General features: G+C 43.4%; 1 protein-coding gene across 1 annotated transcript; it reads right to left on the bottom strand.

The window, feature by feature from the left end:
- Positions 1-26,323: 26,323 nt before the first annotated feature.
- On the bottom strand, positions 26,324-58,318 carry Kcnmb2 (potassium calcium-activated channel subfamily M regulatory beta subunit 2). The gene is made up of 4 exons (XM_059264690.1): positions 58,263-58,318; positions 45,519-45,689; positions 42,506-42,701; positions 26,324-26,629 (listed from the first exon to the last, which is right to left on the bottom strand). Exons 1-4 carry the CDS (start codon positions 58,316-58,318, stop codon positions 26,345-26,347), a joined length of 708 nt encoding a protein of 235 aa, XP_059120673.1. The 3' UTR covers positions 26,324-26,344.
- Between the last annotated feature and the right edge of the window lie 13,771 nt (positions 58,319-72,089).

Here is a 72,089-nt window from a genome sequence, read left to right as displayed (position 1 = left end):
TAAGGAGCTGGACTCCAATAGTCTTTGTTAGAAGACAACCCAAGGCACCTCTTGTATTTTAAGCATATGGTTTCTTAGACTTATTGTATAGTGGTAATTTAATTTATTCTCGAAAATGGAGTTCCAATTTGCCAGTCAATAAGATAACTCCCTCTTTGTCCATTGACTGAGTGACTGGGTGGCAGTCATGACTTCCAGGTCAGTAAAGTAACTGCAGCATCTTCTGATGAAATCATCTTCCCACTCGAAACTAATGAGAGGAGGAGAGGCCATGAGCAAGAGAAACAAAAGCTTTGCTGGGAGTGACTCCAGGTGGGATGGAGGTGCTGCTCTCGTTTCCACCACTTCATTCTGGAGCCTGATGATTCCATCAGAGAATCATCACTGCATCCCAGGGAATGGTCCAGCCTCACAAGATGCTTACTGTCACTTAGCTAGTGCAGCCACTGAATTCTGCAGGTGTTTCACTGTTGCATCAAGCCAGACTGTGCAGAACTTGGTTGGAATGGCATCAGCTCATTGCTATTGCCCTGGGTCAGAAGCAATGTGGTATGAAATTTTACCGGGGAAGGCACCGTGTAAGGCCTTGGTGGTTCCAGCAAAAGCACCATATGGACTTGAGCCAAATCCCTATGCCTGATGTGTCTTAAGCTCAGAATGCTACCTGTTTGTGTCAGCAGGGGTTCCGTGTAATGACCTGCCACCAGGCAGTTGGCTGTCAATCCGGGGCCTCACTGTTAATCTCTGTCACTGGGTGGTTGCACCCTCATCTGTGGCTGTGGACAGATCAGTCTCAGGGACTGAGAAAACTATTTTGAGCCCACATGTAGCTACTGTGGACACTTATCCCACAAGCCATTGGTACTAGCAAAGGCTGCTGGAAAAAGAGAGTGGCTGCCTTCTTGCACACATCTTCTGCACTCGCTCCTTCCACTTAGTAGATCCTTGACACACTTTCTCTGTGTCAATGTGACACAGTCTAGAGTCTCCCGAGAAAGGAATCTTAACTGGGGCTTTGCCCAGATCAAATTGTCTTGTGGGGAATGATTTTGATTGTTAATTGATATGAGAAGGCCCAGCCCATTGTGGGTGGTACTATTCCCTAGGCATATACACCTGGGATGTGTAAGAATGCTAGCTAAGCATGAGTCTATGAGCAAGCCAACGTGCAGCATTTGTTTCTACTTCAAGTTTCTACTTGAGTTCTTGCCCTGAATTCTATCTGTAATGGAGTGTGACCTAGAAGCTTAAGCCAAATAAATCTTTTCTTCCTTTAAGTTGTTTTTTCTCAAAGTATTTTTTTTTAAATTCCAGAAACAGAAAGGAAACCAGAACAGCATGATGAGTTTGAAGAACAAGCATTTTTCAGATTTTTTTCTTTTATGTTATCATCACAGGACACACACAGACACATGATTGAGTGGGTGTGAACAAGTAGCTTCTGGAGATTTGCACTGTGTGGTCCTTTCTCCTGAGCTGAGTGACCTCAGAACTACACATACTCTACCTGAGCACAGAGCCTGCGTTGCTGAGGATCAGAGGGGTCAGAGAGCTTCAGAGTCTGGTGTAATTTGGGTCACTACTGTGTAGCACTTGTCTGATGGGTAAACAGCCTGGTACTAATAACTTCTAAACCAGAGACTGTTCTCATTGTTGGCTGCCTGTCCCCTCCCAGTTGATCTTCAGCTCACAGATGTTTATCCCTATCTCCATCTTCGGGGAATGAAACCGTTGACTTAGCTGGGAATGCAACAATGTCTACTACAGTGCCTGACATGGTAGATGGTCACTTAATATTCACTTAACTCAGCAAATATTAACTACATCCCTACTACCACTTCCTATAGACACTCCTCCATCACAGTAATCCTACTACCACCCTCTATAGACACTCCTCCATCACAGTAATTCTACTACCACTTCCTATAGACACTCCTCCATCACAAAAATCTACTACCACTTCCTATAGACACCCCTCCATCACAATAATCCTACTACCACTTCCTATAGACACCCCTCCATCACAGTAATCCTACTACCACTTCCTATAGACACTCTTCCATCACAGTAATCCCACTACCACTTCCTGTAGACACTCCTCCATCACAACAATCCCACTACCACTTCCTATAGACACTCCTCCATCACAACAATCCCACTATCACTTCCTATAGACACTCCTTCATCACAACAATCCTACTACCACTTCCTATAGACATTCCTCCATCACAGTGGAATGAAACCTCCAAAATCATGAGCAAAATAGATCCTGCCTCCCTTAAATTGTTTCTGTCTGGAGCTTGGCCACAGCAGTGAGAAACTAGGGCATAGTTACCTGAGCATGCATGTTTTCGCTGATTTAGAAAGATACCTGGGTTGGCAGAAGATAATCAGTCATAGGTGTTTGAATTCCACCCAGGCTCAGATGCTCAGAGGGAAGGATAGAACTTTAGGAAAGAGGTTGCAACTGAGTCTATACATTTGGCAACATTAATTGATTTATTGCCTCTTAAATCCCTGGACATGGATGGAGAAGTGTATGTGTGTATGAGGGGCACTGTTGATAGAACATAAAACATTTCCACATGTCCTCTCATTTATTTTATTTATAGTCATGTGAGCTATGGAATAAAGGCAATTGTGGCATCAAGGTTTCATAAGGGAGAAAACGATGAACATGGGGGAATACACTTAGCTGGGGAGGGAGTAAGCTGAGGTGTGAGAGTCCCTGTATCTAGTGTTCTTTCTACATTCCACACTGGCCCTCTGTGGCATGCTGGCATGGCTGGAGCTGAGATGCAGTCCTCACTAGGACAAAATTTGGAAGAGAAGATATCATATCTCTCCACATGTTTGTGGGATGCTAAGATGCTCTGTAGGTGAAGATGGCCACCAGCCTGACAATCTGAGTTCAGTCCTGGGGGAAGGAGAGAAGCAAGACCAACAAGTTGTCTTCTGACCTCCACAGATGTGTTGTGGCACATATTCCCCACCCTCACGTGTGTATAGGACATGCACACAGGTACACACATGCAAGCAAACATGCATACACATGCACATGCATGCACTTGCAAATGTTTAAAAAAATAAAAGGAAAATCCAGGGGTAGAGAGATGGCTCAGCCATTAAAAGTGCTTGCTGTTTTCAAGAGGAACCACATTTGTTTCCCGCAAGTTGGGTGACTTACCACTGGCTGTAACTCTAGCTCTGGAGGATTTGACTTATTCTTCAGGCTTTCATGGCCACCTACACACACAGACACTCGCACACACACAAATAAAATAAAATAAATCTTTTTTTAAAAAGAAAAAGGCTTTATATCAAATCATGACACATGCAATTTGTTTCTGCAATTTATGCTTGTCTTATAGCTGGTCATCCAGTAAACACAATGATGGACAGGCATCGATGGCATAAGTCTCTCTCTGCAAGGAGGCCTTGCAGTGCAGGTGAGCTCAGAGGCTTGCTCAGTGCCCAGCTGTTTTTCTACATCTGTCTTTTTGACATCACCTGTCACCAGGGGTCCCTTACCTTTCATTGTTTTTGAAACATCTGACCTAAGTGTGTGGCGTTTCAGTCTCTCATGACTCTCATTTGTTCAATGACATCCAGAGTGTGTGAAGTCAGGCTTCCTGATGCTTTCCTCTTCTACTCTGATGAACTACAGAGAACATTCTCTGGAGAGCACAGAGCATCATGTCTGGAGAGGGCTGATGGCCACCTTGCAATACAGACACAAGTTACAATTTTTTTTTTAGTTAAAATTAAATAAAAACATCCATTTCCTTTTCTCCCTGTTCCCCCAGCCCCCAACATTGAGCTGACAGTGACATTTGGAAAATCCTGCATGAGAGCTTTCACACATGACAAATTGTGACATCTGTATTGTGTGATTTTTGTGGCATGCTTTATTTATTTAGGTGAAAGGCCCTTTGTTATGACATGTGTGTGAGTCAGGTCCTTGTGGAATTCTGAGGGTCACCAAAATCAGAACTGGGCCAGGCAGTCCTCTCTCTTTAAAGCTATTTGCAATTGATACCCCCTGTTAAAGGGAAAATCAGTTTTCTCCATTGGAGCATCACTGGGTACATCAACCACACTCCAGGGCAGGTCACGTGCCCAGGATTAGCTAGCTAACATAAATGAACTCAATGTATTTTTGTGAACTTTTTTGTTTTTTTTTTTGACATTTTTTGTCTTATTGGATTTTGTTGTTGTTTCTTTTTGTTGAGAGAGAGAGAGAGAGAGAGAGAGAGAGAGAGAGAGAGAGAGAGAGAGAGAGAGAGAACATACAGATAGTGGGTATAGTAAGAATCTTGGAGGAATTAGGGGAGAGGAAACATGGTCAAAATAATTGTCTAAAAACATTTTTAATAAAAAAGATTTATTTATTTTATTTTTGTGTATGTGTCTCTGTGTGGACATGTGCATGCAGGTGTCCAAAGCGGCCAGAAGAGGGTACCAGACCTCCTGCAGCTGGAGTTACAGGTTGTTGTAAGCAGCTCAATGTATGGGCTGGGAACTGAACTCTGGTCCTCTTGAACAGCAACAAGCACTCTTAACTACTGAGTCATCTCTCTGGCTCCTTCCCCACCTCTTTAAGCTCATAGCAGATGGTGCTGTAGGAAGAACAGGCTATGGTGCCTGCCCTGTGCTGTGCTTTCCCGATACTCTTGAAACTAGTTTCCCCGTCAGTGATACTGGTGTCTGCGGATCAGTGGTCTGGTTTCAGGAGAAAACATTGACATCTACTTTTTCTTTGATTGTCAGAGTGTGCTTATTCTGTGCTTTGTCATAGAAATCAATGACGACTATTGGATGTGAATGAGTAGTTCCAGAATCTTCTCTCTCCCCGTCCAGTGTCAAGAACAGAGTGACATCAGACAGGAAGCAGGTGCTCCCTGTCAGGCAGAACTCAAATTATCCCACTGTACATGTGTGAGCATGGGTGTGTGCGTGTTCTGAAACATACCATAGCCCCTTCCCCATTACATCAGACTTTTGTGTATTTAAATGTTTTTTTTTTTTTTTTTGTTGTTGTTCTGAGTGTAGGAAGTGTTACATCACAGAGAACATCCTTTTTTTCTGTAACCATCTTTTCTTTCTTGGGAGGAAGAAATGTTTCCAGCGTGGTGACTCTTCCCAGTTGGTTGGGAACAGGACACAGAAAGTGAGGGGTAAGCAGTGTTTCCACTTTCTGAATTGGCAGCTAATGTTTATGTCCACAATATGAAGTTGGTATAACTGCTGTGTGATCCCTGGGTGGAGTATGAGCATACTTAGATAAGGTGCATGGCAATCAGATGCCATTATTTTGGCTCTAGGGGAAAATAGAGGAACTAGGGTTCTTGGACACTCTTGACTGTAGCCTTTGTTCAATGGTTGGTTCAAGTGTGTCCCACACATGCCCTCTGCTCCTCCTCTGCAACATGCTGTACACCAGTTTTTTAAAGATGGTTTTTGGGGGAGCCCTTAAACACAGATGCTCAATTGCTTTGTTGCTTAGACTTTTATTTTAAAGGGGGTTTCTGGGGTTTCACACATTGCAGATGTGCAGATGGGTTCCAGTAGAGGGATGGAATCCTTTCCCACGAGAGGAACTGATAGGGTTGTGATGGCAGTTTGTCTTCACTTTCAGCTTGATGGGATCCAGAATCACCATGGAACATGCTACATGTGAAGGAGTTCCTAGATTGAGGTGGAATGGAGAGACATACCTTGTTCTGGTATCATTGCATGGTTGTAGTTCCTGATTGGGCTAGCACCAGTGACATCCATCCTGACTGGTTAGCACCAGTGACATCCATCCTGACTGGCTAGCACCAGCGACATCCACCCTGACTGGGCTTGTACCACTGACATCCACCCTGACTGGCTTGTACCATTGACATCCATCCTGAATGGCTAGCACCAGTGACATCCACCCTGACTGGCTAGCACCAGTGACATCCGCCCTGCCTGGGCTTGTGCCAGTGCCCATTCTGTCTGCTTCTTGCTGTGGATGCAATGTGGCCAGCTCCCTACAGTCTCGCCTCCATGACTTCCCTGCTGTGGTGAATTGTACCTTCCAACTAGGAGCCCAAATAAGCCCTTCCTTCCTTAAGTTGTTTCCTGTCAAGTATTTGATGACAGTAATGAGAAAAATAATGAACACAGGACTCCTTCTCGGAGGTTTCTTCCCCAAAGAAACTGGGGGTCCAGACAGGCTCCTGACACCCTATTCCCATTCTTCTGTAGACAGCATCCTGAGCTATGCGATATTCTCCTTGGCAGTGCTAAGGCTGCAGCCCATCTGAGGAAATCCCACAGGAGGAATGAAACTTGTCGTTGAACTCTTATTACATAGGCAACACCTTTCTCTCTTTGTCTCTACCTGTCTTTCTTTCTTTTTATTTTTTTAGGCTTCATTGTATTTTAATAATTCAGTTTTCCTTTTTCCATTTTTCCTTTCATTGAAAATAGAGTCTTTTATCATACAAATATACACTAATTATAATTTCCCCTCTCTCTACTCCTCCCAGTTATTCCCTACCTCTCTTCCCCTCTGGATCCACTCCCTTTATGTCTCTCATTAGAAAAGAACAGGCTTCTAAGAGACAACAACCAAAAATGACAAAATAAAATATAGTATGATGAAGCAAAAACCATCACATTGAGGCTAGACAAGGCAACTCAACAGGAGGAAAAGAGCCCCAAGAGCAGGCGCAAGAGTTAGAGATCTACTCATTCTTACAGTCAGGAGTCCCATAAAAGTTCTAACCTAATAGATATAGTATATACACAGAGGAGCTGGTGCAGACCCAGGCAGGCCCAGTGCTTGCTGTTTCAGTCTCTGTGGGCTCATGTATGCCTTACTTTGTTGAATCAGAATACTTTGTTCTCCTGGTGTCCTCCATCCCCTCCGGCTCTTACAATCTTTCTGCCCCCTCTTCCTTGGGAAGGGATTTGATGGAGACATCCCATTTAGACTCTCTCTCTGCATGTCTGGCTGTGTGTCTGCGCATCTGTTCCTATCTGCTTGCAGAGGAAGGTCTCTTTGTTGGTGAGTGGATAAGGCATTGATTCGCGAGGATAGCAGAATATCATTAGGAATTACATGCCTTTTTTTTTTTTTTTTTAAGACCAGTAGTGTTTGGTTTTACCCTAGATTTCTGGGCTATCTTGTCTTTGGTTTTTGGTTACTCAAGCAGTGTCAGGTGTGTGTTCCTCTTCTTGGAGTGGGTCTTAGGTCAAATCAGACATTGGTTGGCTGCTTCCACAGTTCTATGTCAATGTTGCCTTAGCATATTTTGAAGGTGTGACAGATTGTAGGTCAAATGTTTTGTGGCTGCGTTGGTGTCCACATTTATCTTTCATCAGCCTGCACAGTATGTTTCCACACCAAAGAGACTAGAAAGAGACTAAAGCTTCATTTAGTGACCAGCTCAACTTCTCCATGTTCAATGAGTTGTGTGGGTGTTGTTCTTAGAAATGGGGCTCACTGTTGGTTTGTGGAGAGCAACCTTTTGTCTTAGCAACAGCCTGGGTTGTTTGGGAACTTCTATGGGATCCCCTTGGCCAACAACTCAATTGAATGCAACCCAGTCCTGACATTGGAAGCCTTGCCTGGCATAAGAGATGGATAGTTGAGACCTCTTTTCCCTCATTACTAGGAGTTCTGATTAGGATAACCTTCATGAATTCCAGGAAGTTTCCACTGCACTAGGTTTCCACATCACCCCCACGTGTCCCCCAGCTTCATTTGTCTCTCCCTACACTCCCTCCCTCTACTCCATCCCCCTACACACACCTGATCCCTCCCGTTCCTGTCCCCTTCTGCCCTCAGTCTGCCTGTAAAGTCGATTCTAATTCCCCTTCCCAGGAAGAGTCATGCATTCCCACTAGATCCCTCCTCTTTACCTAATCTCTCTGGGTCTATGGATTGTATCTTGGTTATCATTTACTTAACAGCTAATATCCACTTATAAGTGAATACATATTGTATTTGTCTTTCTGGGTCTGGATCACTTTACTCAGGATGATTTTTTTCTAGTTCCATTCATTTGTCTGCAAATTTCACGGTGTCATTTTTTTTTAACAGCTGAGTAGTACTCTATTGTGTAAATGTACCACACTTTATCACTTCTTCTGTTGAGGGGAATCTAGGTTATTTCCATTTTCTAGCTATTATGAATAAAGCTGCAATGAACATGACTGAGCAATGCCTCTGTGGTAGGATAGAGCATCATTTGGGTATATGCTCAGGGGTACTATTTCTGGATCCTGAGGTAGATCGATTCCCAACTTTCTGAGGAACTGTCATATTGGTTTACATAGTGGCTATACAAGTTTGCACTTCCACTAACAGTAGAGGAGTTCCCCCTTGCTCTACATCCTCACAAGCATAAGCTGTTACTTTTGTTTTTGATCTTATCCGTTCTGACAGGTATAACATGGAATATCAAAATAGTTTTGATTTGCATTTTCCTGATAGCTAAGGATGTTAAACATTTGTGTTTCTTAGCCATTTGAGATTCCACTATTGAGAATTCTGTTTAGATCTATACACCATTTTTTAAAGTTGGATTATTTGGGTTTTTTTTTTTGTGATGTCAAGCTTCTTGATATCTTTATGTATTTTGGAAATCAGCCCTCTGTCAGATGTGGGGTTGGTGAAGAACTTTTCCCATTCTGTAGGCTGCTGCTTTGTCCTACTGCTGGTGTCCTTTGCCTTCAGAAGCCTTTCAGTTTCATGGGGTCCCATTTATTAATTAGTAATCTTAGTGCCTGCACTATCAGTGTTCTGTTCAGGAAGTTTCTCCTGTGCCAATGTGTTCAAGGATATTCCCCACTTTCTCTTCTGTTAGGTTTAATGTATCTGGTTTTATGTTGGAGTCTCTGATCCACTTGGACTTGAGTTTTGTGCACGGTGATAGACACAGATCTATTTGCATTCTTCTACATGCAGACATTGAGTTTGACCAGCACCATTTGTTGAAGATTCTTTTTTCCTGTGGGTATTTCTGGCTTCTTCATAAAACATCATGTGTCCATATATGTATGAATTTATGTCTAGGTCTTTGATTCAATTTCATTGATCAGTGCTTCTGCTTTTATGATAGTAACATGTGTTTTTTATTACTATAGCTCTGTAGCACAAGTTGAAATAGGGAATGGTGAGACCCCCAGCAGTTCTTTTATTGTTCAGGATTGTTTTAGCTATCCTGGGTATTTTGTTTTCCCACATGAAGTTGAGAATTATCCTTTGAAGGTCTGTGAAGAACTGTGCTGGAATTTTGATGGGGGTTGCATTAAACACGTAGATTGGTTTTGATAGGATGGGCATTTTTATTGTGTGACCCCACTCTTCCATGAGCATGGGTGAGCTTCCATCTTCTGATATTTTCTCCAATTTCTGTCTTAAAAGACTTGAAGTTTTCATCATATAAGTCTTTCACTTGCTTGGTTAGAGTTACCCAAAGATATTTGATATTATTTGAGGCTATTGTGAAAGGTGTTTCCCTGATTTCTTTCTTAGTCTGTTTCTCATTTGTATATAGGAGTGCTGCTTTTTTTTTTTTTTTTTTAGTTAATCTTGTAGCCAGCTACTTTGTTAAAAGTGTTTATCAGCTGTAGTTCCCTGGTGGAATTTTTAGGGTCACTTACATATATTCTCATATCATCTTCAAAAAACAATACTTTGACTTCTTCCTTTCTAATTTGTATTCCCTTTAACTTTCTCAGTTGTCTTATGGCTCTAGCTAAAACTTCAAGTACTCTATTTAATTGATATGAAGAGAGTCAACCTTATCTTGTTCCTGATTTTAGTGGAATTCTTTGAGTTTCTCTCCATTTAATTTGAGGTTGGCTATAGGCTCACTGGAAATTGCCTTTATTATGTTTAGGTATGTCTCTTGTATCCTTAGTCTCTATAGGACTTTTATCACGAAGGGGTATTGAATTCTGTCAAAGGCCTTACTGCTTCTAATGAGATGATCATGTTATTTTTGTCTTTCAGTTTGTTTATATGGTAGATGACATTTGTGGATTTTTCGTATATTGAACTGTCCTTGCTCTCTGGCATGAATCCTACTTGATCATGGTGGATGATTTTTTTATGTGTTCTTGAATTTGATTTGCAAGTATTTTATTGAGTATTTTTGAATCAATGTTCAAGAGGAAAATTGGTTTGTAATTCTTTTTCTTTGTTGAATCTTTGTGTGGTTTGGATATCAGGGTAACTATGGCCTTATAAAATGAATTGGACAATGTTCTTTCCATTTCTATTTTGTGGGATAATTTGAGAAGTATTGATATTAGCTCTTCTTTGAAGAATTATGTGCTAAAATCATCTGGGCTTTTTCTTTTTCTTTTTCTTTCTTTTTTTTTTTTTTGAGTTGGGAGACCTTTAATGACTACTTTTATTTCTTTAGAGGTTATAGGTCTATTTATTCTGTTTGTCTGATCTTGATTTAATTTTGGTAAGTGGTAACTATTGAGGAAGTTTTCCATTTCTTTTCGATTTTCCAATTTTATGGAGTATTGGTTCTTTGGATTTCCTTGGTGTCTGTTGTTATGTCCCCCTTTTCATTTCTGATTTTGTTAATTTGGATATTCTCTCTCCACCTTTTAGTTAGTTTGTCTTTCTTCTTGATTTTCTCAAAGAACCAACTCTTTGATTCGTTGATTCCTTGTATTGTTCTCTTTGTTTCTATTTTATTGATTTCAGCCCTTAGTTTGATTATTTTCTGCCATCTACTCCTCGTGGGTGCATTTGCTTCTTTTTGTTCTAGAGTTTTCAGGTGTGCTGTTGAGGTGATACTATGAGAGAGCTCCAATTTCTTTATTGAGGCATTCAGTGCTATGAACTTTCTTCTTAGCACTGTTTTCATTGTGTCCCATAAGTTTGGGTATGTTGTACATTCATTTTCATTGAATTCTATAATTTCTTTATAGACTGTTGCTCAATTCCCATGAGACTGTAGGCTTTCTATTGTTGTTTATATCCAACTTTAACCCATGGTGGTCTGATAGGATACAGGAGGTTATTTCAATTTTCTTGTATCTGTTGAGACTTTCTTTGTGTCCAGGTATGTGGTGCACATATGGAGAAGGTTTCATGAGGTGCAGAGAAGAGGTATATTCTTTTGTGTTTGGGTGAAATATCCTGTAAATATTTGTTAGGTCCATTTGATTTATAGGGTCTGTTACCTCCACTATTTCTCTGTTTAGCTTTTTTCTGGATGACATGTCCATTGGTGAGAGTGGGGTATTTAATTCTCCCACTATCAATGTGTGAGGGTCAGTACGTAATTTAAGCTATAGTAGTGTTTCTTTTACAAACTTGGGTGTCCTTGTGTTTGAGTCATAGATGTTAAGAACTGAAATGTCATCTTGGTGATTTTTCCTTTGGTCAGTATGTAATGTCCTTCCCTAACTATTTTGGTTAGTTTTGGTTTGAAGTCTATTTTGTTAAATTATTAAAATGGATACACCAGCTTGCTTCTTGGGTCCATTTGCTTGGAATATCTTTTTCCAACCCTTTACTCTGAGGGTTGGAAATGTCTGTCCTTGATGTTGAGGTGTGTTTTTTGGATATAGCAGAAGGATGAATCCTGTTTTTGCATCCATGCTGTTACTCTGTATCTTTGGGAATTCAGATGATTGAATTGAGAACTATCAATGACCAATGTTTGCTGATTTCTATTACTTTGTTATTGTTGTTGTTGGTGGTGGTGTGTGTGTATGCTTCCTTTCTTTTGGTTCTGCTGCTGTGAGATTATTTATTTCCTCTGTTTTCATGGGTGTAGTTAACCTCCTTGGGTTGGAATTTTTCTTCTATCACCTTCTCTAGGGCTAGATTTGTAGATAGATGTAGTTTCAATTTGATTTTTATCATGGAATATCTTACTTTCCCCATCTATGGTGATTGTTTTGCTGGGTATAGCAGTCTGGGTTGGCATTTGTGGTCTCTTAGAGTTTGTCCAGGCTCTTCTGGCTTTTAGAGTCTCCATTGAGAATTCAGGTGAAATAATTCTAATTGGTCTGTCTTTATATGTTACTTGGCCTTTTCCCCTTGTAGCTTTTAATATTCTTTCTTTGTTCTGTATGTTTAGTGTTTTGATTATTATGTGGCAAGGGGACTTTCTTTTCTGGTCCAATCTATTTGCTTTGTTTTGTAAGCTTCTTATATCTTTATAGTTCTTTAGGTTAGGAACATTTTCTTCTATGATTTTATTGAAAATATTTTCTTGGCCTTTGAGCTGGGATTCTTCTATTCTCTATATTCCTATTATTCTTGGGTTTTGTCTTTTCAAGGTGTCCCAGACCTCCTGGATTATTATTAGTTTTTTGGGTCAGGAATTTTTTAGATTTAACATTTTCTTTAACTGATGTGTCTATTTCTTCTATTGTATGTTTAATGCCCGAGAGTCTGTCTTCCATCTATCTCTTGTATTCTGTTGGTGATACTTGTGTCTGTAGTTCCTGTTCACTTGCCTAGATTTTCCATTTCCAGAATTCCTTCAGTTGTGTTTTCTTTATTGCTTCTATTTCCATTCAGGTCTTGAACAATTTATTCATTTCCTTCAACTTTTTGTGTTTTCCTTTTTTCTTTTTGGCTTTCTTTAAAGGATGTGTTCATTTCCTCTAATTGTTTGTTTGTGTTTTCCTGGCTTTCTTTAAGTGATTCATTCATTTCCTCACACTGTTTGTGTTTTCCTGGGTTTCTTTTTTTAAAAATTTATTTATTTTTATTCATTTTACATAACAACCATAGTTTCTCCTCTTCCCACCTCCCCCATCCACTCCTCAGAACCACCCCCATCTACTCCTCAGAAAGGGTAAGGCCTCCCATGGGGGAGTCAACAATGCCTGGCACATTCAGTTGAGGCAGGACTACCCCCTATTCCCCCTCCCTCCCCCTGCATCAAGGCTGAGCAAATCATTCTGCCATATGGAATGGGCTTCAAAGAGCCAGCTCATGCACCAGGGATAGATCCTGATCCCACTGCCAGGGGTTCCACAAACAGACCAGGCAATAAAACTATTACCCACATGCAGAGGACCTAGTTTGGTCCCCTAGCAGGATCCCCAGCTATCAGTCTAGTGTCCATGTGCTCCCACCAGATCAGGTTATCTGTCTCTGTGGGTTTCTCCGTCATGATCTTGACCCCCCTCCCTGCCCTGCTCAGATAATCCCTCTTTCCTCTCTTTGACTGAACTCCTGTAGCTTGGGCTGGTGCATGGATGTGGGTCTCTGCATCTGCTTCCATCAAGATATCTCTTTCATTGCTCTTCCACTTCATCCCTTCCCCAACTCGACTATCCCATTCCCTCATGTTCTCATCCGCCATACCCTCCCCTTTACTGCCTCCTCCACTCCCTGTTTATCCAATCATACCACAAGGACACTGGCTCAACTATGTTCATAGCAGCATTATTAGTAATAGCCAGAACCTGGAAACAACCTAGATGCCCCTCAATGGAAGAATGGATAAAGAACATGTGGAGTATTACTCAGCTGTAAGAAACAATGATATCATGAAATTTGCAGGCAAATGGATGGAACTAGAAAAAAAAATCATCCTGAATTAGATAACCCAGACCCAGAAAGACAGATACGGTATGTACTCACTCATAAGTGGATACTAGATGTAAAGCAAAGGAGAACCAGACCACCATCCACAGCTTCAGAGAAGCTAGGTAACAAGGAGGACCTTAAGAGGGATGCATGAATTGCCCTGGGAAGGGGAAAGAGATGTGATTTCCTGGATTTCTTCCAGGGATTTATTAATTTCCTCTTTAAGGACCTCTATCATCTTCATACAGTTGGTTTTAAGGTCTTTTTCTTGTGCTTCAGTTACGTTGGAATATTCAGGGCTTGTGTCAGGATAGCTGGGCTCTAGAGGAGACATATTGCCCTGGCTTATTGATTGTGTTTATATGCTAGTGTCTAGGCATCTGGGTTTGGAATGATTACAGGTTTAGGTGCTGATTTCTGAATTTGTCTTCTTTGGATGTTTTGTTTCTTGGTTTCTGTTTCCTCTCTGGGTTTTTTGAGAGCATGATGGCTGTGTGTTGCCTGTGTTCCTGCCAGCTCAGCTGGTGTGTTCACAGGGAATGCCTGCTGGTGTTAGAGGCTGGAACACTGGGAGGAGTTGGGGGAAGGAAGGTTGGGGGAGAAAGTCTTTGTGATCTGTTGGGGATGGGGTCAGAGAAGAAAGGGAGGCCACAGCAGTTTTCCTGCTGCAGAGATGGGGATGAGGCTGAGTGCAGGGTGGGGTGGGGTTGGCTCTCAAGAGCAGTAGAAAACATCTGGGTCTACCTTCAGCCTACTTGTCCTGGGAGGAGCAACCCTTGCCATAGCAGGGGGGACTGATGGAGTTGGGGTCTGGACAAAGCAACAAGTGGAAGGAGGACTGTTAGAAGGGGAAGATCTGTGGGGTCCACAGGAGATGGGGGGTCAGGGAAGGCTGTGGCAGGTGTATTGTTGTAGCACTGGGGATGAGACTGGGGGATTGGATCTGGAAACAGAGCTGCCTCTATTTCTCAATACCTAGTCCTAAAAATAATACTAATTGCCTTGGCCTGTGACCATGAATCATCAGTAAACAGTTGCCATCTTTCTGACTAAACTCTGGTGGTCAATTTTTTTTTTTTTTTTTTTTTTGGTTTTTTGAGACAGGGTTTCTCTGTGTAGTTTTGGTACCTGTCCTGGATCTCGCTCTGTAGCCCAGGCTGGCCTTGAACTCACAGAGATCCACCTGGCTCTGCGTCCCGAGTGCTGGGATTAAAGGCGTGCACCACTGCCACCCAGTGACTTGCTAAGCATTTTAATACGTTATTTCACTTAGGCTTGGGCACAGCTATTACTGTGCTAGTTTAGTAAGTGATGAAGTGGATGAATAAGTTAAAAATATTTCATCCAGTGTCACAACCAGGGTGGTGACAATGAGAAATCCGAACGAGCCCTGAGTGATTCCCGTAGCTGTGCACCTGATCAGTTCCTCAGAGCACCTGTCCTTTCTGAGCTGTTCCTTCCTCTAATCATCGCTTACCCTTCCTGTTCCCGTGCAGTGATGCTCTTGGCTTCCGGGGTGATGGATGAGTCTCAGCACAGTAATGTGCTGAGAAATTATTGTTCAAGACAGACAGCATCCGCCCTGGGCCATCTGCTATTTTCCTGTCGGACTCCAGGAGCCTAGGAGCAATCTGTACCTGTGCACTCAATCTGTACCTGTGCACTCAATCTGTACCTGTGCACTCAATCTGTACCTGTGCACTCAATCTGTACCTGTGCACTTTTCAGGTGTTTTGTCTCATAGGCAGAGCTTCTGGGCACAATGCTCTCTTTCCAATAATCCAGTTGTTCATTTATTCATTTAAGTAGCATTTATTGAGCCCCCTCCTCTGTACCTGTAACTGTGCTGCTTTAGGACATGGAAATATGAAAGCAGAGCAGCATAACTATGATACAACAAGTCCTCTTCAAGGATCCCCAGAGAGATAATGTGTTTGTTAAACATATGTCTTCTTACCTTCTTTGCTTTTTCCTTCTCACCCTTCCCCCTCCCTTTCTTCCCTTCCTTCCTTCCCCTTCTCTCCTTTTCTCTTTCCCTCCCTACTTCCCTTCCCATTTCCCTTTCTTTCCTTTCCTTTCCCCTTCCTTCCTTCCTTCCTTCCTTCCTTCCTTCCTTCCTTCCCTCCCTCCCTCTCCCTCCCTTCCTCCCTCCCCCTCCCTCCCTCCCTCCCTCCTTCCCTTCCTTCCTTCCTTGGGCTTGAACCTAGAGCTTGTGTATGCTTGACCACTACGTTTTATCCCTGGTCCTTTTGTATTTTTCCACTTTGAGAAGGGACCTCAAAGTTGCTCAGGCTGGTCTTGAACCTGCGATCCTGCTGCCTCAGCTTCTTCAGATGCTGGATTTTTTGGGTCTGTGTCACTCAGCCTGGCTTGATAAATATTTCTTTTGGAGGGATGTGATAGGATTATAGACGCATAGAAGATGGGCAGGTAGGTGGGGGCTGGGAGTGTTGGGCATTTCCTCCAGAGCAGATGAGGTTGGGGATGAGATTTGAAGCACAAATGATCCAGGCAGGGTGAATGGAGAGCAGAGAAGAGCGGAGGTGCTGTGGAGAAAGCAGTAATGCAAACATTCAGAGGGTGCAAGAATTTGGAACCCTGAGTATGGTGATATTTTATTTGTACTGAAATGTGATTTTATTTGTATGTTAATAAATAAAGTTGCCTGGGGGTCAGAGCTAATAGCAAGCCATAGCAGAGCTGGGCGTTTGTGGCGCATGCCTTTAATCCCAGCACTTGGTAGGCAGAGCTAGGTAGATCTCTGTGTGGTCAAGGATACAGCCAACAGGCAGTGACGAGGCAGTCATGTGGTTGGTTTTACAACCAATGAGAAGGCAGAACAGAAAGTCTATATAAAGACAAACAGACAGGAAGTAGGTCTCTTTCAGAGAGGTCTCTTGGCTGAAGAGGATAGCTGCAGCAGGCGGGTAAGGCTCTTAGCTCTGATCTCTTGGCTTTCTTTTTTGCATTGGTTCTGTGTTTCTTATTTAATAAGACTGTCGGTTACATCTACACCTGAGAGCAACATTTGCTTGGAATGGCTAGAGGAGAGGTGTGGGATGACTGATGGCATCTGAAGTTCATGCCATTGTCCAAGTCATTTGCAGAAACAAGTATCACTAGCTTTTCTTGATGTGTAAGCCTCCCTTAACTAAGCCTAGGTCCCTTACCAAATGAAATTTGAAGTGTCTTTTGATGCCAGAAAATGGTAGTTTTGGCTTCTTGGTTTCTGCCCACTGGGGTTGTCAAACTGAATGACTCCATGGCTGCTGTGTAGCGATCTTGGCCGACACTGCAGTCAGAGGTGTTGGTTTTCCAAAGAGCTCCTGGGCTTCAATTCTTGATCAAGTTTTTCCAAACTGAGTTTAGTGGCAAATGCTGGCAGTTTCTTGTAGGTCAATTAATCAAGTGCTTCCTTCTTAAAAGAAAAAGTCACTGGTTTTCAGTGGGAGGATTTGGACATGTGGCTTCCTGGTCACACTCAGTAGATCTTCTGAACAGCCTTGAATGCCCATGGGCTAGCCTGACGGTTGTTAGTGCTCAAAAGGTTGTGCAGTCAGCCAGGCAGATTGGCATCTTCAAAGGCAGCAAAGCTGCAAAGGGAAGAGCTCTCTTCCTGCACTGGCCCAAACCCAGACTGCTGCCTGAGGCCTTTCCTGGCAGCTAGGCCTGCTGCCTGGGACTTCTGGCACATCCTGCGCCTGCATTTGAGGCTGAATGTTCTGAGATGGTTATAGCTTCCTAGAGAGGAATCAGAGTACAGCATTGGCAGTGAGTTCTGCACCTGGCTACTGTTGGAAAGGGATGGACAGATTTGCCTACATCTTGAGTCTTGTGTTTGAACTCCCTGACTTCTCAGTACCTCTGGATGTCAGCGGTCACAGCTGGCTATTTTTGGTTAATGACACATGCTGTTAATGACTGCAGGATGAGGCTTATGCTGTGCTCCAGGTTGGGGCAGGGAAGGCCTATTGGGTCATCATGAGGAGCTCATTCTGGCAAAGCAGCTGTCTGGAAGGAACTGCTAAAATTTGAATGACAGGGCTGAGAGATCTGATGACTGACTGGAAGATGCTGAATTAGGACAGGTAAAAACCAAGGGTATCAGGGCCTGGAGAGATGGCTCAGTGGTTAAGAGCACTGACTGCTCTTCCATAGGATCAGGGTTCAATTGCCAGCAGCCACATGGCAGCTCACAACTGTCTGTAACTCCAGTTCCAAGGGACCCAACACCCATGAAAAACACCAACGCACTTAAAAACACAAACAAACAAAAGATTTGTTTAAAACAACAACAACAACAACAACAACAAAACAACAACAACAACAACAAAATGTCCTACTGCAGCTGAGGTCTGTGCTGAAGTCTGAGTCCCATATTGCCACCAAAGGTCACATAGGGTTTGGGCCACAACATGAGGCCTTGGTGGTGTCTGGGGCCATGCTGTCCCCAGAACCATCCCAACCTGAGTGGCTGGTGCTTCCACCCAGAGCCAGAATGTTGTCCATGCCCAAGCTGCTGCTGAGGGCCATGTCTGGGTCCATGGTCCAGCTGCAGCTGGGGTCCATATTGATGTCTGTGGCCCATGTCACTTCAGGGGGCCTTAGGAACCATGAGAGTTGAAATCACAGGACCATGCTGAGCCAGCTCTGCTCTTCACTGGTCCAGGGAAATCTGGCTTTGCCTCTCACAGGATACTGCAGCAAGAGAGCTGGCCCTTGCACTCAGAAGAGATGGTTCCATCCCTCACCTCACCAGGGTGAACTGACCCTGAGGGCATGGGGATAGGGGAGTTGACCCTTGACCAGCTCAGCTACCACCCAGGCCCACAGCAAGGGTTTGGGTTGGCCTACCCTAACATCTACCCCATCTAGGACCTGCTGGAGCTTGTGAAGGGGCTGGATCTGTGGAAGGATACCCTCAGGATCTCCATGACTCGGGGTGGCTGCGGGATATCCCCTAGGAGTCCCAGGGAAGATCTGGTGATGATGTTATACCAGAAACCAGAGGCCTTGAACCAGAGTGATAACTCATTGCAATGAAATTTGCTAGTAAAGGGTACACTATATGACACACTGAGGCTCCCAGTGCTGCAGGATGGACTAAGAGATGGAGAGGCAGGAAACAAGAAGAAGGGATGAGTTCTTTTTTTTGTTGTGTTGTTTTGGGTTTTTTTGTTCTTGTTTTTCTTTGTTTGTTTGCTTTGTTTTGTTTTCTTTTGTAAGGGAGGTGCTGCAGGGGTGAGGGAAGGGTAGGGGGAAGTGGGAGGTGAGCAGAATTAGGGTGCATGACATGTCCCTCCCAAAGAATCAGTAAAGGGTATCATAGAGCAGTTTGGGTGCTCATCTAACCATGGTGCTGTAGATAGGCGGGGCTGCAGAAGGTAAGGCTTCCTCCTGATTTAACTGTGACAATAAGTGTCCAAGGAAAAGGGACTTGTTAAATGTTCTGATGTGTAAAAATCTAAGAGCTGGGAGAAGTCTCCTCCTTCCATAGTTCTTACCTCACCCCTTCACAGGTTCCTTACCCACCTCACCCCTTCACACACCCCTTACCTACCTCACCCCTTCACACACCCCTTACCTGCCTCACCCCTTCACACGCCCCTTATCTACCTCACCCCTTCACACCCCTTACCTACCTCGCCCCTTCACACACCCCTTACCCACCTCACCCCTTCATTCACCCCTTACCTACCTCACCCCTTCACATACCCCTTACCTACCTCACCCCTTCACATACCCCTTACCTACCTCACCCCTTCACAGGTTCCTTACCTGCCTCACCCCTTCACACACCCCTTACCTGCCTCACCCCTTTACACACCCCTTACCTGCCTCACCCCTTCACACACCCCTTACCTACCTCACCCCTTCACAGGTTCCTTACCTACCTCACCCCTTCACACACTCCTTACCCGCCTCACCCCTTCACACACCCCTTACCTGCCTCACCCCTTCACACACCCCTTACCTGCCTCACCCCTTCACACACCCCTTACCTACCTCACCCCTTCATACACCCCTTACCTACCTCACCCCTTCACACATCCCTTACCCACCACACCCCTTATCTACCTCACCCCTTCACACACCCCTTACCTACCTCACCCCTTCACATACCCCTTACCTACCTCACCCCTTTACACATCCTTTACCTGCCTCACCCCTTCACACACCCCTTACCTACCTCACCCCTTCACACATCCCTTACCTGCCTCACCTATTCATGGGATTATCACATTAATTTGCTCCACGGTAAGCATGCAGTGTGAGCCACTGTATCTTTGGCAGGCCAAATAGCCATTTCAGGCCCCCAGAAGGTAAGCCTTCTAGGAGAAGTAAGTCAGGTCCTCAGTGTCTGATGAATGTCAGTATTTGTTGACACAGGATTTGTCAACAGGAGTTCCCAATACTCTTTCCACAGATATTATTGGTCTTCTTTTAACCTTGTTTCTGTTTCCCATCAGCTCTTATTGTGCTAACAGCAGACCATCTACTTTTCTCTAAGTGAGCATCTTGTCTTCAGCAAAACCCAATACCTCTGCATTTAGTGAAAACCAGAAGCAATTCTTCCCTTTTGGAATTGCATGAGAAAATTGAGGAAGTGCTATGCATGTTGCAGAGAGCATTTTGAGCACCTGCTCCTCCCCCCTTTCTTTCTCAGCAACACTTGTTCTTGTCTTCAGTTTGGAAACTCTTTCTTCAGTGGGAATGCTGGAAGAAGCATTTGGTTCTGTTTATTCCACCTGCCTGCAGTAGACATCTACTGATCTCACTTGCCCGGCAACCTTTCTTCCCTTTTCTGTTCTTTACCACAGAGCAGGTATTTACCACACACTAGGTTTTCTTTTTAAAGTTTGAGACATAGTTTCATGTGTCCCAGGCTGACCTCAAACTTGCTGTATGGCTGCGAATGGCCTGAACTGGATTCCCCTGCCTTCATCTTCTGAGTGCTAGGATTGCAGATGTACAGAACCACACCCAATATATGGAACCCAAGTCTTTGTGCATGCTAGGAAAGTACTCTGTCAATTGACCCACACGCCCAACCACTACATACCGACTTTTCTTTAGAGAATGAGTTAACTCTCATCTAGCGCAACTTCAACCACATGTCTTGCCCCTGTGATTACAGAGTGGCCATGCTGGGCTCTGCAGTCTGGACAGTAAATGTTGACCACCCTATATTGGCTATCCTAGTAGTGGACACGTGTTCAAAAGATGACATGCTTTTTTTTTTTTGAGGTCTGATATTAGTGCTGAGTTTTACTTCTGTGATTAAAAACATACAGATTATATGAACATGAACCACAAATCATCTTTGCTGATATCCATGGAGAATAAGGATGCAACCCAGAGAAGAACGTAACCATGAGAAGAATAGTGGAGGGGCACAGAGAGATGAGAGGAGAGGGAGGGGAAGGAGAAAGGAAGGGGAAGGGAAGGGGTAGAGGGAGAGAGAGAGGGAGAGGGAGAGAGGGAGAGGGAGAAGGAGGACTACTTGAAGAAATTTCAGATATTGCTAACAGTTGATGGGCTTGTGTAAGGGCCATTGAAGGCTTCTTCATGGTCCTTTTGTAGCTATATTGACAAGTCATAATGTAGTTTTTAAGAGCTTAGGGGAATCACATTAGATTAAATTAAAGAATAGTTTTCAAAGCTCAACTAATAAGTTATATTATTTGAGAGAAAAATTCCTCTTTCTATGTGCATGGAATGTCTAGCCATACCTGGAATCTGCAGCTTGACAGTTTCTTGACAGTTTCCTCAGAGACTGATGCCTTAGCCAAGACAAGCGCAAGGCAGCTGTAGGAAAGTTTTGCTAGGAGCTGTTCTGTGCCCTTCAGTGATTTCCCTCTGGCTGTCAGAGGGCCGAATAAGAACACTGTAGATTTTCAGAAGGTATTACCTTCTAGAAGATCAAATCTACTTGACAGGTGGTTCGGGACTAGAATTCACAAGACATCTTACTTAGCTGCCTCACCCATGATTTCACCCATGAACATTAGGTTATTATGGATCTACCTCCGACCATTTGAAACCTATATTGTTCATGCTTCCTGCACAAGTTTCCACTTATGCCAATAATTCTGGCTGGATAGATATATTTCTGTTGACTTTCATTCCAAAATGATAGAAATTGTGCATTCACAATCCTTTCATCATTTTTCAATAAAACCACACTAGTAAGTAAGTCAATAGTGGGAGGACTGGTTTTATTTTGTAGTTTTAGTATATGTTCCCAGGAGGCAAATTTCTAGCATTAACTGATGACCTTTCTTACAAGCAGCTGTATCTCAGGTGGTAACTGTCATGGTTCGGATCCATCCAGAGGAGAAGCACTGGGAAGTGCTATGGATTCTAATGGAGAGCCCTTAGGTCATCAAGGGTATGCCTTCAAAGGGACTGTGAGACCAAGTCTTAGTCTTTTTCTCTGATTCCTGCCTCATAGGTGGCCACACACATGTTATCCTGACACTGTCATCTAGGGTTCTCACCAATGGCCCAAAGCAAAAAGTCCTCTAATCTGGAGCATCCAAAACTATGCACTCAGTAAACCTTTTTGCACAAGTACCCCATCTCGAAGTATTTCACTGTGGTAGCCAATACAGTGGCTATCCTTGTCACTGGACGGCCCTCATCAAGGATGCTAGGAAGGGAGTCATGCGTTAGCATGAGTTCTGATAAAATTGAATTTGCTTTTAAAGATCTATTTATTTTTATTTTTATGTATATAGTTGTTTAGCTTTGCATATATGTGCACCATGTGGTGCCTGGTACTCTCCTGCCACACTGACACTTTTTTCAGAGGAATCCTGAAGCAAGGCCATTCAAGCCAAAGTTCCATGTGGTGTACATGTTGGAAGGGTTATGGCAGAACTGTGAGACTGTTCTGGCCAACTTCCTACACAAGAGGAAATGGGAAATGAGTTGAGAAAGAAAGCGGGTCTCAGAGAAGGCTCAGCAGTTAACAGCACTGGCTGCTCTTCCAGAGAACCCAGGTTCAATTCCCAGCACCCACAGAACAGCTCATAACCATCTGTAATCCAGTGTCAGGGGATCTGACTCCTTCCTCTTACCTCCGAGGGTAGCAGGTATACATAAGGTGCACAGATACACATGCAGGATAAACATCCATATGTATAAAATATAAATAAATAAATCTAAAACAAAACCCCAAGAGTTTAAGAAAAGGAATGACATTCGACTTTTAATCATGCCTTCTTTCTTAGGAGGACAGTGAGAGTTACCCGACCTCCTTGAACATTGTTTAGTTCAGTGTTTGTGTCGGGGATGGAGAATTGTAACTATACTTGGAGTTAAAGTTATTGTCTAAACTCACTTCAGTCAATTGCTCATCTCACTTTTCTCTCTGTTAACGTCAACATAACAATTACACTCAACATGTTTTACCCCCAGGAATGCAGTGAGCTGTTTATAGCACAACATTGTGGAAACAACGTTTGTTTTATAAATGTCATGTGTAAGTATTCTTTGGCCATTTGCAGCAACGGGAAGGACAGTGTGCTGAAACTCTGGCTGTCACCCAGCCTGCATAGAGGTGTTTACGATGCCCACACATTAGCATCAGCGGGTACTTTGCTGGTAGCTTTCCATGGAACCATATCTTTTTATTATAGCTATTTGCAAGCAGTCATTGATACATTTATCATTCCTGGGTTTTAACACAATTGCAACTCAGGCAATCTGAAATCAATAAAGTTTTAGATGGGATGTGCCAATTGGATAATGAAAGTGATTTGGACACATAGACATTTGTAGCATTTGGGGAAATCATTCTCTTTAAGTAATGTGGAGACCGTGGTCTGCTGTTGCCATTATGAATAAGGCTCTAGGTCCTAAAGAGACAAGCGGCTTACTGGGAGTGTCAGAGGGAGGCTGTTCTTCTCTTAAACCATAGATTAATATGCATAGATTCTATTTGAGCATCAGAATGTCCCCTGAAGGTCAGTGTTGGTCTTCTTCACACACACATAGCATGAAATTCTAGTCTTACTATGTTTTTATTTATTTTGTGTGTGCACAAATGTGTGTGTTATAATGTTCATGTGTATAGGTCAGAGAACAACTTGTGAAGTAGATTTCTTTCCTTCCAGCATGTGGGTCTCAGGTATTGAACCCAGGTCTTCAGGCTGGCTGGCAAGTGGTTTTCCCTGCTGAGCCAACTCACTGGCCCTTAGAATGCTAGTGTTACAAAGGACTCCTAGATTTATCTGATGGTCTGACATCTACATACAGCCAAGAAGATAACTGACTTTCTTAGTAGCCCCCTCCTCACCATCTCTTGATCAAAGTCTTCCCATTCAGTTCTTTTTTTTTGTCATTCCTGTGATCCCTTCTAGACCTCAGAATTCCTCGGGGTCAATTGAAAAGATGTCAAAGCCACAGTAGTGACTTCCATAACTGGAAAACTACCAGGTGGGCCTTTTCTTTGCTTTCCACGATGACAATAATTTTGAGGGAGGTGATTTAACATCTGTAGGCTGAGGTAATTAATGACGGTCCTCAATAGAGATGTTGTGAAGAGCAAATTAGTTAACACATGCAAGGCATCTAACATACTTTTAGTGCTGGGTCTTCCTCTTTGATAGCAAACATCCAGTTGTGTTCTCATCTAAGGTAGTTTAAAGGTGGTGTTGCTAGATTGATATCCAAGAAGGTCCTAGTTAACATCTTTTGATGGCCCCCCTCTTCTTTTTTAAAGTTTTCTACATTCTTAACTAACCAACAGTTGGGAGGTTTTCCTCTTTTCTTCAGTATTGGGGATTGACCCTAGAGTATCACGCATGTGATGTAAACACTTTACTTTTTTTTTTTTTTGGTTTTTCGAGACAGGGTTTCTCTGTGTAGCTTTGCGCCTTTCCTGGAGCTCACTTGGTAGCCCAGGCTGGCCTCGAACTCACAGAGATCCGCCTGGCTCTGCCTCCCGAGTGCTGGGATTAAAGGCGTGCGCCACCACCACCCGGCTAACACTTTACTTTTGAAATACAGCCCCAGGCCTCGGTTGGGAACTTTTAGTGAAAACAATCTAAAGAAGATAAAAATAATACTTGTCATAATGTTATCATATCTGTTTCACCCTTGGATCACTTGAAGGGAAGCCTAGGGAACATTTAAGATTGCAAACTTCAGCCCCATAGTCCCTAAGATTCCTCTCCCATCTTGACAAATACATTTTAAAGAAAGAATAGAAATAAGTAATTTTCTGTGGGTGTTTTCCAAATGTTTACAACATTACATGTATTGTTTAAGTGTTAGAAAAAGGAATTTTCTTTACAGTGTCTTAAAATGTCTTCAAGTATAGTAGATCAGAATTGTTTGGACTGCCACAGGTATGTGTGTGCTGAATGTAAAAAGTCTTGTGATCGAGTGGGTCTTAAAACATTTTCCTTACACATTTGAAGTCCTGATTATACCCTAGGCATTTATTTGCTTATGAAAAGTCAGACTACGAATCACAACATTCTGCTTCCTCATTGGTTTCACCATTCATTCCACAAATGATTTGTAAAATTTTGCAATTACCTAAAAAACATCAATACTATGTTACAAAAGGGTACTTAAATATAGATGAGAAAGAGAGATGTTTGTCTTCTCCTTTAGATATTGATATTAAATAAAAGATGGAATGTCTTTATTTAAAACCAACCCCTCATCCCCCCGGCAAATAGAATGAGTAAACATCAATGTGAAGAAAGGCTTCCTTTAAACCTGTTATTCGATTCAAACGTGTGTTAGGAAAAAGGTCTATTCTGCATATAAAATATAACAACCAAAAGGGAATCGTGAATAGAAAAATAAAATATGTAGAGGAGACAAAGATTCTGCATACATAGCTTTTAAACTCCAACAGGCAACATTTTTTTCAGGAGAGACTACACATTCATTCACTGAAACATAAATTCCCACAGAGTCCAACATGACAATTTGCTGTAACAGACTCACCCATTGCAAGGAATCCACGATTCTTTAGCATATTAATGTTTGCCTCTAACCGTCCAGTGGAAATGGAGTTAGGATGTCACATAAATGTCCTTGCAGCATAGACTGTCCCACATTGCAACGGAATACCTACCAACACCCAGTCAGTTCACTGGGAATGAACTTCGTCTCCCGCACAGTAGCAGGGTCATAGATGGAGAGGGACTCTGTTTGGAAGACATTATAGACCTGGAGATCATTTTAAAAATCCGAAGTTGTGAATAAAAAGGAATGAAAGAAAAGTAGCTGGCCTCCTCTCTTCATTACAGTAATATGTAAAAATAGAAAACAGACAAATGAAAAGCTTAACACCCTTTAGTCAGGAAACCACCCTGTCACTTGCTACAGGGCTCAATGCAGAATAAGAAAAGAAAAGCATGTTTTTGGCTGTAGCATTAGTAAACAACAAATGAAGAAAAACCTGGTCTTCAAGAGGTCTGGAAACTCAGCGTGCAGACCTTGTTGTGTGGACAGTGCCTCCATTTCCCCACAAGACTTAGCAACGAGCAGCTGAGCCCTGTCCTGGTGGAAAGAGGACTGGACTAGTTCCAGCATCAAAACAAGATAATGAAACAACCAACTGACAAAGAACAGTTAGTTCTCCTGAATAATAAGGACATCATGTTTGCATTTGTATTATTGCTCTACTTAGAATAATACGGTAAGGAACCCATAACAGACTGCACATTGAAAACTTAAGGTTCTTTGGTGAAGAATGAAAGAAAACAGTATTTGAGCTTTAAAGAAAAATATCTTATCCATGATTTTTTTTTTCTTTTATCTATTGATCCGTTGGATCCTCTCACAGAGTAGGGAGAGGTACTGAGTGAGTTTCACCATGGCAACAATCGCCACGCCCCCAGCCATCATACAAGTCGGCCAGAAGAGAGAATGGAACAGCACATTGGAGCTGTAGAGTTTGGTCAGGATGACACTCTTCTGGTTTCCTTCCGGGTCAGAATAGCAGGGGAAGTGTTGGTGTCTCCTGAAGTTTTCCATGACGACATTCACCAGGGACATGGACTCTTCAAAGTTGTTTCCACACTTAGGAATATAGGAGCACTGTGAAGAGCAAGATGGACTGTCACCAAGGGGAGCACTAACATGACAGCAGCCAACCTAACTTTATCTGTGAGGCAAACATGGCGGTTCATGTTGATATAATCAAACTAATGCCTCCCAAGATCAGAGAGGTCGCACACTGATTAAAGCACTGTTGGGGCTTCCTAGACAAAGTTTTCCTAAGTAACCCACCTATAAATTACTTAGCCGTTGATCAATATCTAATTATGAATGTGTTGGTTTGTTGTAACAATCTCGTCACGTATGTAGAAAAAGTAAGTAGTACTTTTTGCTGAAGCTAAAAGTGGTGGGTCTTAATTATCTCCTTTCAAACATACTTGTCCAGGGGCTCAGAGTGCAAACCTTCCTGAGTTCTGTCTGCCCACATAATATAAGATATTACTATAACATATTGTGATGGTTAATCTTGTTGATTTGATTGGACTTAAAATCACCATGGAAACACACCCGTGGGTGGGTCTATGATAGTGTTTCCAGAAAGGTCTAACTCAGGAGGTAGTAACCACATGGAATGTAGGTGGCACCTGACCCTTGGCTGGGGTGCCAGACTGAATTAAAAAAAAAAAAAGAATTTAAGCTGAATACAACTATCCAACTCTTTGTGCTTCCTGACTGTGGATACAATGTGACAAGCCCCTTCTTCCCTCTGTCCTCCAGGGAAGGTGTCTGTCTCCTCAAACTGCGATCCAAACAACGCAGGCTGTAAACTCGCCCTCCTTAAGTGGCTTCTGTAGGGCATTTTGTCACAACAAAGGGAAAATAATTAACACACATGTCAGTAGAAAAGAGTAATTTATGAATACAGATTTAACTGCATGTTATTCAACCAAACTACCTTAGGCATCTTGTTACTGTTATCAAACAAAACAAAACAAAACAAATCAAAACAAAGCAAACAAACAAAAGCCAGCTACACCTTTGGTGGATCTTGGAAAATTCAGAGAGGCTGAACAGACGTCTGTGAGGAAAGGGAGAGTCTCAGCATGCCGAGGCGCCCTTTCCTGTCAGCCACAGGAGCAGAGAGCAGGACGGCAGCAGAGTGCACTCTTTGACCTGAGGACCTGAGCCTGGATTTGATCGGCTCATCTCACCTAGATCTCTTGTTTTCTGTCTCTCCTACGTCTCTCCCTCTTTTTCTCTTTCCACACATTCATAAGAGGCTTGTGGGTATTACGTGTGCAATGATATGAGATTTGGAGCAGCATCCTGGAATCTTGGAGAGATTTACATCTGTAAACCTCACAGGGAGAAAATATAAAAGAAATGAATTAAGTTTCAACTAGTGGAGCTTCCTGGAATAATTTCCCTCTGACTTATCGGCAGCACCAGAAACTTGTGTAGCTGTAACCACAGGGTTATTTGACTCCAAAGAGCAAAAGTTTCTCTGATTAGTTAAGAATAGAAGATGAGCATGTGTTTGACATGGGGCCATGGAGAGCTATGAATGCAGCCCAACACATTATAAACTGACTCAAAACACTGAGTGTGTGCACGTACGTGCAAGTACACATGATTTTTTTTTTTAGCTTGATTGCCTGTGTATCATGCATGAACTTTATAGATGCCAACCCCATGTCACAGTGTTAAAAGGTTGGGCACACCTCTCATCATACTTAACATGATGCTCTTTAGCAGAGACTGTGTCGATACACTTTAAAATGTGACCAGCTATGAGTCAATGCCCATCCACTCACATGTGTGAACCCAGCAGAGTGCTGGACTCAGCCTGGGCTGGGGTGGGGAAGAAGGCTGAAAGCATCTTCAGAGAAAGTTATAATTCAGTGTGACAATGGGTCTGGGCTTCGTGTGCTAAATTTTTGGCCAGCTGGATGACAACTTTCAGGCTCTCATGTGACTCTTTTGTCCATGTTAAAGCTGTACATGCGGATCATGTCTTTAATATTTTTAGAAATGTTTCTTGAAGCAAATAATTTTAACAACAACAAAGCAAAGCAAACACAGATAAGCCATCTGTAGACGAATTCAGGTAGAGCCAATCTGGGTTATAAAGGCGTTGGGTCTTGGTATGTTTTTGTGCTCACTTTACGGAAGCCCTTTCGGTTGCTAACAGAACTAAGTTACTAAAATGATCTCAATAAAAATAGCATTCTATTAAAAATGGAGTTTTTCTCTATTTTCTTCTGCTATGGTGAATCAATTCAATTTACTTTTTTTTTTTTTTAAAGAAACATCTGTCAGGCAAATGGTAATAATTCTGTCACTAGGTAAGATTCTTCCAAACAAAACAAGATATAAAGCACCTCTGAGGCCGTCTGGCAAGGTTGTAATACAGGAGCTCCTTATTAAAGTTTAAAGCAGACAGGGCCTGAGAGGTGTGCAGTAGTCTGGCTACACTCCATACACGCTCACACTCAGGCACTCTGTGCCAGGGGCACACATCAGGGCAACACGCAAATGCTAGTGGTGAGAGTCTGGGGTGCTCTGAGCCCCAAGACCTGGTTATCTGCCACTTTCTGTTTCTGTCCACGAAAACTACCATATGTCAGTTGTTCATTTCTTTTTATTATTGACAGATCCCTTGTGATAATGAATGAATGAGGTCGTATAATAAGTTCCTGACTTGAGTTCATGGGATCCGGTTACTAGAAGCACGTGGCCCTCAGAACCAATTTCATCTCTGTAATGAGGTTAATCGAGACTTCCCAGCAGCTATCTTTCAGAATTAGATGATGAATATGCATAAGGCCCCCATAAATTTTTATTAGCACATATTCCTACTAGAATATCACATTTTCCCACACACTCTTCTAAAGTCTTTAATCAAGTGCCACATAGTAAGTTACAAAAGCTCTGAAGAGGGCTGGATAACCAGCCATGGGGTTCTTCCAGGGTCAGCTTGTCTTATTGCCTTCGAAGATTTGCACTGAGCCAAATTCTACCTTAGGATGTAGGTGTTTGCTCCAGTTTTAGTCATGTGAATTGAGTATGTATTCAAAACAAAGATTTAGTGACTGCACTGTAACCAGGTGTATGTTACAGAGTGGGTATAACATGGAGCGATGATTTAATGATCACATGCCTTCATCATGTATTTGTGGGGTGATTTTATGTCAGTGGTCTACAATACACAGAACGCAGTTCAGTAAATAATATTTGACTATCATATAATGTACACTTAATTTGGAAATTATAACATGATCAAAAAGATAAAGATACCGTCATTTTTAGGTAATTCTTTTATTTAGTGGGTATGGGACTTGGAAGATTTAACTTTTAAACTATGAATGATATATAACAGAAAGAAATTAGTTATTTTATAAACAATATATTTAGGTAGTGATCAAAGTATGTAAATACTGTTACCACAAGGATGTATGAAATTTCGAGATTGCAAATCAGCAGAGAACTGAGAAGTCTCCGTGTGTGTGTGTGTGTGTGTGTGTGTGTGTGTGTGTGTGTGTATGAGCATGTATTTGTGTATGTGTTGGTTCGTGCCTACATATGTGTATCCTTGTATCTGGAGGACAAAAGTCGATGTTGTACATCTTTCGGAATCGTTTTCCACATTGTTTTGATACAGGATCTCTCACTGAATCTGGAACTCACAGAGATTCTCCTGTCTCCACTTCCCCAGCACTGGTAATACAGATGTATCCCTTCTATGTATCCTGGGGAATCTGAATTCAAGTCCTCATGCCTTGATGGCAAGTGCTTTCCTGACTGAGCTGTCTCTCCACCCTTGACAGTGCCTCATTTTTTTTCATTTCATTTCAATTTTATATTTTGAGATTTTTATGCATTGCATTTTTATCATATTTGCTCCCATCCTCCAGCTCCTCTCAGATCCATTCCCCATACAATACCCATCTAACTTCGAGTCCTCATCTTTTTAATTACTTTTTTACTTTTTTTACTTTTTGAGATTATAATATAATTACAGCATTTCCCACCAAGCCCTCCCATATACGCCTCCCTGCTCTCCTGCAAATTTATGCTCTTTTTTCATTAATTATTGCTTCATGCATATATGTGTATGTACATACATATGTATTCCTAAGTAAACCTGCTCAATCTGTGTAATGTCACTTGTATGTATGTTTTCAGAGCTGATTACTTGGCATTGGATAACCAATTGGTGTACTCTTAACCTGGGGAAGAATATTTCTTTCACTCTCAGCGTTCCTCAATTGCCTGTAGTTCTTTGTTTAAGGCTGAGGCCTTAAACATGGCCTTTCGCCATCCATGCTAGCATGTATCTTGGTGTCCTCGGTTAGCTCATCTTTGGACAGTTGTGTTGGTGAGACTTATGGCTGTAGATTTTGAGATTCCTAGGAGACACAATCTCAAAGCAGACTCCCTGATCTGCTGACTCTTACAATCTTCCTGCCCCCTCTTCTGAGCCTTAGATGCAGGAATTGTTTTATAGATGTCTCCATTGGGACTGGGATCCACAACTCTGCATTTTGATTGATTATGGCTTTTCTGTAATGGTCACCACCTGTTGCAAAGGGAAGTTTCCATGATGAGGGGTGAGGAGTACACTTATCTGTGGGTTCAAGGACAAATATTTAGAATGTAGTTATGGATTGTGCTCCATGACGTCACTAGCCCTGGGTAGTTGGCTAAGTTTCCAGTACCAGGAATGGTTTCGTTCTTGTTGTATGGATCTTAAGTTCATTTAGGGAACTTTTGGTTATCACCAAGGCTGTGGGCCGCTACTGCACTCTTAGGGTTATCATGCCATGCTGGTCGTTGTTGTGGTTCAAAGTTGGGTTGGACTGTTGATTGCTTTTCTCCTTTGGAAGCTTGTGCAGTGCTTTCTGGTACCAGGGAAGTTAATCCCCAGGGAGGAAGCTTTCAGGCGAGTTCTGGCTCAGATGCATGGAGTTTTCAACAATGCCCTCATTTAACAAAAATTAAGTCCAGTTAGTGCTGGGGATATACTCTTGGATGGTCAGCCTGCTAGAGCCGCACCCTTAAAGAAAGCTACCTCTCCCTGTCTTGGCCGCTATCAATCAGCAGCAGCTCTCCAGCTGGGGATGGGACTTTGTGACCTACCGCCTGACTCTATGCTGGGATCTTCCCGGTTGGAGCTTGGCCAGGTCTTATGCGTGTTGTCACAACTGCTGGAAATCCCTATGTGCAACTGTCTTGTTGTATCCAGGAGAGAGTTTCCTTGGAGTCATCCACCACCTCTGGCTCTTACAATCATTCCACTTTCTCTTCCACAGAGATCCCTGAGCCTTGGGAGGATGGGCTGTGATAAAGATGTCCCATTTAGGGCTGAACACTGATGAGGTATGAGAGATGTACTGATCTATGGGTAAATCATTAAGAGTTGGTTTACCAGTAGCTTCTCCTCCACCTCTTTTTTCTTAAGATTCATTTATTTATGTGTGTGGGTGCTCTGTCTGTATGTACATCTACACACCAGAAGGGGGCATTGGAATTCAAACGGCTATATGGCACTGAGAATTGAACTCAGGACCTCTGGAGGAGCAGTGAGTGTTTTTAACCACTAAGCCATCTCACCAACCTTTAATAGTCTCTTCCTAACCCAGAGTTTTGCCAATAAAACTGGCTTCTTTCCCTAGCCCCTTTGATTCCTGAAGGGCAGAAACTTCCCATTACTAAAGAAAATCACAGAGATCATCCACGGCATGACCCTTCCTCTCCTCGTTGTGGAAACTTGGTCTTCAGCATCTTCAGGATGCTTCTTCCTTTATGTGGCCAATGAAGGCACAGCAGTCACATCTTCTCTTCAACTCTTGGGGACACAACTGAATTCACCTTCCCTTCGCATCACTGCCAGGACCTTCTATGTCAACAGAGTTATTTTTATTCTCATGATAGACAGGAAATTAAAAAAAAAAACTACCTGTTGCGTTTCTAGACATGCTTCACTAGGCACATGTGAAGCAGAGTGACAGGCAGTCATCCTAGAGATGGAAGATGGGGCCAGCAGCAGAAGCAGGATGTGGCTGAATACCTCACCATCAGCCTCTGCTTTCTTGCATTGATTAGGGAGGCACCATTAGTTCCTTGGGACTTCAAGGAAGTCTCGGGTTTTATTTGCTCTTTTATACGAAAGGAGCTATCATATTTCAAGAAGAAGTTAGATGTTTAATGAAATCTAAATACTCACTGAGGAGCCAGGAATATGGATAGAGAGAGGCACAGGAAGGAGTAGGAAAGGACTTGGAGTTTCACAGCCTTTTTGTTTTGGGATGGCTGGAGAGATGTTCTCTTTTGGTCTCCGGCCAACAAGGAAGGTCAGCTGCTAGCTTCTTCACCTCTTTGATATAGCAGGTTTTCACCCCAACATCTGACTCTTGAGTCTTTATTGGTAAATAGAACATAGAGACTTAGTTAAAAAACTGTGGTAGCCATGGCGAAGCTGGTGTGGGCAGAACAGGAAGAATGGCCGATAGCTAGGCAGGAGAGGGTAGGCAGGACTTCCGGGGAGAGAGAGGAGCATGGGGGAAGAATCAAAGAGGTGGAGATTCACTAGCAAGATGTGGAATAAGTCCAATGTATAGTACAAAGAGAGGTAACCAGTCACATGGCAGAATGTAGATTAATATAAATGGGTTAATTTAAGTTTTAAGAGCTAGTTGGGAACAAGGCTAAGCTAAGGCCAAGTTTTCATAATCAATAAAAGTCTCCTTGTCATTATGTGGGAGTTGGCAGTCCAAAGAAAGTCTGACTACACAAATGTGTGTGTGTGGAGACAAGATGTCCCCAGATGTCTTTCCTTGGGAGCCATCTACTTTATTTCTGAAATACAGTCTCTCACTGGCCTAGAACTTAAAAAGTAGGCTGGCTGGCCAATGAACTCCACCTTTTTCTCCCAGTGCTGGGATTGCAGATGCATGACACTGTGTCCTGCTTCTTAGCCGGGTTCTGGGGATCCAAGCCAGGTCCCCATGCCTGTGCAGTGAGCACTTGACTGAGCCACAAGTCATCCGTGCTTTCTCAAGAGCACATGTTGAAGGGTTTCTCTTCAGGACACAGCAAGATAAAGTAAAGCGTCTTAGATTTTAATTCATACCTAGCCACTTGGTGAGTGCATGGCTTTGGGGAAATTCACTTTCTGAACTCAGCTTCAGTATTATGAAGTGAGAATGAGGATGGCGTGGTGCACAGGGGATTGTTGCTGCAGCTAAAGGACCTAGTTTATGTAAAGTACCAGCACTCTGCAGTGCCCAGCACATGGTGAGTTCTTGATAAAATTGGGCTATGATTATTTTAGGAGCAGGAGTAAGCAAGATAATTTTTATACATGTTAGTATAGTAGTGGGCGTGCTCTACAGGGTGAGAACTTAGTTAACACTGGTTTCCATTTAGTGCTTCAGCTTTTTCTTCTGTCTTCTGTGCCTGCCAGTGCTGTGCTGAAGATACCACAAGGATCTTACAGCACGCCAATGTGAAGCTAAACAAAATGTAAGCAGCCACCTGCGCCTGCCGCTATCTGGAAACACGTCTAGTTGTCACAATTTGATTGGATGAGGATGCTAGTCACACGGTAGAAAGAGGCTGGGAACACCACCAAGCATCTGGCAGTAGAGGGCAGGTCTCTGGGTCATGACCACAATGCCAAGAGCACCCAAGTTGAGGAGCTCTGGTCTAGACATGTTAGTCTCTGAAATAGGAGACCCATAATGCTTTGGAATGGGCAACAGAATGCGAAGCAATGCTGAATCTGGAGTTGTGAATTATGGCTAATTAATGGAGTGCCGCATTGGAAGCAATCATCTTCCTCACAATGGCTACATATAAATATAATTCATATTTGTATTTATCATACCTATTACATATATATTTATCAGCATTCATCAAAATGGAAACAGTCTTTTATTTCACTACAAATTTCATTTTAAATTCACCTTTAAATGAGTATGTGTTGAGAGTCACTGGTGTTTAGCAAGAAGTTTAATTCCCAGAGGAGACCAGAACTGCTGGAAAGCCACAGCCATGGTGAATTAATATTCAGCAGTTGTTTATGGCTCCAGTGACAGTCTGGCGGCCCAGGGAAGCAAAGGCCCCAAACCATGCTGAATTAATACTCAACCACTGTTTGTCATTCTAGTGACAGCCTAGTGGCCAGTGGCTGAGGGAGGCCGAGTCCCCTAAGTCGCTCCCAGCTCCCAGAGGCCATCAGTCAACTAAGAGCTCCATGAGAATGTGCCAACTTCTCCAGTTCAGCAGCTTGAGCTTGCCTACTGTCAAGAGGCTGTGAACTGGGTTTAAAGACTAAAAAAAAGGGAGAAGCTGAAAATGTAAAATCAAATCTTTTGAATGTTTTCCCACAAAGATGCAGACAGCTCAGTTGATCCCTCTTGCCTCCTGTTGTCCAAGTTCCAACACCCTCAGTAGTAGCTAGAGCCTCAAGAGAAACATGACCATTTCTTAGAGCCTGGGGATGCCTATTGCTCTTGTGAGGTTGGGGGAAGTAACAGGAACATGATGTTGACCCTGAGGGTATTATTATTATTATTATTATTAATTTTTTCATCTATTTTACATCCAAATCCCCTCCCTCCTCTCTTCCCATTCCCTCCCCTCTACCTTTTCTCTACTCCCTCCCCCACCATCCACTCTTCCTCTTCAGTCTTCTTTCAGAAAGGGGCAGGCCTCCCATGGGCGTCAACAAAGCATGGCACATCAAGAGTTGAGGCAGGACCAAGCTCCTCCCCCTGCATCAAGGCTGGATGAGGCAACCCAGCATGGGATATAGGTTTCCAAAAGCCAGTTCAAGTGCCAGGGATGGGTCCTGATCCCATTGCTAGGAGCCCCCAAAACAGACCAAGCTACACAACTGTTACACACACAGAGGGCCTAGGTCAGTCCCATGTAGGCTCCCTAGCTGTTGATGCAGAATCCGTGAGCTCCCATGAGCTCAGGTCAGCTGTCTCTATGGGTTCCCCTGTCATGACCTTGACACTCCCCTTTCTCCCCCCCATACAATCCCACCTCCTTCTCTGACCCTGAGGGTATTTTTATTTTCTCCTTTACCAGGGGTATCTGGAATACTCCTCACCTTGAACAGCAATGGTCAGGTAGTATTCCAACCTGGAGATGACTATTTTCTCAGAACTGTATTGCTGACTAAAAACAGAGGCTGCCCATGCGAATGATAAAGAGCTGGGTCAGGGAAGTCTATCCATAGTGTTCAGTGCCTCATGCAGTGAATGGCTAACTGTGGCTGGGGCCTGAAAGCCTCAGTGCTTGTGTGGTATTTTTGAGAGCCCAGAAGTGCTGTGGCCAAAAACTATCATTAAAACCCTCTCTTCTCTGTGAGCGAGGGCTCTGAATGGATGCTTCTGGGAGCAATGCTCTGACAGCAGTTCAAGCTTTGACTGCTTCAGTTTAAGCAGTTACAAGGTCGTGATGTTGAGGACTGGTATCTACAAACACCTGGCAAAAGCAAATGGAAACACTAGAAAAAATGACATCAACCCAGGCTGAAAGAGATTTTATAAAGAACCTTGAAGAAGTTGGGGAGATGGCTCAGTCATTTAGTGATCTACTGCCTTTGCAAAAACCTGAGTTTGGTTCCCGGGACTTGAGTAGGATGGCTCACATAACTCAAGCTTCAAGGGATCCAATACCCTTTTCTGGCTTCTGTCCATACTACATACCTGTGCACACACCCCACTGTCCCCATATATATATGAATAACTTTGAAAGTATGTTTTCTGAAAAGTAATAAACTGCTCAGATAAGGTAAGACAACATAAATACCAGAAGTAGAACATGACCCTGGGGCTGCAGCTGTTAATGTGATCAAAACAGGCTTTCAAACAACCACAAGCATTCCAAGGAAAGAATTAGAATATTGTAAGAAGCTAGAAATGATCAAAGAAGACCCAAACGAGAATTCTAGAATTGAAAATACAGTAAGAGGACCGTGAAGGTATGTTTGCCTGTCTGTGGTGTGTGTGCTCACTTGCATCCCTTGACGCTAGGGGATATATAGAAGCTGTGGCTCAGAGAGCTCCGGCTTCTGATGAGCTCTCTGGTTTGAATGCTGGCAAAGAGAAGTAGACTTTATCGGTGAACTTGGGATGTAGCTGTATCATAACTGCTAGAGCATGAGGAGAAATGTGTGTATCGGCGTAACACTCATTTAGATAAAGTACATGCATCCCATCCTTCATTTAACGGTATTGGTGAAAATATGTGGGTTGCTCCTGAAAATGAATTTACCGCAAGTATAACTATTGGAAGTTGGTGCCAAGAAGGAAAAACTATGATTTTCAAATTGACACTTGCATCAGTGACGGTTCTCATCATATTCAACTTGTTTGGAACAATTCCTACAAAGCTGCTTGTGCTGTTACTCCACGCTCAAGAACTGTAAATATTAGACACGCAGCACTTTTCCTGTGCATTTTCACCAGGGCAAAGCAGCAAGCAACTGGATACGCTGAAGAAGACAGCAAAGCAGTTTGGCCTAAGCCCTTGAAGCCACGGTAACAGCACAAGGTTCCTCAGTTTTGGTGTGGGGTTCTTCTCGCTTGCCATTCCCATTGACTCACGGCTGCTACCAGACTGGGAGCTGGGTGTGATGCAGATCAGTGACCAAGCCACAGTTTAGCAACTTTGGGATCCATCTTGGGAGGTGCCCTGCCCACTTGTGTGTGATTCACTGCGCTTATTTCTCCATTTTTACTGAGAATGGCATGTTTTGTGCTATGTGTTGTAATCATTTTGATAGCAAACTCAATTTCCAAATGCCTTATTGGGAAAACAGATGCTATTTGGCAGTAAAAGATTTTTAACAGAGGAGGAAATGAAAACTGAGGATGAAACATGGAGATGAAAAGAAAAATCAAGAAGAGAAAGAAGAGGTACATTAATGGGAGGAAGAAAACCAAGGCTAGGGAGAAGATAACCCAATATAAGCCAAAAGCCCAAAACAGAGAAACAACAAAACAAAACATTGAAAAATAGTATGCTAAACTTCAAGAAGAAAATATACAAATCTCAACTGTAATATTTTTTCATTTCTTTTCTATAGTTACTTATCAAATTTAATTGGAAGACAAAAAACAGTATGAATATAGAACTTGCAGTTGACAGAAAATAGTTGAGCTCTGAGTGATGCAGAGCAGAGAGCAAATAATAGGAGCAGGAACAACCACAAAAAGTTGTCTTAAGGTTTTATTATGGTGTCTGATAAAAGAAGGAATGTTTATGTTTTTATCTCTTTGTGTAGACATTTCATATGCATTAATACGTATTGGAAGTATTAAGTTAAATGAATTGTCCATGTATGGTGCTTAGTACCACTCCAAGTTTAGAATTGCCACTTGATATATTTTAACTTGTTTTAATTATTACTATTATAGTTATTGGTAATGGTTGCATTTCCCATGTGATATCAAAACATCGAATGTTGTTTATGTTTTATGTATTATTTGTGGAAGAATTTACTTGATACTTGTCCCTCCTGTTAGAAGATGAGCATATACTTTTTACTTCATGGTCTGCAATTCATCAAAGACTTTCTGCAATTTTTTGTCATGTATGTCCAATAAATGCAAAAATAATTCACTGCAAGTGAGCAATATAGCTGCTTCTAAATTTATATGATAAAATACATTTCAAGTTATTACTTATAGTTATTCAGCATATTTTGTAGAAGTTCACACATTTATGGGACAAATAAATTTACATTAGAATGGCCATATTAATAAATTAATTGAATAAAATTCTTAGCATAGGAAAAAATGAAAATACAGTAAGAAAAGCTCAGAATTTAGTGGATGAGATTGACAGTTTAACTTTTTAGAATTGAGAAAAGAATTGCTAAAGGGTATAAATCCAGAATGAAGTGATGCGAGGGGAAATGAGAGAACAGAGAAAGGGAGAAAGAGACCAGACATGGTGAGGAAGCCAGCATCTAGCCAACTGGAGTCCCAGAAGGGAGGAGGGTCAGAGGGAGAGAGGACACAGTGTTGAATGAGAGAGCCTGGGAACTTTCTGCAACAGAAAGTACAACAGGAAGGGGAAGAACTCTCTGAATGCTTAGAAGTCTGAATAAGGCTAACTTCACACTTGGGTGTGTGATAAACTGTAGAAAACCACAGGAAATGATCTTTAAACAGGCGAGATTGTCTCCCAGATGCAGCAGTGAAACGGGGCTGAGTGATGAACAGCATCACTTGCTGCTCATCAAGAGACAATGGAACAGAAGAAAGGCCGACGTAGAGCCCTGTGCTCAATGAATGCATCTTTCAGGAAGCAAAGCTAGACAGAAAGGCTTCAGGAAAACACAAACTGAGGAAATTCTCTGAACCAGACGCTACTCTCGCATCCTCTCTAATGAGAGGTTGTTTTTCAGGCTGTGGGGAACGGCTGCAGATGGAAGAGCAGAATGAAAGACTGGACACAAAGGAAATGCAGAGTTGTGGGCTCATGGACGTTCAAATTCACTGCACACAACTTCCACACTCTGTGCCGAAGTCTAGGTAAACACAGAATGGTAATAATAACACACAAATGGGCTCAGAACTGCCCCAGCAGTCTCTGGGCTAAACATGGACATTGTAGGAGCAGATTAGTTTCCAGGAAGAGGAAGTGGGTCCTGCGAGTGATCCCCGTGAAGAAGGGCGGTCCTTCACAAAATAGACTGAGTCAGTTGCTGTTCTTACACAAACACCTAAAAACAAAAAACAAAAATAAAGAGACCCACGAACTTGACCCCAACATAAAGATCAATTTCAGGAAGACTGTGCATGGGGGAGAAAAAACAGTAATGCTTGGTTAAGAGAAAGGACTAGGTTAAACAAGAACTTAATAAACAGAACAACAGAAGTTGGAAAGGCCTTTACTGTGACACGGCATAGTCACAGTAAAACTGGAAATGTCTTCCATACGAAGATGGTGCAAAGAGGGAGGGAAGAGGCAGACACATAACTCCTGTCATTTGAGTCAGGTTCTTACTGTATGGCCCAGGCTGGTCTTGAACTCCTGGGTTCAAAAGATCCTCTCACCTCAGTCTTTGGAGTAGCCAGAACTATTGGCACATGCCACCTTGTCTATGTCTTTAATCAACTCCTACAAGGAATACAAAAAGTGAACAACCCAGGGGACTGAAGAAAAGAGGATATTCAAATGACAGACACTTGAAAAGCCATCCAAACTAGAAGGAGACCTCACCGCATCAGCTGTGAAGTCACAATGAGCATTTGAAATGCTATGAATCTTCCCAATCAGGGCTGTGGGGAGCTTTGGTGATACAGGCACATTGGGAAACCCCTGTCCTTATTTACTAAGATCTAAGATATACATACGTCAGGTTATGACCCAGGTAGTTCTCCTTCAGATTTATGCGTGACAGAGTGTGTGAGCTTGTGGCTTGGGCATGGAGAGTTATATACAAAAGCGTCTATGGCAGAGCTATTTACGATAGCCCTGAGCTGTAGAAAACTCAATGTTTATCAACTGTAGAGTGAAAAACTAAGCTGACATTCCAAGCGAAATGGAAATGAATGAATCTCACCCCAGTGGAATGATGCCAGTCACTGTGCTCTGTGAAGGAAGCCAGACAGATAGAAACATTCTGTGTGATTCTGAATATACACAGGTGTAACTTTAAGGAAAGTAAGACAATGTTTACGTATGTGCTTAGGTGATAAAAACCACAAAGAAAAACACAGAGGCAGATGCCATAATAGCTCTGGTGGTGGTTATCCAGGAGGGAGCAGAGCCTGTGGTTACTGGGAGGGGCAGGAAGGGTATTTTTGGGGAAAAGGAAAGAGTCATTTTGTTTCCTTTATGGTGGTTAATGGGGAGCTCTTGATAATAAATACTTGGGTTATACCTTCTACATTGTACACATGTTTCTGTATGGGGTCATGACTCATACTTAAAAACAAGATAATAGGTCAAAGAAACCAAATGGGGCCCGTGACCATACAGAGCTGACAAGATCCTGATCCTAAACATGTACCTGGGATTGATAATGGGAACCTCAGTCCCTGTTTGTCACCTAAATAGTGCAGCCAGAGCCAAAGTGATGACATATCCAGACGAGGAAGTGGAAAGAGCCCCTACTGTCTGGTTCTTCTTCAGTTTTTGAGGCTTCTCAGTTCCTTGGCGACCAGAGAGTTTTATAGGCACCCGCCAGTACAAGCCAGCTTTGATTACGAATCTGACGTATGGGGAGAAAACAGACAGCTGGGAAGGGCTCAGCTTTATAGATTTGTGGAGGCTTGTCAGGACTGCTATTGTTGCTGCCTACTACAAATGAAAGAACATCAGAAGCAACATTTTCAATAACATTCTCTGAGCTATTCATTAAGGAGAGCCCTCAGGGATATTTGCAGGAATTCTTTCAAGTTGTTGTAACCAAAATGCAAGGTGGGTTTTATTCCTTTGCAGCAACACCGTTTGCTGCCCATTTGCTAGTGCGGAACCTCTAAGCTACTGAAACCCTTGTAAGCTATCACTGAAGGGATGGTCACTGCAATGAAAACTTTTACAAGAACGATTAGCATTCACGAGGCTTGCTTCCTGGAAATAAGCACCAATGGTGCTATTGGAGGCCGAAATCAGACTGTCTTGGCCTATTCAAGAATATTCTGCACATCTAAGCAGCTAATATAAAACTCAAAACTAATATACATATAACTTGAAATCGATGATGGCAGCAGATTGGTTCAACTAAAACACACACTGGTCATCACAGTCCTTCCCAGACCTTATAAATGTAAATATTTTTGGACAGGATCCTGCTATGTGGTTTTGGCTTGCCTGGTACTTGCTTAGTAGCCTAGGTAGGCTTCAGACTTGTGGCAATCCTCCTGCTTTAACTTCTTAAGTGTGGGGATTATAGGCTTGAAATCATGATGGCCCACATCAAAGTAAATTTTATGCATAGCTTTGATATAATGCACATTTACTAAGCACCTGCCCATGTGGACTTTAATAGACTAGTGTGGTGTTTTGAGTGAGAAACATGCTCCCTAGGCTCAGTTATTTGAGTACTTGGTCCCTAGCTGATGGCGTTGTTTGGGAAGGTTATGAGGAGGTGGAGCCTAGCTGAAGGAACTGCGCTGCAGTTGTTGGAGCTTATAGCCTCATCTCGTTTCCCATTTGCTTTCTTGTGTAGGTTGTGGTTGAGCATGTGACCTCTCAACTCCTGCTGCCATGCCTCCCTGCCGTGATGGAACCATAAAGCACAATAAACCCTGTCTTCCTTAAGTTGCCCTTGGCCATGGTATTTTGTCATCACATCAGAAAAGTGACTGATACAAATAGTACCATAAATTAGGCCTCTATGAACATCATATATAAAGAAAGAACATACATGTGTGAATTTACGAATACACACACACACACACACACACACACACACACACACACACTGTTGACCACATGTTCAATTTCTTAGTACGACATAGTCTACTCTCTAATCCTTAATTATGATAATGACTTTGTAAGTGGCTATTACTTTCCTTTTGAAAAAGCAGGCTTTTTCCCAGTATCAGGGAAGTTAAGTTACATGCCCAAAGTCACAGAACTGAATGCGGAAAAGTAAAGTCCAGTTTTACCCCATGTCTCCCAAGTCATGATAGGTATTTGGGCACGCACACACATCTCTTATTAAATTCTGTACTTGCTTTGAAAGACTTAGGCTCTTTATGGAAATATCCTCTCAAACAGAAAACACAGCTAAATCTGCTCTACCATGAAATGAAGGAATAGCTTGTCCGTGGCTTGTACAGAAAACAAGCATTTCCCCGGACAGATCCAGAGAGTGAGTTCTGTGAATGGAGCAAGCAGGGCCTCCTATCTGGTGTGTTTCCTTTGAGATACTCACAAAGGGAAAGTGGAGAGAGGGGAGGCAGGTAGTCTGTGGGCGCCTGGGCACAGGGAGCCTACCTTCTGATTGATTTTCATGGTCTCTTCCGTGTGGTAGAGGAGGAGCTTCTCCCCGGAAGAAGTCAGGTTGACGTAGACCTGCAGGCAAGGGTACTGAGAGAGCTTCCAGCAGTCGGGCCCACAGCTGAAGGAACAGTTAAATGTTTCTGTGATCGACACGTTCAGCAGGGTGCACTGAGCCTCCTCTGTCCACACACTGCGGAGAAGGAGCGAGAGTGAGCACAGAGCAGGGAGGGCGCGGCAGCAGACGACTGTCCCTTGGCTACTGAACTGCATGGGCCTCCCCCAAATCTATGATCCGTATGTCTGTGTAAAGTTTACAGTTTTGAACAGACCAGCTTCCGGCATGCCGTGACACAGCACAAACTTTGGTGCCTGAGAACTTTCCTGGTGATATCCGCTGCATAGAATTTTTACTAATATTTTAAGTGATTATTTTCTCCTTATTGAATTCACTGGTAAGCATAATGCACGCTTTATTTTTAGTTTTTATTTCTTGAGACAAGGTCTCACCACATAGGCAAGAATGGCCTCAGATGTGCTCTGTAGCCTGGGTAACATCAAACTGTAATTCTGCTGTCTAAGGCTCCCGAGGGGAGGGATTACAGGAGGCATCATGTGCCCAGCAGAACCTTCCCTCTCCCGGTGTTTCTGCATCGTACAGCTGCTTGCTCAGGCCTTTTCATTGCAAACTCCACCTCAGCCTGCTTCGTAGGTGGAAAAGCCTTTACTAAGGGAGGGGCTGGGGGAAAGGTGGCACAAAGGTGGAGTGGCTCAGGATTGGACTTGACAGCTAGAGGAGAGCAACACCATGCAATAAACTCATTCTAACACGGAAAATAAGGTAACAACGGCCTTTTGAAGATGTCAAGAGCAATGGCTACTTAGTGCCTTTCTCCCTAACTGGCAATTGACACAAATGATTTCCTTTTGTTCTCTCAACAACCCTATGCATTGGTTATTAATCCTTTTGAAAGGTGAGTGAATCGGGGGCCACAGAAATCAGGCGGCACAGTCAAGAACGCACAGTTGGAAAGTGACGGAAACTGTGGCTTTACCCTTCTCTGAGGCTATGTTTCGTTCTGTCATGGTGTGCCTTCCCAGGAAATCAACAGAAGATAAACCCTTCAGTGCAGATAAAGGGCTCAGGCAGGTTGCTCTGGGCCATGGCAGCCAGAGGTTCCAGCTAACCATTGGCTGAATTTCGTTTTACAGTAGCTTTCATTTTGCGATCAAGTCGAGCATTTGCAATTAGGAAGTAACACAGTGGCAATCGATGGTTTGCCTCTGGATGTAAGCTCAATTGCAGGGAGCAGAAAACACATGTTCACAAGGAGTAACAACCCTGCCCTTTGCTGGACACACGTGGGTAGCTCCTTACTTTTGCATGTGCCGGATGACTAGACTCAGTCTCCTCTGGTGTAGCAAATTGAATTTTCTGGAACATGAGTGGTCAGAATCTGCTTTTACAACTGGGGGGGGCAGGGAGGGGTACACATCCTAGATAGTTCTTTGCAGGTGTGAGAATCGGAAAGAGGCTTTGGATCCGGTAAACACTGGGGCCCCAGGCACCAGCACTTTCACTGGAAGAGAGGACAGCTGAAGCCCTCAGAGAAAGAACAGGCCAACCAGAACGTGAAAGAGGAGCAAATTGCTACATTTCAGCTCCGCTTGCCTTCTGAAATGAAAGCATTAATTTAGCTAGAGAAACAAGTGGCACAAAATGGTTTGATTTTCTCTTGGGTTGAAACTTCCACTTTCATGTGAAAGGGTCTCATTTCCTCAAGCCTAACCATTGGCAGACGTACCGAGTCTCGGGGCTCAGGGTCTGGATGGCAGTGAGGGAGGGGCACGTGGGGATGTATCAGCTGGCTTGTTCAGGAAGACACGCCTTAGTATCATCGCCTAGTGACTTCTCCTTACTCAGTAAACCCAAGGTAAACATTGAAACGAAAAGGCTTCAGAAGCTTTTACTTTAAGAGACTACTGTCAGTCTCCCAGCTTCACAGCACATCAGAATCACCGGAGTTCCAGAATACCGAGCACTGGTCTGTCTTCAGACAATTAATTCTCACCTTCTTTGTCTTGGACATACAAAAGTTCCCAAGGAAGCTGGTGATGGAGAAGTAGGGTGGGTTAGAAAAGCAGGCAGACTTAGAGAATAGCAGGAATCAGGACTCTTGAATTTGTGGGATGTGGCTTTGAAATCTTAACTTTGTGCTGTGTTGCACTGAATTGTGTGACATTGTGTGCGTATGTGTATGTGTGTGTGTGTGTGTGTGTGCGTGCATGTGTACTTGTGTGTGGGTGAATTTGCACGCATGTGTGCATGTTCATGTTTGTATATAAGTGTGTGTATGTGTATGCAGATACACTTGCATGTGTACATATGCATGTTTGTGTGTGTGCAGGCGCATGTGTATAAGTATGTGTACATGTTCATGTGAGTATATTTTTGTGTGTGTTTGTTGAGGCCAGAGGATGATCTCAGATGTCAATTCTCAGATATCGTCCACATTGCTTTTTTTGATACAGGGTCTCTCAGTGGCCTGGGGTTTAGCAATTAGACTAGCCTCCTGGTCAGTGAGCTTCAGAGATTGCTTGTCTCTGCCTCTCTAGTGCTGGCATTACAAGTGCATGCCACCATACCTGGGCTTCTTATGTGGGTTCTAGGTTTGCGTCTAGGGTTCTCATGACTGTGCAGCAAGCTTGCTGTGGAAAGCCATCTCCTAAGTCCCCCGTGTCACATCATCTCCTGTGTCACAAGTCCCCAGTGTCTCTGCACCAATGGGTACATTGATGGGTAGTTGTGAGAAAGCAGTATATGAAAAGTGGCCAGCTCACAGCAGACAGTGCACACATTCATTGTTACTATCAGATAACATTAGAAATCTCTGCACCAGGTGCCTCTGAAAGTTTTGAGGAAGGGTGAGAAAAATGACATCAGGGTTGAATGAGCAATGGCAGAGCAGAGAAGGAGAAGGCAGTGGATTTCTTGGTCCCATGGCATTACCTCTGCATGTAGGAGCGCAGCAGCGTGATTCCCAGCAGGAAGTACATCATGATGGAGCACACCATCATGGCCAGTCCCAGAAGGATAGCCCGGTCCTCCCCAGCCTTCAGTGCTGTCACAGTTTTCCTCTTGTCAAGGAGGTCATGGTCCCTGATTTTCTGGTAGATATTTCTGAAGTTGAAAATAATACAGTCTTACATGAGACTCACAGTTATACTGCATGTCCCTTGAGGGAGGCTGTGTTCCCGCCCCTGTCTTCCTAAGGGGGAAGACCTATAGGAGTGCTCCAAACACACCTTAGTGAAGTTGAATCTCAGTGCAACCCCTGGCTCCCAACACATCACACACACACTCACATGCACACACACAGACATACACAGACTCAGACACACACACACACACACACACACACACACACATACACTACATGCACAGAAAGAGGAGAGCACAGACATACACACATGTACCATCTCTGCTCAGAAATGATCCCTAATTCTGTATTTTGGAGATTCATGTCTAACTGTAAAGCAATTTTTCTCTGTTCAATTCTAAGAAAGACAGCAATTCCCTCAACTCTCAAAAAATGCTTTGGGTTTGTTGACTTCATATTAATGAAGTTGATCATTGTTGGTATATAATTGCTGAATCTACTTATGTCTGTGCTTATGTGTGTGTAGATATCACTTTATTCTGTTTATTCTTACCATCAGAGAGGCCTGGAATGACACTTTCTCATGATTTCCCAGCTCAAGCCTGGGGCCTTTAGACTACCTGGCCACCCCACAAAAGCCTTCCACAGACCGGCAATCACCTGCCCCCTCGGTTTTGTGATTCATTTTTGAGATTTCTTTGAAAAGTGTAGCATTTACATCAAAGCTCTTTAAACTTGACCCTGTGTGAACTTGAAGACCAAACTGGTGCCCATTAGCTGTGAAAGGCAGGGGCGGGCAGACATCTGAGGCAGGGAAGACAGGCTGAGGCTGAGTGCCTTCAAAAACCCACAGGAAAATAATAAGCTGTTGTTACTTGGCTAATATCATTTATCAACATGTATTTAACTCTGACGGCTGCCGTTGAGATCTGCGTTCTGCAGATGGAAGCCAGCGAGGATGGTCTGTGCTGTTCTAGACTATTAGGCTGCCACACAGCATCGAACATGCCAGTCTGCCATAAAATAGGATGGGTGTTATCAGTTGCCGCCGGAACAAGAAGCACATAAAATGATCCAACTGAGTCATTTCAAAACATATTTGGAAAATAAATGTTCTTTGTGAGCTCTAGAATGGGTAAGTAAAAGGCAAAATGGTAGTTTCCCCACAGCTCGTAGGTGTGTAGGAAATGGGAATATTACACAGCAAAATGAAAGTCTTGAGTGGGTGGGATACAGTTATGAAATCCACCAATGAATGGCTATTGAATTAATGGATAAATGAAGGAGTGTTACTATGACAGAAGAATGAGATCCCATTAGGAGGTTAGGTCCACACACGTATTGTGAGTGCTGTAACCTCTTGTGTTGGGGACATGGTACCTGTTAAATAAGAGGAAAGATGTGAAAATTAGTGTCAACTGAGGGTGGGAGTTCCCTGGTGGATCAACTCAGTGTCTTGGCAATTTCCCCAGCATGAGGGATCAGGACAGGAAGTCAGTGCAAGTCAGAAAAGGCTTCCTGGAAGAGCAATGTCTTGAATGGAACCTTCAAGGTTGATTGCAGTTAAGCAAATGGGACATAGAACCGGTGATACTGGATGGAGGGATCACAGAAGCAAAGGTGCAGGGCTTGGAGTTGCACAGCATGTACCAGGCAGGATTGTGCTGATGGTCCTAGGAGGTCCACACCACAGAAACAGGGCAGGCGGGTGAGACACGTGGTGTCATGGAGGCTTTGAAAGTCATTCTAGACAGTAGCCTTCCTTCTGTAATTAAAGAGATGCTGTCACTGGTGATGTGACCAGTTTCCGAGTGATTGCTGTGCCTGCAGTGTGGAGATTAGAAACAGGAAAAGTCTTAAATCAGAGCGGGAGGAGGAGCGAGAACTGGAAATCAGAGCGGGAGGAGGAGCGAGAACTGGGAGATGGTCCAGTAGTGTTGGCAGAGGATGAAGATCCAGGCTAAAGATAGGACAAAGAGAGGAGGCAACATGTGGAGAAACGTCCAGAAGATGAACCCTCAGGATGCAGTGACTGATCAAATGAGGGGATGATGAGGCAGTAACGAGGCAGCTGAGCTGTGTGCTGCTGTTTTGCTGTGTATGGTGGGGAAGTGTGAAGAGTGGAAAGGCCCACCTCTTTTCTATTCAGATCTTTTGGAGAATGGAAGTTATTGTTGAATCTACAGGACAACAGAAGTCTTTGGAGGGGGCTGGTGAGATGGCTCAGAGCTGAGATTGCTTTCACCTAAGCCCAATAATCTGAGGTTTTTCCCTAGGTCCTACATGGTAGGAGAGGAGTGACTCCATCAAGCGATCTTCTGACCTCCACATGAAGACATGTGTGCAATAAACAAACATACATAAACTTAAAAAGTCTTTGGGCTGGAGAGATAGCTCAGTGGCTAAGAACAATGGCTGCTCTTACAAAGGATCTTGGTTCAGTTCCCAGCTCCCACATGAAAGCTCATAACCATCTGTAACTCCAGTTCCAGAGAATCTGATGCCCTCTTCTGGCCTCTGCAGACACTGGGCATGCACATGATGCACAGATATACATGCAGGCAAAATACTCATACATATAAAGTAAAAATAAGTAAATCTAAAAATAAGGCTTTGTAAACAGATTTTCAGTTTTTCAGTAAAGTTTTGTTTTGCCCTAAGTAATAGTCGGTACATTAAAAAAAATTCAACCTCAATGTCTACATAATTTTTTGGAAATTTCATGTCAAGACTCAGCTTATAATTCTGGAGATGCATAGTGTAGATGACACGGTCTACCTGGACAGCAGCGAGACATCACTACACGCCTGGTGATGGTGTTGACTGGATGGGCCAGAAGGGAAGCAAGCCAGTCCCTGAGGGCCAGCTTCCCCAAGGATCAGTTACTGGAGGCAGAGGCACCAAAAAGCAGTTGACTGAAGGTTCAGTTCACACTGCGAGCAGAACCTACCTACTTTACCAACTTACAGATTTCACAAAGACTTGTTTTAAGTAGTTATTTTAATATAGTAAGTGGATATGGTTATATTTTTCTCCCTTATATGTTAATGGCACATTTTAACATGTTTCATCAAGAAGAATGTTGTCACGAAGATGTTCTTCTCAGCAGTATTTTAAGATTGTTTGATTTAAAAAAAAAAGACTGGGCTTCTGAATCCCTTTATAAATATATTCTAATAAACATATTCATTTGTATGTGCATAAATATGTATTATTCTTAGAGATGTAAAAACAATTTCACATTTCCTGTGGTGCTTGTTTATTTTATACTGATTTATTTTCAAATCCTTTTTGGGGATTTAGTTAGTCTTAGTTAGAGTTACTATTGCTGTGATAAAACACCATGAGCAAAAGCAACTTGGGGAGGAAAGGGTTGATTTGGCTAACACTTCCACATTGTAGTCCATCACTGAAGGACGTCAGGACAGGAACTCAAACAGGGCAGGAACCTGGAGGCAGGAGCTGATGCAGAGGCCATGGAGGGATGCTGCTTACTGGCTTTTCCTCATGGCTTGCTGAGTCTGCTTTCTTATAAAACCCAGGATGGCACCACCCGCCATGGGCTGGGTCCTCCCTCATCAATCACTAATAAAAAAAAATGCCTTACAGCTGGATCTTATGGAGGCATTTGCTCAATTAAGGTTCCCTCCTTTCAGATAACTCCAGCCTATGTCAAGTTGCCATAAAAGTAGCCAGCATAGGAATGCTGTTCTCCTGATATTTTGGTTTTACTAGAATTTTCATCCCATTTCACATCACAACTGTTATCACCACCACAGATTTGTCAGCCTTCTCTCTCAGCTAACCAAAGTTTGCTTCTCTTCTGCATTCAAAAAGCCTAGAGTATCTTCAAAGATTTTTTTATTTTAAATAAAGTGTATACTGTGTGTGTGTGTGTGTGTGTGTGTGTGTGTGTGTGTGTGTGTAGGTGCTAGAGGAGGCCAGAGATACAAAATCCCTGGGAACTTGAATTATATGCAGTTGTGAGCGACCTGACAGACATGCTGGGAATTGAACTTGGGTCCTCTGCAAGAGCAGCAAGTGCTCTCACTGAGCAATCTCTACAGTCCTGGAGGAGAGCTTTCAATAGCTCTTTGTAGATTCAGTGATTTATTTAGATGGCTCTTATTTTGTCCTCATGGAACTGTTAAATAAATCTTTGCTAACTTATCTTCGTTCTGTTCCCGTTTCCACAGCAGGAAGGCCCTGGGTGAGAACAGCAGGAGCCTCTGCAGGGGAGCCTTTTGTTGAAGAGGAGAAACTGACAAGTGTGCAGCCAAGCCTGCTGATCTAGAAAGCGGGACCCAGGGAGCAGAGCAGGGGACAGAAAGAGCAAGGGACAGAGAGAAGAGGAGACCTCCGATAGTGTCTGGATACAGCCAGAGAAAGACAGCAGAAATGAAGAGGTGACTACAGATTCTGAGATACAGGAGACAAGAGTGCAGTCCCTAATTAAGGGTGACTGTGACCATATTGATCCCTGCTAGTTAGTGTGGACTGTGACCGAACACTATAGGGTTACAATAACTGTGTTACAGTTTTGATACACAGTGTGATTTAATAAATTCACCAAAATGGTTGATCAGCAAATAGATTCTTTGTCAAATTGGCTTCTGGCGAATTGGTCATTGGCGTACTGGATCCCCAGACATAAACACTCAGAGGACCAGTGGCAGATAGACAGTCTAGGGCTGTGGCTTAGAATGTGAAGGTGGTTTGGAAGTCTGCCACTGATGCACATGGGAAGGATATAGGCGTCTGTGACAGACCGAACCAAGCCTTGGAGGGGCAGATGACTGAGAAGTGGAGGAGTCTCTGGGAGACGGGATAGAGGGCTGAGGGCAGCTGGATCCAGGATGGGAAATCTCTTGGTTGGTGAGCTATGCACAGGCCAGAAGAAAAAGATCAGTTTGTGAAGCTCGAGAGGACATTAAAGGAAATGAAACAAGTGTGACAATTAGATTTGCACTTTAGAAATATCATGAATGTTCATGAGGCTGGTTGTAAATAGCATTTCACAAGCACTACTATTATGTTGACTGTGGTATTCTCCTTTAGAACAATAATGAAAGAAATATAACAAAAAATAACTAAAGGAATATGTGTGTGTGTATGTGTGTGTGTGTGTGTGTGTGTGTGTGTGTGTGTGTACAAAGAATTCATGGCCACAGAATGAAATCAGACTGCGGTGATATTGTGTTCCCCAAAATATTGTGCACCCTAATAAACTTATCTGGGGTCAGAGAACAGAACAGCCACTAGATATAGAGGCCAGAAAATGGTGGCACACACGCCTTTAATCCTATCACTTGGAAGGCAGAGATCCACCTGGATCTCTGTGAGTTCAAGGCCACACTGGAAACAGCCAGGCGTGGTAACAAGAGCCTTTAATCCCAGGAAGTAATGACAGGAAGCAGAAAGGTATATAAGGCATGAAAACCAGGAACCAGGCAGGTTAAGCTTTTAGGCTTTTAGCAGCAGTTCAGCTGAGATCCATTTGGATGCGGACACAGAGGTTTCCATTCTGAGGAAACAGGATCAGCTGAGGAATTGGCAAGGTGAGGTGGCTGTGGCTTGTTCTGCTTCTCTGATCTTCCAGCATTCACCCCAATACCCAGCTCCAGGTTTTTTTTTTTTTATTATTAATAAGACTCTTTAAGATCCCTGCTACATCAGACAAATGAAAAAAAGCATTGAAATGAATGATATGGAAAACATGGAGTATCCGGTGGGTGTGGCTAAACAACAGGTAAGAATATACATTTCCCAATGCTTGTATTAGAGAGTAAGAAAGCCCTGAAGGCAGGGCACTCAACATCTAAGGAAATTATGAGCTAAGTGGAACACTCAAAAAGGAGGAATAAGGAAGGAAATGACCATAAGCTAATACATGAAATAATAAATGAAGTAGAAGGTAACTGTTAGAGGAGCAATGAATTCAAAGGTTAATGTGTTTTGAAAGACTAAAGAAACGAATACATCTTGACAAGACTGATAAAGAAAACGTATAAATTCCAAGTAAATATGAGGAATTAAAAGCCATAATTGTGGGTACAGCATCCTTTAGAAAGGGGACATTTAATACAACTTTGCAGTGAGACATTTGGAAATTCTGAGGTACTAAACTTATTGAGATATACATAAGGATTTGCAAATATGTAACTCATTGAACCCAACTCATAAATAGCCAGAAGACTTAAATAATTCTAAATTATTAAAATTTGAAATAGCTAAAAGTTTTAAATAATTAAAAGTATTTTGGTTATGGAAATACAAAGCTCTAACAACTTACAGCTGAGCTCAAGCTATATTGTACAGATAATTCCAGAGTACAGAAAAAAAGAATGCCAGCCAGCCTGGTTATGAGGTTGGCAAGTTCTGAGACCAAAACTAGTCAGAGCCATTTGTGATGGAAAAATACAGGCCAACCTCATTCATAGCCACAAATATAAAGTCTAAAAGAACTTACTTCACCAGATCTAACCATACTAAAAAATGAAGTCTACCATGATAAAGCTACTACTGTTGTATCTTAGAAATATAACATTGGTCATCATTAGATTTTTATTAATATGTGAAAAGGATTATTAACTGATAATGTGGTAATGTAATCTAGAAATGGATTAACATCCTTTCATGGTAAAAGGTATTATCAAATTAAAACTGGAATCATCTTCAGTGTAATAAAAGGGAGAAGAAAACTACCTGTACTGTAGATGATACAATTATCTAATGGTGAGATGTCAAAAAAGCTCACTAATAAGTTAGAGTGAAAATGTCCATCATCATCAGTTTTATTTTAATTTACTAAAAACACAAGCTAATATAATTGGGCAGGAGCAACAAAGGAACGTTATAGTTACAAATATAGAAGAAACAAAAGCTTATTATTTACCACTGATACAGTGATGAAGAAAATTAAGAATAGTCAGATAAATCACTGTTAAAATTTGGCAGGGGGCTGGTGAGAGGACCACCAACCCTGACCCTGCCGACCTGAGCTCAGGCTCAAAACGCATGGTGGAAGGAGAGCACCCCCCTTCTGCTGTCCTCTGACTTCCACAGACGCCTCATGGCACACACACATCCACACACATCCACATCACACACATCACACACACACCACACACACACATCTACACACATCAACATCACACACAACACGCACACACAACACACATCCACATCACACACACCACACACACACACACCTATACATATCCACATCACACCACACACACACACACACACACACACACACATCTACACATCACACACACCACACACAAATCCACATCACACACATCACACACCACACATCTACACACATCAACATCACACACAACACGCACACACAACACACACATCCACATCACACAAATACACACACACCACAACATCCACATCACACAAACACACACATCCAAATCACACATATCACACACACACCACACACACACCACACACACACATTCACATTACACACATCAACATCACACACATCCACACACGTGCATATCATACAAACACACACACCACACACACACCCACACACATCCACATTACACACACACTACACACACACCACACACACACACACACACACACACACACACACACACACGCGCGCGCGCGCGCGCAGGGAGAGAGAGAGAGAGAGAGAGAGAGAGAGAGAGAGAGAGAGAGACTGCAGAGATATTAAACCAAATTTGATAACACACAGCGGTCTTTCCATCTATCAGCAATAATGTAAAGTGCATTTGAATGTTAAAGCAGTGCAGTGGACTTCCTGAAGGGACAGTGAGCAGTTCTCCTTGGACAGGGAGGTTGTAGGGAAAGAAACAGAGCTATTCCTCCTTGTTGAGCCAAAGACAATCTAAGTGCAGGGGCCGAGCTGCCCTGTGTGTTTACCTAAAATCTAGGAAAGCCTTACTGAAGCAAGGGGTAGTCCTGCTTTTGTCTCCCTCCCACCAGCTTCCTCCACAGTGGGCGGGGAAGGAGGATGCTCGTCAGTGACCGACCAGCCAGGTGGGTTCTCCAGCAGTTTCCTACCCTCTTCTCAGTCCTGCTGCTTCTACCAAATCTTTGCTACTGGTTGAAACAAGTCGGCTTGCTAGCCTCTGTCTTGTTGCGTAGCCTCTGCCTTGTGACGTGAGCACCATTTCTTTAAGGAACTTGCTTGTTTGTCTCTTGTTAATCGTCTTGTTAGTGTAGACCTTGTCTACATTGTGATTGTTTTTAAAGTCTGCTTTCTCTCCTTCCTCAGAGGCCAATGCAGGGGATCCTGTTCAACCAGAAAGAGGCTTGGCGACATAGAGACTTCATCGCCTCCCCTTTAAGCTGAATAGTTTTTAACAGTCTTCACTGTCACATTTGAAAAATTCCTGTGTTATTTTTAAAAAACATCTTTTAAATGTAATTTTCTCATTTCCTCGCTTTTGCTTGTTGGTCGTTTTATGTGATTATTGGGCGTTCACCCCAAACCGGTCCAGGTCTGACAAACTGACAGTTGTTGAGAATTAAAGGAACATATTACTAGGTTGATTTTCTGCATCAATAGGATTTTCTGACACTTAAATTATAGCTTTAATTTCTGTTTTCAAGGATGACTTTAGTAATTATGGGATTTAAAGTAATAAACGCATTTGTGGAACAGGGTGTCGATGTGCATGCCCTTGGCCTACACAGCTAACAGACGAAAGCAGAAATAGCCTAAGGACACAGTTCCAGTCCCTTCTCCAGGCTGACATTCCCAGCTGAATGTGTTTAGTTTGTCCATGCCTTTCCTTGACCACATCTGCATCTTTACTTCCTGGCTGAGCAAGAGCACAGGAAGCCCAGGCTGAATCAAAGAAAGGAGGATTTCAGTTCATCTGTGAGATGGCTAATCTGGATTATCAATTTGGTGGTATTGAGAATTATTGTGGAAACACGTGTCTGGAAGCGTTTAGCTGGGGAAAGGAGTCTCTGGCTGAGCGTGGGTAGCACTTATCCTGTGGGTTGGGGTCCCAGGCTGAATAACAAGGAGAAAGCAAGCTGAACAGCAGCATTCATCTCTCCTTGCTTCCTGACTGCAGACTCAATGTGACCAGCTGCCTCAAGCTCCTGTCTCTATGACTACACCTGCCTTGAATGGATGGTCGCCTCAAACTGTAAACCAAAATAAATCATTCCTTTCTTCCTTGAGTTTCCTTTGTCAGTTATGTTGTCATAGCAACAGAAAAGTAACGAATACAATGTGTCTGGAGCACTGAGTCTTTGTTCAAATGCTAGTTACCTTCTGGGCTACAGTTTCCTACTTAAACACCATGGAATTATTTTTCCCATAGCTAAAGTAACATAAGATGTACTAAGCATTGGAAATAGAGACCTGTGTGTGTGTGTGTGTGTGTGTGTGTGTGTGTGTGTCTGCAATAATCACTTGCATGCAACTTTTTTACTTGTTTTTTTCCCCAGCAATGGTATGTCAAAATATTTCAAAGTACTAACTGATGCAATATATTTTGTTATTTAACAACAGATTTTCTATTGTGAATATTGAAATGACCCCCAAACTTTTCCTGTAAATAGCAACTTATTATGACAAATAATTTTGCTTCTGGGTTTTTTCAAAGGAATTTTATCTGTAGGGCAATTCAGGTTTTAAGAAGAAAAACAGACTCCCCAAACCTTATTTAATAAACCTCCCTTGGGTCTTATGATTGCTCAATAAATATCATTCTCAATTCTGATTTCTATCATATTCTTCCTGATGTGTCACTCACGCTGCAGAATGCTGGTAAAGTAGGTGTGTTTAAAACTGAGTTTCACTTAAATAATAGGACAATATCAGTGAGAAAGAAAGAGATGTGGAGGAAGAAAGCAAACAAGAGGCAGGCAGGCATAGGGAATAGCATAGCAACCTGGGACTCCACCTGGCTTGGGCTGTGCATATCCCTCTTCTAACAAGGCATTTGGGAACCTAAGACCCTCACTAGCATGTGCTATGTGCACATAGCAATCTCTGAACAACGCAACTAGCAACCTGGTGGCAGCCCTTGGCTCCCCCCAGGTGCATCAGGCTGCATGTATTTGTTTTAAATAATGGTTTAAGTTTCTTCTTTTGACAACCACCTCATAGACAGTTTCTAGTCAACGCATTCCCAATACATTCATGTATCAGGGTAGGAGGGCTGATCAGACCTGAACTGGTTTGTGGTGTATGGTAATAAGGCAAAACTGTTTCTCAAGTGAATTTTTAAGGAGACTCCCCTACTTAGCATCATATGCTTATGTACATGAGTGTGCATATGATTAAAATCAGATGCATTATGGGAAGGACATATATGGCAGAAAATGATTTTATGATCTAATCTATCAATCAAAAGAGAGAACCACTTTCACTGCACTTCTTAGTAACAGGCTTCTCCTCCTCTTCGACTCCATGAAAGGAGGCCCCAGACAGGAGTCAGGGCCTTTGAGCACTTTTAGTCGCTCGTGTGGTCTCCTGCTTACCCAGAATGCACTAATTTCTGATCTGTGCTATTGCTTTGCTGTTGAATAAAGCTTCTTTGCTACTTTGCAATCTGTGTGAGTTTTTATTTCAATTCTTTGGATAAAAAGCAAGAACCTGGAAATACTGGGCTCGGACCCCTCCCCCCCACCGGTAACAAGTATAGGGAATAAATACTTAAAAACAGTTGTAGAGAGCCAGGGGAGACAGTTCAAAGGGTAACGTGTCTTCCATGCAAGCATCAGGACTTGAGTTCTATCCCCAACATGCACATAAAAGTAGCAGGGCACAGTGGTTCACACCTGTAAACCCAGCACTGGGTATGGAGTGGAGACAGGCAGACGATCGGCTACCAGTCTGGCCGTTAGTTGATCTCTAGGTCTAGTGAGAGACCATTTCTCAAAAACTAAGGTGGAGAAAGGTTGAAGAAGACACCCACTATCAACCACTGGCCTCCACACTTGCCTGAGCATGTGGGCATGTACAACAGAGAGAGAGACAGAGAGAGAGAGAGACAGAGAGAGAGAGAGAGAGAGAGAGAGAGAGAGAGAGAGAGAGAGAGAGAAAAGAAGAAGAAGAAGAAGAAGAAGAAGAAGAAGAAGAAGAAGAGAGAAGAGACAGAGAGAGACAGACAGAGAGACAGAGAGAGAGAGAGACAGAGAGAGAGAGAGACAGAGAGAGACAGACAGAGAGACAGAGAGAGACAGAGAGACAGACAGAGAGAGAGAGAGAGAGAGAGAGAGAGAGAGGTGTTATATAATTTTACGAACGTATTTACTCACTAAACCCAAAGAAGAAAGGAGGAGGCTGGGTGGAGCTGCACAACCATTTGGTTTTTGTGGACCTCGCCCTTCTGCCTTATTTCTCACCCCTTTGTTCCCTCCTGTCAGCGGTTCTTGCTAGCACTCCCAAGGCTCTATGAAGCTGACAGCCCTCTCTGAGCCTTGGTGGCGCTCATTTCCGCTTTCCTCCTGCCCTGTGCTTGGTGCCTTGAGTCCATTTACTCAGTATCTACTGTGTCTTGGACACAGTGCAAGGCTTGCAAATCCACAGACAGCCAAGTCTGACTGGGTAGAGAGCACGAGGAGACTGGGAGTGGGTTCGAGTCTTGACCGGGTATCTTTAGGCAGAACTGAAGGAAAGGGTGGGTGGGTATACGAGTGTAGGAGAGCATTTCTGATGGGGAACAGTCTTGCAAAGTCACTGGGTGTGAAGGAGCATGTAAGAGAAATGGAGACCGAAGGCCAGAGTGTCTGGAGCCCCAGCCCTGTGGTGTAGAGTCCCTCCCTCGTTTTAAAACATGAGATTCGGTTTCCATGATGGTTAATCTCCACAGGATTTAAAACAATCATTCGAACATACCTCTGGCATGTGGTGAAGCATTTTCAGAGTTTAGCTGAGGAGTAGCTTGGGGAGGAAAGTGTTTATTTCAGCTTACAGTTCTCAGATCACACTCGGTCACTGAGGGAAGTCAGGGCAGGAACCCCAGGCAGGAACCTGGAGACAGGAGCTGATGCAAGGCCTCCGAGGGTGCTGCTTATTGCCTTGCTCTTCATGGCTTGCTCGGTCTGCTTTCTCATAGCACCCAGGACTACCAGCCTGGGGGTGGCCCTACCCACAGTGTGCTGGGTCCTCTCACATTAGTCAGTAATCAAGAAAATGACCCACAGGCTTGCCTATAGACCAATATGGTGGGGATGTTTTCTCAGTTGTGGTTCCCTGTTCCCAAATGACTTGAGCTTGTGTCGGGATGACATTAAACTGGTGCTCACGGGAGGAAGACTCACTGTCAATGTGGCAGCACCATCCCAGAGGCTGGGCTCCTGGCCTGAATAAGGAGACAGCGAGCTGAGCAGGAGCATTGTCTCTGCTTGCTGATGTCAGGGGCATGTGACAAGCTGCCTCATATCCCCACTACCATGTCTCCCCCACCGTGATGGGGCGTATTCTCCCACTGTGCACCAAAATAAGCCCTTGCTTACGTTGTTCTCAGATATCTCCAGTCACAGCGACAGAGAATAGCCGGCACAGTCCTCACTGTCCTCTGTGACCATCTAGTCTGTAAAGTCTGCCCAAGAGCACCCAGAGCCAAGCGTTTTACCTTTTCTCATCATGTCTGTAAGATGAAGAGGTCCGGCCACTGGTCCATATAAACATCTTAGAGGATGTTGGTCCTGTAGCTCCTTTCCTCACGGTGGAAGTCCTGGGGGAGTGGCAGAAAGACCTGCAGAGGACACACTGGGATTAAAACTCTGTCCCTGGGGTTTCTGGAACTCTGTGTCAACAGCAACAGCTCAGAGGATCAGCTCTCTTAAACAATCCAGGGCTTTTACACTGTGGGGGTGCTGGGTCTGTCCCCAGGCAGAAATCCCACTGAAGCCTGGCCCCTCCCTCAGAACTTGGCATCCCATTTTTATAAGGGTCGGTCCTTTACAGTCTGCACTGACAGGCAGGGGAGCCTCTGCCTTACGGAATCCTGGTTTTCTCACTGGTGTCAAAAACACAGAATCAGTTTGGATTCCATCTCAAGTATGATATACTTTAACAAATTTATTTGAGGTTTGGATACTAAAATTCTACTTCTTTCTCTTCAAAATTGCTTTACTGTTCACAGAAGTGACCTGTTGGAGTGAAATACCTTTTTTTTTCTCTTAGTTTTTGAGACAGTCTCAGTTTGCAGCCCAGCCTAGCTTCAAATTCATAAATCTCCTGCCTCAGCTTCCCAAATGCTGGGATTGCAGGGAAGGGTTGTCCCTAAAGTGTACTGTTGCCCGTGTGGGCTCAGCTCACAGCAGCAGAGCTCGCCAGGGATACTGCTAGAGATATGATCAGCAGCATGTGCCTAGGAACTCTTAGCAGCCTGGCTTCTGGGATCTGGAAGAAGGAGATGGCAGGCATGCAGTGTTCTTTGGTTTGGGTTTTGGGAAGGGTTCCCTTGTCTCTAAACAGCACCCAAACAAGCTATTATTGAATATTTTCTACCTTCATTTTCTTTAAGAAAAAATATTACTTCTTCTAGTTTTTCTTTTACTTTTATTTATATGTATGCATCTATGTAGGGGCTTGTGCCCTTGGGTGAAGGTGTCCAGAGAACAGAGAAGGCATCAGATCTCCTGGAGCTGGAGTTACAGGCAGTTATGAGCTGCAGGATGTGGGTGCTGGGAACCAAACTTAGGTCCTTTCTGTGACATCTCTCTAGCCCTCTACTTAATAATTTTCTAGAGAGATAGAAACACAAAATATCATAAGGATAACAATCCAACGTGAAAGCTAAATGACACTTAATGCATTAAAACCAAGGAAGGCTGAAGAGTGACTCCTTCAGTGTGCATGGTTAGTAGGACTGTTATCAACGATGAATATGAGTCTAGAAACAGTATTAGTTAACGATACTGTATTCCCTGTCACATGCTTGGTGCTCCACACATACACTACCTATCCACAAAGCACGAAACCACAGTCATGTAACTATGGTAGGACTATGCCATGAAAACCAGGAGAGCAGGTAGTGATGTAATTTCAAGATAACCAATGATACTTTCTGCTTATATCCAGAGCAGTGCTCTACCCTTGAGCTGTGTCCCCAGCCCCTGGTTACTGTTCGACTCCCCTCCCCTATCTCTTTCCCTAAACCCGCCCCTTCAAAGCCCACCAAACACAGCTCATTCTGGTGGAAGATCCACCTCAACTCCCCTCCCCCATCTCTTTCCCCAAACCTGCCCCTTCAAAGCCCGCCAAATACAGCTCCTCCCCCAGAGAGGCTCAAAACCACTCCCACAGGGTATATAAGCTGCAGCCCAGAAAATAGACACGTGGTTCTTCCAGTCTCTCCTCCCCATCTCCTCTCTGAGGAGCTGGGGAATCACCTGGGAACACTTTACCCATTAAACCTGGGCTTTTCCAATTCAGTCTGATTCGGTTTAATTTGGAGTGCTGTGTTGGTGGAGAGGCCTTCAGGGTGCAAAGACTTACTGGCTACTTTTAGGAAAGGTGAGCCATGCTTCAAGTTCCTGTTTGTCTTGAGCTCTCATTATCTCTGCAGTGACCCATGATGAGCTCTCAAAGCTGAGTCAACATATCTCAGAGGGGACCAGAACTCTGAATCTCTATGGCGCTCCAGGGTGAGATCAATACTGAAGATGACATTGAGCAGCAGGAGCTCAGAAGAAGGGGTTGGCTTTTTGTCTCTACCACCTTGATAAAGTCACTTAACCTTTCTGGAGCTGAGTGCTATCATAAAATCTGTTTCCAAATTTCCCTGGTTTCGGACAAATTACTTGATCTTTCTCAGTTCTATTATCTTGGCATTCAGCACATTGAAGAATGAATCTAAGAATATGGTTGGGCATTACAGGCTGGGTTTATAGGAAAGGGCCTGGGAATTGGTCTCTTCTGAAATCCCTGGGTGGGCACCAGAGAGAGAAGCCACAGTGGCTAGTGACCAGTGCGGATGCAGAGGTCTCCCTTGGTCTCCCAGGATAATGGAGGGATGTTATGACCCACCTGTGTAGATTCCCTCCATAGCTGTAGGAAGAGAGGAAACTGAATCTAGGCTGGGTGTGGCACACCTGAAACCCCAGTACTCAGGCAGCGGAGGCAGGAGGATCAGGAGCATAAAGCTATTCCACTGGAAGGTATGACCTAGAACAGGGCCTAAACCCATTCTTTATCTAGGTGGCCTCCAGGAGATCAGGGTGATTTGGTGTGAGTTGAGTGTGTTACATCATAGAATAGAATTGGCTTGAACTTCGTGGAGTTATTTCAAAGTAGACTTGTAGACTCCTCTGGCTCCTCTGATTAGCCCCGAGAGGGTTGGGGGTGTAGGAGAGACAAAAAGAAGCTGTCCAGTTGAGGGCGGGTGGAGTGGTAAGTTAGACAGAGCTGCCGTGCTATCGGCTATTGGCCAGACTTAACAGACACAAAGTAGAAATCCCAAATCCTCTGAAATAATTCCAAATGAAGGGGCTGCAGTGATCCGATGTCCTCAGGGCGCTTTTCTGACTGGGGGTCATTAGAAGGCACCTTGACTCTGTTGTTTTAAGTTGTTGCAGAAAGAGGAAATGAAAGACATGTTTATTCTAATTAACTGTCTGAAGCCGGTTGGAAAGGGCTTACTTGCTGCTGAGGTTATTCCAATGAGCAGATTTGGAGTTTTCTACCCCAGTTTTCTTTCATGAAGACAAATCGTTATTCAAAACCTGCTAAGTTCACTGTTAATTAAAATGAACAGAGTTGGCGCTTTTTAAAGGCCACAGTGTACAGATCCTATTTTCAGGTTTCGAAAGAAACGTCTGGAATTCAGACTGCGTCAGCAGAAGTTGGCTGAAGGTTGCCTCCCAACCTGAAACAGCCCTTTCACCTTTTAGTAAAGGGACTCAACTCTCCCCACCGAGGCAGGGAGGGTTCTTTTGAGTTGTCATCAGTGAAGTGACGGAGGAGCAGGAGAAATCTTTGTAAACTTTGAAGTTTTGAATCCCATGTGGAGGGGCTGTGCTAGACTGTTGGCCGGGGAGAAGACTGGTCTACTGCGCTGTCGAGTGTCCTGCAATGGGGGACCTCCGCAGAGCACTGATTCATGGCCGCAGGCGAGTGTGGACTGAAACCGACAGACCTCGGAGACCTGCTTCTGGACAGGGAGGTGATGGCTCAGTCAGCAGTGCTTGCCCCTGACCTGAACGTGATCCCTGGTGTCCAAATCAAATCCAGGCATGGTGGTGTGGGCTTGTAATCCCGGCCCTGGGGAGGGGAGGCGGGCTGATCCCTGGGACCTGCTGGCCTGCTTGGCAAGTTCCAGGCCAACAAGAGGCCCTGTCTTAAAAAACAAGGTGGATGGCTCCCGAGGGCGACACCTGCAGCTGACCTGTGGCCGTACATGCAAGCACACACCTACACATGCATCTACGCACAAAGACATAGTTCTCGGCTTTCAAAGAACTCAGGCGTCAGCAAGAGGGGGGCACTTTCCTTGTCTCAGGAATTGGTTGAAGCCCTTTCCGTGTCCAAGCCCACCTCACTGTTTCTGTTGCTTCAGCTGCTGAGAGCCCCTCTGCCTCGCTTCCCTACTGGGAAAATGTCCCTTTCTATGGAGCTTTTTCTGATGGCCCTGAGGGGCGCCACTCCTCTGAATAAGCAAGGCAGGATGACCCTATCTGTACACGCCCCCTCTTCCCTGCTAGGTGAGGTGTCAGCCCGACATGCCAAGTGCACAGTTGGCAGGAAACAGCTCTCCTTGACAGCACAGGAGATCATCAGAAAGTGTGATGGTTGCCTTGGCTTTGGCCACACGTTTTGACAACGACAACTGGCACGTCCTCAGTCCTTCCCTTAGCTTAGGGTGTTCTGCATCTTCTGAGTTTATATTTGTTTGTTTGAGACAAACACTAGTCTTGGACGAGCTGTGTACCAGAAGATGACCTTGAACTTCTGATCCTCTCACCTCTGCCTCCTGAGTGCTGGAATGGCAGGTGTATGCCACCACAGTTGGCTTTTGGGTCCTGGGGACTAACTCGGGGTCTTAGAAGAGCTCTGCAAGTTCTCTGTCAGTAGAGTGACAGCCCAGCCCTGCGGATCGTCTATGCTTCTCTTCCCGTCTAACTGCCCTGTTTCCTCTCTCCTCTCATTAACTTAGAAAGTTTAGATTGCTGACTGAATTATCTTTCAATATGGATCTTTTAGAAAGGGCAGCACGGCCCAAGAAGAAAATGAGCACGAACAGCAGATGGTCCAGCTGTTTGTGTGCCTCTTGGCATCACCATCTACCAACTGTGTGACTTTGTACAAGCCAATTAACAGCTCTGAGTTTCTGTGTAAATATGGAAGGAATAATCCCTGCCCCCTGGTGGCTGGGAATATAAAGCAAGCAATATGTGCAAGGGGACCTCAAGTGTGTTTGCATGTGATAGGTATATACTACACATTACTTTCCTTCATTTCCCTCCCCACTACAAACTTAAAAACAAATGGAGGGAAGAAGATCCAATTAAGTTGCTTTGTACCTGAACACGGAGCAAATCAATTCTTTCCTGTCCTATGGGGCCGGTGGCAGTCAGAACTATTGAGATGGCAAAATCAAAATACATCTTCATTAGCACTAAGTTGTGACACTTGTCCTGAGCAAGAGGACCAGGAAGGCAGTGCCACTGAGTGTGATCATGTGCTGGAGACACCTAGGGGAATTACTGAAAAATTCTGGGGCTGCAGGCTGGAGAGATATCTTGACACTTAAGGGCTCTTACCAAACTTTCAGAAGACTTGGGGTCAGTTCCTAGCGTCCATATTATGGGCTCATAACCACCTGTACCTCCAGATCCAGGGGATTAGATACCCTCTGACCTCCTAGGACACCCACATGCATGTGGTGGGCTTAAACTCACTCAGGTCCATACACATACAACACAAATATAGATAAATAAATAAATCTTAAAAACGTTCTAGTGCTTGGTCTTTCAGGCCTGGCCAACCTTTTCACGTTCAACATGACGTTGTCATCTACAATGTGCACACTCAGGACCACACAACTGAGTCACAAGACAACACACACACACACACACACACACACACACACACACACTAATCTTATAGGTCTTAAGTGAGTTTATGATTTTCTGTTCGGCCACCCTCATAGCTATCCTGGGGTGCACATGCCATGTGGGCTGCAGGTTGGACATGATGGCTTGGGAAGTGAACAGGCTCCAGGTTTGGGTCCCTGACATTGTCCCCCTCTTAAAGTTGTGTCCAGGTAAATAAATAAATAAATAAAATACACAAATAAATAAGTGTACAAATGAATAAATTCCATGTGCTTGCACCACAGTACTAGTGAGGTGAGTGGATGACTTGCAGGAGTCAGTTTACACCTCTCATGGGGTCCCAGTGATGGAACTCAGGGTGTCATGTGTGGAAGCAAGCATCTTTGTCCTGTGAGCTTGTCTCCATGGCTCCTATCCACATAATTCTGAGGGGTAGCCCATGTGTGAAACCCTGCTGCAACCTCTTGGGTTCTGAATTCACTTAGGTGAAAGCCACTCCAGATGCTTCAGCTGGAGTTGCTCCACAAGGGCAGGTCTACGCAGTGGCTTCTGGGAGCTGGAAGCTCACAGTGCTGGGCCTCGAGGGTACATCTGCAAGTATGAGTGAGATATGGAGCTGGGAAAGAGCAGAGAGGAAGCAGTTTTCAAATGTCAGTGGCCTGGAGCTATGTGTATAGGACACTCTTAATGCACTCTGCTTTATTGAGTGAGCAAGCAGGAGTCAACGAAACTATTTAACACATAATTACATGCTTAATCTTGCATAAAATTATCACACTAATGACATCACAGTCACAATGCAAAAGGTCACTCTAAGCACAGGCATTTAGGGTTCCTTTTAATGTGTGAGGCTTTATCTTTGCAGACAGCAAATTATACATTCTCTCTGTAAGGGTTGAGTTGTTTTGGCTCCAGGGCCTTTGGAGGAGAAGCCAAATGCATGGCAGTAATTTTAGATCAAGTGATTTAGTTTAGAAAACATTACTTATTGGGAGCAAATTTTTTAATACTATTGTGATGTTTGCTCCCCAAATCAACTATATACTTTATTTTAGTTCGTTTATTTGAGTGTCTACTTGCCAAGCATTTATTAAGGTGTCTTGCATGCCTCAGACTACTGCCTGCTGTGAACTCCATGACACCAGCCCTGCCCTAGGCACTGTTCTCTTCAAGGAGGCATCAGAAGAACAAGCAGCCTCATCTTCTACTGGTGCCTGAGCCTCATCTTCCTGGGGGTTTCTGGACCTTCTCAGTGTGTCTCAAATAGTTATTGTCTCTCCACATCTTACCAGACCTCTCAGCTTGCTTAATTTTACATTGATTACATTCCTCTTAATTTTTTTTAGAAATCGACTCAATGGCCAATCCTTCCTTGGTTCTTTCTAGCTGTGTCTTCCATCACTCTCATGGGTTCCTATTTTCTGCTCTTTCATTCAGTGTGGGTTTCATCCGGAGATCTGAAAGACTGGGTAGTCTTGATGGTACCTTCTAATGGGAATAAAACTTTCCTCCCACTTGGTGTCTAGAAGATGGAGCAAATGGCCCCATTTGCCACTTAGATGGATAGTTAATGAGCAGTTAATGGAGAGCTAATGAGGAAACTGTGTGTGGTTGTCTCCTTGACAAGAGTCAGATAAGTGTCAAAGTATTTCTCTAATGTTTACTGAAAATGGTTTTTCAATAGCTGGGTGACCGCTCATGGAGCCTTGTACCTGGAGATGGGTGGCGATCACTTGTGACGTATAGAAAACTATTGTTTATATAATTATATGTTTGACTTGTGTTTTGGAAGGATATGAGCCCAAGTTAAATAATGTACCCGTCCTTTGCTTGGCTCATAATGAGCTTCTACTCAGCAGTTCTGGGAGTAGTTCATTCTGTCCCTGTATTACTAAGCCCAAAATGTTTCCTTTCCTTCCGAGTCTACACCTACAAGAGATGATTGGTTGGCCTCTATTCTTTTATTTAGTTCAGTGTTTAGTTCTTTATCTGACATGTGTATTGAAGATGTAACTACGTGGCAGGCCCTGAGTATGATGTTGGGGATGAATTGATGAACATAGCCAACACCAACCCATCTCTTACAGAGTTCTCAGTCCAGAAAAGGGACAGGTCAAGTTAGACACTGCACTGCATGGTTGTCCTTAGGAGGAGATGGCCAAGCATGGTCTTGATGAATGAAGTATGTACACTCTCCCATCTCAGTATTCACCAGAAATGGCCATCTCCAGGTTCAGTGGGAAGAACTCTGAAATTGGTTTCAAGTCGAAGCCTCAGGCCCTTGTATAGTGATTATGTTACCTAAATACACTGTTAAATTTCCTGAGCCTCATTTTCCTCATCAAGAATACGGTAGTAATAACAGATATCAGGCAGGATTGCCACAGGGCTGATTGGAAGTAATGCCTGGCATTCAGCAGGAGCTTAGAAAATGTTAGGTTTTTCCACTTGGAGGAAATGGTAGATTTTTTTTGTTCAAACTGGCCATATCAAGCCATTACGTGTAATTCATATCATTCTTAAAAAGTTCTTTTCAGAAGTGGAAAATACATTTCTACATGATCTTAATTAATCCACTATTCCATAATTCATTTCCTAATGAGCTTTTCAAGTGGATAATGACAACTGGTGTTCATTTTGATCCCTCTCTGCTACATATTTAAATCCAGCTTAATTGTTAAACATTTCACTCTATTGGGCATCACACACACACAGCTGCTGTAAGAAAACCTGCTCATGACTCATGTGAGCTGCCTCGACTGGTACAAATGACACATTCATGTTGCAACTGTCACTCATTCTCTGAGCCTGTGTTAACTACCAAGACGATTTCAGCTAAGAATCAAGGGGAGACGTTCTAATGGGAGCGCTTTCTAGAGACCTGGAGATGACAACGCAGACATGAAGAATGAGGTACTTCTATTTAACTATGTGACTGACACATTCATTCATTCCCAACAGGGACTCTTCATAGATCTCTACTTACCAGAGAGAAGACTGATATTCAGAAAAGCAACATTTTCCAGACCACATAGTACAAAGCAGTGTGAAGCAGAACTTCATTCCAAGGCAGTTCTCCTCCAAAGCCAAAGCCCTTTCATCCTGTGTGCCTTTGAACAAATCACACACCCAAGCCCACATCAAAGGAAGACAAGCTGTTGGCTGAGTATTGTGGCTATATTCTTATTTTTTCCTTGAGTACTACATTTTTCATCACATCAAATTTGAGAGGATAGCGGAAAAACAACAACAGCAATGACAAAAAATGACCCACAGGAAATAAAACACAGTGATCAGAATGGGGGTGGACAGGCCCACGTAGACTTTACTAATAACCATCTTTATGGCCATAGATGAATTTGTTATTTTTCTATCTCTGTCATATATGAAATGAGTATAACAATAACAGGATTTTCCTCATAGAACTTTTGTGATAAATGAGTTAATGTGTTACATGCTTGTTGATAAGATGAAATAATGTTTATATGTAATACATGCTTGTAGTTAACTGCATATATGCGACATGGATATCTGCAAGCTGTATGTGTGAAGGTGGTGTGACATTATGTAGGTGAATTAATGTATGAATGACATCAGCAACGTCAAAGCATTGTGTATTGTGTTTATAGGGAATGAGTTAAATACATGTTAAATTGACAAGAGAATGGGCTTAGTTTAAAAATTGACACAGTTTTATATTTTGTTGGTTAGTGCTTGTCAACTCAATGCAATCTTGAGTCACCTGGGGAGAGGGAAACTTGCCTGAAGGAATGCCTCCATTAGATTGCATGTCTACAGGGCATTTTCCTGATTACTGGCTGTTGTGGAATGGCCCCACCCACTGTGGGCAGTACCCTCCCTGGGTAGGTGGTCTTGGGTTGTATAAAAACAAACAAACAAAAAACATGTAGCAGGAATCTTAAATGGTCTTATTAATAAAATCAAACCTGGAGCCAGATATTGTGGTGAATGCTGGAAGAACAGAGAAGCAGAACAAGCCACAGCTACCTCACCTTGCCAATTCCTCAGCTGATCCTGTTTCCTCAGACTGGAAACCTCTGAGTCCTCATCCAGAATGAATCTCAGCTGAACTGCTGCTCCAAAGCCTGAAAGCTTAACCAGCTAAAAGCTTCTAGTTTCTGGTCTTAATGCCTTATATACATACCTTTCTGCTTTCTGCCACCACTCCCTGGGATTAAAGGCTTACTTTCTGGGATTAAAGGCATGAGTCACCATGCTTGGCTGTATCCTTGAACACACAGAGATCCAGGTAGATCTCTGCCTCTGGAATGCTAGGATTAAAGGCGTGTGCTACCACTGCCGATCCTGTATGTTTAATATTGTGGCTGTTCTGTTCTCTGACCTTAGATAAGTTTACTAGCGTGCACAATATTTTGGGAAACACAATACCACCACAAAAACAAGCTGAGCAAGCCATGAGGTACAAACCAGTAAGCAGCACTCCTCCACGACCTCTGCTTCAGTTCCTGGCCTCCAGGTTCCTGCCTTGAGCTCCTGCCCTGACTATCCCTGGTGATGGACTGTAGGCTGTAAGCTGAAATAAACCCCTTTCTCTCTAAGCTGCTTTGGTCATGGGGCTTTATTACAATAACAGGGAAGAAAACTAGAACAAATGTGTTTGGTAGACATTTATGAATCTGTAATATTTTTGTGAACCAGAGTTTAACTAGGACTAGCATAGGTAAGGAATTACTTATAGGAGCACGGTCACCTTACTAGTGGCCACACCACTGGAGAAACTGTTTCTCCCTCTCCCAACTACCACGTACAACCTACAAATCCTCAGGGAGGATCTCCATGACAGAATAACAATGGTTCGATCTTGGAGCTGCCCACAAAACAGGTTCCACAAAACCCACCCTCCTCTTGCTCTTATATCCTTTCTATTCCATCTTCCAAAGTATTTATTGAGCCTCGAAGGAGAGATGTATGTGATACAGATATCCTATTTAAGGTTGAGCTTTCAATGGCCCCAGCATGGTTACTTGCAAAGAGTTTCTTCAGTACCACTGCCCACAGCAGGAAGAAGTTTCTCTGACTAAAACTGACAGTAATCTACGGGTTTGAGTGAGAGTGGGCTCTATAAGCTCACGTACTTGAATGCTTAATCGCTAGTTAGTTGATCTGTTTGGGAAGGAGTAGGAGGTGTGGCCTTGTTGGAGGTGTGTCATTGGGGTGGGCTTTGGGGCTTCAAAAACCCATGCCAGGACCAGTCCCTGTGAACCCCCTCCTTCGGGTCAGGATGTAAAGCTCTCATCTACTGCTCCAGCACCATGCCTGTCTGCTCCCCATCATGATGATCATGGACTAACCTTCTGAAACTATAGCAAGCCCCCAACTATATGTGCTCTTTTATAAGTGTTGCCTTAGTCATAGTGTCTTTTCACAGTAATAGGACAATATCTAAGACAAGTCATAAACATATATAACAAACCTTAATTTTTCAAGGAGAAAGGAGTGAAGAAATTGATCTGTAATGGAGGCTCTTTCACTTCTGTTTGTCATACATAACACGAGGGAATTCAAAGAGTGAATCAAGGTTTCTTTCATCTAAAAAATATTTTATTCTTATTTGGAAAATTGCCATTAAGATTTGTTCCTGTGAGTTACTTGACTTCGAATCTGTCTTTGGTTAAATATAATTTCTATTTTATGTTCTGTTGCTTTCTTCAATGAAGTACTCAGCAACGCTCATGGGAAATCTAGGGAAATCAAGCGAGGGGAGATTTAGCACCAAATGGGAAGGCAAATAAAAGTCACTGTTGATCTTGGCAAACGACTTGCACAGACCTGTGTAGGACAGAGTGGAACTTCGCCTCTTTTGCTTCTTCCACACAGCTTTGCCTCTCTCTAAGCCTCTTTCCAAATGATGTGACTGTGGGAAGTTTTAGATGTCACAGCAAGTTGGTGAGAGATACTTTGGGGCAAGGAAATAGGTATAGTGGGTGCCACCCTGCCCACCACAGTGGTCACCGAGTGCACTGGGATTAAGCTTGTCCACAGCCTCTTCCAGTAAGGCCTGTGACCATGCTCATATGTGGAAATGATCTGTTCCTAGTGTTCAGAAGCCAGAGTTCTCGGCCTCAGACTGGGTCTGTCATGATGGCTTCTGTGCCCACCAGAAGCACAAAGGTTGTTTTGCTTTGAATACTCCGGTCGGCTGAGGAGGCGGCGGTAAGGGCCTAGGGGATCTTGGAGGGAGAATAGCCGAGTCCGTGCTCCCTAGCTGCTCTCTTGTGGTCAGCGTCATTACTGGTATAAACTGGTCAACCCCTCGCAGTCTCAATCTGCATCTGTAGACTGGAGCTGTCAGTGTGGCCTTTTACGTTTACTGTGAGAGTTACTGCAAGAGGCTAACACTATTTGCACCTGTTTTAGTTCATTGTCTATACCTGTCGTTAACATTTCCATCATCCTCCTAGCTGCTCTGGGGTCCCATGGCTGCACATGTGCATTCAGGCAAAATGTCTAATCACCCCAGGGCCCTGTGTCCTACATAATCTACGCAGAACATGGCCACATAATCTAAGCGAATGCAAGGAGTGGCCATGTAAGCCCCTATATGCATGTGCGAGCTTACCCTTAAAAGCAGACTCCACATGTTGTCTGTCCCCTTTCTACCACACCTCTCTTGGGCACTGCTCACTCTCCCTCTTTTCCTATTCCCCTAACAAAACTCTTAAAGTGGGTTTCCTTCTATCTTATGGTCCATTCCTGCGCTCAGTAAATAACACCCATTTATTTACATGCACACGGAAGATTGTGTTTATGTTATAAACACAAGTATTTACTTATCCTAATATAGATAACAGGCTGAATTAATTGCTATGCTATTGTCCTGACTGGGGATTTTAGAATTCAGAAAAATTATTAACTGATTATTACCATTTTATTATTTTATTGTAAGAAGAAGGTGTCCAATCCCCTGGAACTGGGGTTACTGACAGTTGTGAACCGCCTGACTTGGGTGCTGGTGACTGAACTTGGGTCCACTGTGAGAGCACTGTGCCCTCTTAATGGCTGTTCAGCTATCTCTCCAGCACAGAGTATTAGCTTTTAAAAGCCAAAAGATATAGCAAAGATATTTTGTGCTAGATGCAAATTTTTAAAAAAATATTTATTTGTATTTTATGTGTATAAATGTTTGTCTGTGTGTCTGTATGTGCACTACACGTGTGTAGGGCCTGAAGAGGCCCCAAAGACAGCTGTGACCTGGAATGTGGGTACTGGGAACTGAACCTGGGTCTTTTGCAAGAGCACCAAATGCTGTTAACTGCTGAGCCATCTCTCTAGCCCCAGAGATGCCAATTTTGAAAGTGGATGCTTTGTTTTGTTTGTTTTATTGGATTGCTTCTCTTCCGGTTACAGACAAAAGGCCATTCAGAAGCAAATCAGTCCAGAGGGAGAAGCATTCTTTTGCAGAGTATATCAGTGTGGCTTTTTAGAGCCCCAAGGGCAGTGGGCAGCTGGAGAAAAGGGCACTTTAATTTCTAAGGCTATTTAGATGCAGTGCGAGGTGAGACTGTATTTAAAGATAAAGGAAAGAAATGTTTCTTCTTCTTCTTCGATGGTGCAGGTCAAGGCAAGCCTGTTCAAATGTTTGAGTCTACGGTGACAGGCTGTTGAGAAATAGTAAATTAGACAATCAATCTTTTTCTTTTTAGATCCGTATCTTCACAGTTGTCTGGAAGATGCTGATGAGATGATGATTCAGTTAGAGGGAGTCAGCAGACGATCTAAATGACTTGAAAAAACTTGGCTAAAGAGCTCAAGTTCCCTACGTTTTGTGGCATATGGTTCTGGGCTCTAAATTAGGAACTTACTATCCAAAGGACTAGGAGGAACCATCTATGAAGGAGAGCAGCTGATGGGACTCAGGGCCTAGAATTCTCTGACCCTTGTTCCTCAACAACCTACTCACTTAGGAAAGGCCGCAGGCATCAGGGACCAGAAGCGATTGCTTTCATGCCTCACTCTCTGTGCTGTGTGACTGGTGCTAAATAGTCAACCTCTCTGAATCCCAATTTCCTTATAACTAAGGCTGCAATGTTTATCTCTAGTAATTGTTGTACTTCTGAGAGAGATGTGTTGAGAGCCGGGAAATTTGACTAGCAGGAATGAATGTAAATTCTTCCCCCACTTCACCCCCAACCTACTGAAAGAAATGAGCTGGTCATTATGCCCAACATCTGCCAGAAACCAGAACCAGAGAGCTGTCAGGTCATGGAGTTGTTTCCTGAGGAAAACGGACTTGAGCCAGCAGGGAGCAGTGACTGAGGCACTTAGAGGAGTCAGGTGCATGGAGAGAAAGAGGGAAGTCAGCTAGACAGAAACCGAGAGGCACCCATCCTTCCCCCTTCCTCACGCGCTGTCTGGTC

This window comes from Peromyscus eremicus, chromosome 6, assembly GCF_949786415.1.
Source record: "Peromyscus eremicus chromosome 6, PerEre_H2_v1, whole genome shotgun sequence".
Taxonomy (NCBI): Eukaryota; Metazoa; Chordata; class Mammalia; order Rodentia; family Cricetidae; genus Peromyscus; species Peromyscus eremicus.
This window is presented reverse-complemented; position numbering and strand designations above follow the sequence as displayed.

Coding starts and splice junctions, on each gene's coding strand:
- Kcnmb2 (XM_059264690.1), bottom strand. CDS start 58,318: ATGTTTATATGGACCAGTGGCCGGACCTCTTCATCTTACAGACATGAT. Junction 42,702..45,518: donor CTGCGCTCCTACATGCAGAG/GTAATGCCATGG, acceptor CCTTCTCCGCAG/TGTGTGGACAGAGGAGGCTC. Junction 26,630..42,505: donor CCATGAAAATCAATCAGAAG/GTAGGCTCCCTG, acceptor TGCTCTTCACAG/TGCTCCTATATTCCTAAGTG.